Genomic DNA, 72089 nt, shown 5'->3' with positions numbered 1-72089 from the left:
CAAATGGAAATATAAGATGTCAAAAAATAACAATGCACAAAGATCAAATCATAAGCACCAACCAATCAAATAAAGAGATTATCTTTCAGAGTCTTTATAGTAAATCTCTCCAGCTAAGGGAAATCTCGTTTACATAAAACCAATTTTCCACTTATGAGTAAATGAAAAAGTAACTCACTTTCACACCTTCGCACTTGTTTATTTCCCTAACCTTGGGTTAATAGTTGTGACCACACAAAATAGGCATTTTTAGACTTTCAGAGAAATGTTCACTGAACGCAAACTAACCATCCCAAAATCATGACACAGTTAGCGAACCATTTTGCTCTATTGCATCTCAATTTTCTAACTATGGTTTAAGGCTTGTGATGTTATGCTTGCTCTTATTGGCTACTTTGTAACCTTATTTCCCTGCTAACTGCTTAGGCTTGCAAAACTGTGATCTCTTCATTCTATGCTTTATCACTGCTTCATAGCTGATCACCACTTCAATTTATTAACTACAGTCCATGCCTTAACATCTCATTTACCTTGAAGGTTAACCTCAATAGCTACGATGTCACGATGACCTTTATCCTGACTACTTTGTACCTTCATAGCTTCCAAAACTATTGGTGATCATAATGGAGTGATGGAGCGACCAAGACAATTTCGCAAGATCACAACTTAAAACATGTTAGAGGTGATACTTACAATATGAAAATAATCAATGGACTTAGGGATATAGAAAATCAAATGAATGACCAGGGTTTTTGATGTATCCTTATTTCAACAAGGACAGGCTAATCTCCAAACAAAATGCACTAAATGTATCCCTATTTCAACAAGGATGGGCTAATCTCTAGATAAAATGCACTAAAGATAAAACAAAGTCAAACTATTATTTTCCACATTAGTGATTTTTTAACAAATTTTGTATTTTTTTCGACTACTTGAACTATACATGAGAATATGGATGAAACTGTTATGCATTTTTTATATTATGACTTGTTAACAATATTGAAATATGCATGAAATTGTAACGGTTTCAATAATACCCTAACCTAACTACCCGATAACAATATCCAATTCAGGATGAAACTGTAATGCATTCTCGATAAAACTGAAGCTACCCAAAAACATTCAACACATATCATATAAATGTATCGAATTATATAATGAAAGTATGGATGGAACTGATATGCATTTTTTATATCTCCTCCTTTTCGATCACCAAAAACATGTTATCACCATAGCAATACAACATCTCTATTTTTCATATTTTAGGTCTCGCCTCCAACATGTTTTAAGTCATGATCTTGCAAAGTTGTCTTTGTCACTTCATTGCTCCAATATGATCATTAATTATTTTGGAGGATGCAAAGGTGTGAAGTGATTCATTAAAAATTGCATGATTGCAACTTGGTTTTGGCTTAAACGGTTTTAAGTTGCAAAGAATCGAGAGCTTATGACCAACAATTTAATTCTTCATTATAGAAAGTAAACATTGATTTTGATTTATATGTGTGTTGTGCAACAACATGACCATATCAATTTGCATCTAAATTATTGATCAGTTCCTTATCCATTGTTATACCGAGTCAAACCAGTAACCCTAGATCTATTTAATTGACTTGTAATAAAATTTATCAACAACTAACCCTAATTTTTATTCTTATGATATCCCTCCTGATGGCCTAAATTTGCACCCAGCAAAATTTTGTGACTATTCTGTGAAAACTAGGAAGAATTGTGTTTGTCATGCTTAGGGTTTCTAAAAATTGTGTTAACCCTCATAAAAACCCTAAGGAAAAATTTTATGTTCTATTTTTCATTGGAATTCATTCAAAACTGAATTACAATTATTAAATAGGGATATATGAAAAATTATTGCTCATATGATTATATCCCTAAGTATATTGTTTTATTGTCTCTTTTTGCTTCATTCATCTTTTATTTTTTAAGTTGCAATGTTGTGATAGCCTTTTAATCACAACATCCCACCCTTTTGATCACTAACCATGTTGGAGGATGTGAAATGGTTGATCATTAGTTCATCACAGCATCATAACGGTTAGTTCTAGCATGCAAGTTCATGTTATGAAGGAGAGATGGCCTGGAAAGTGCATGATCACAAGTCTATTCTGGGATAGAGAAATTTAAGATGTGATGCTGCAAATAGGAGGAAGAAGTCAACAACAAGGTTATCACAACATCACTAGGTTGAAAGGCATGTCATATTTTAAGTTGTGAAGGAGCAATATAACAGAGATCACATCATCGTAGGTAAATGAAAGATTAAAGAAATTTAAGTCACGATGGTGTAATGAGTTGAGACAATAGTCAATGTTGAATCATCGCTTCATCACAGGAAATCTAATAGATAAATTTTTTAATAGTTGTGAAGTGGTGATAAAGCATGAAATAAAGTGGATGCAGTTTCACAAGCCTACGTGGTCAGTAAAGAAATAAAGTTGTGAAGGAGCAACTAAAGGGAATCATAACATCGCAAGCTAGACTTAGCAGTTAAAGAAACGAGGGGACAAGTTGTCAAATGGTAGAAATAACCATCTTCACATGGTCACATCTGGAGACAAGAAAAGAGAGGAAACTATGGTGGAGCAGCAATAAAGATGTAACCACATCATTGTATCTTTCATTTCTAACACATAAAATAGCTTTCAATGGCCATGTCTGAGTTGGATAAAAAGAAGATGAGCTAGAAGTACAAAATATGGAAAAGAAAAGATTTTGACATCTTTTCAAAGATTGATAGGTTTTGAAGTGTGCTAATTTAATTTCCATTAGTGCAATGCTCATATTGCAGAGATAGATAAATTCTGAAAGACATAGAGATTTTCATTACCAACTACATAATCATTTGAGTTTTTTAGAGCAAAATTTGAGTTTTAGAGTGATTTTTCAGTGATTTTCAAGCATACAACATATATAATTGATTGAATTATTTAGAAGAAATGGCTCAAAAGGAAGGATAATTGATTGCACAAACACAAATTGAAGAAACTACATTATAGATAAAAAGCCCTAGCTCATTTTTGAATAATGGATGCATATTTTGCCGCATTCTACAAATGCACAATCTGCTAATGACCATGCCTTCAGGGATCCATATGCATTATGGAGAGATGTAGAGGTTCCAGATAGAAATGGATATGAATTTTTCTAGTTCTTTTACAAGAATAGAATGGAGAATATTCTAGTTTGCAACCCTTGGGTCAGAAATTTGGGCAAACTGATTATGCCAGAAGTATTTGTAGATGTGGACCTAGTAAAGGAATTAATCAAATGTTACAATCTAGTCAACAAGTCATTCCATAGGAGAGATAGAATCATTTTCCTATCCCTAGATAAAGAGACATTCATAGAGGCATTTGATTTGGGAGACCCATGTCATTGCCTATTGACATTGATGACCTAAATGAGAATTTCAAGAAACACAAGAATTTTTATATGGGTAGGGCAATGAAAAGACACATCCCGATGTCTAGAAAGGATAAGGGAGAAATTCCAAAGAAGAAAGAAGTGGATGAAATCATGCCTCTTGAATTCTTTCAAAGGCATTTCCAAAATACTATCTTTGGCCTCAATAAAGCCCTTGGTTCAGATGGAACCATGAACGCCCTAAGAGGACATTATGTCATGGCTTTGAATATTCAAGACCCCACCACCAATGTTGTGTATGATTATGTGACATAAATAATTGACAAATCCATGGGGAGATCATTGCTACACAACAAGGACATTTGGAGAATTTTAAGTTTCCTCACTACTCTCTGATCATGCATTTGATCTTGTTCAAAAATGTTGGTTCCTTTGATCAAAGCTTCTTCGAATCCATAGAGGAATGGGGAGAAAGAATACCAGTGCAAAGGTGGACAAGGGTATGGCAAAGATTCTACCCATACTCAATTTTTTTAACCTTCTATAATGATTTTGTGCATCTTGTTTTAAAAATGATAGGATTAGCTAATGAAATAATACCTAGGAGTGTTAGGAAAGTTGTTAAGCCTAACATGTGTTTTGATGCTAGGAAACAATCGACACATGATTGGGGGAGTGTTTTTCTATTTGAGGATTATACTATTATTAGAATATATGGATGCCCTCAGCCACCTCACATTCTACCCAAGTATGTCCCAAAGAGACTAGGGTTTGTAGAAGTATTTTGGCAACTAATCTCATTAAACAAAGAGTATTTAGGAAAACTTGTCAAGGAAGAAACCTTCTTGTGTAGATGCACCAAGGTAGGAGATTTTGAGATATGCAAGAATTCCTTTGAGGAGATTGATGCCAACTTGAGAGCCTATAAATTGCCAATTGGGCCAGCCAGAACATATGACCCTTGTAGTGTAGTAAGAAATTCCCTAAAACGCATGAAGGGATATAATTTAACTCTTACAAAACCTATGTGGGAAGGGGATATCATTTCTAATAGACTGAATGAGAGTGGGTATAGAGAAAGAATGATCAAGTTCTGGGCTGTTGTCAGTTTTGAACAAGAGATGAGGAAAGTTGATCCATCGCTCAAAGGGTTTTATCTTGATATGGACTATTGCTTTAGATTAGACAAGTGTGTTAAAAATTTCGATGAGATATTAGCCCAAGTGCCTGAGAAAATAAGAAAGAAATTTGATCCTAACTACTCTAATGAAGACATTGTAGTTGAAGTCAGTGAATAATGAAGAGGATTATCCTGAAAGCTCAGAGTGGGCAGTGCAGAGGAACAAGAAGCAAAAGATGGTGGCTATTCCACAAAAGGCTTAGAAAAAGGCCTTGTAGATCTTGCCCAGGGGTAGCTAGTACTTTGATGATGTTGAAAGAAGATATATGATGGCTTAGGCCTTTGACGATGAGAAAAGGGCTAAAATATTGCATTTACAATGTCAAATGATTGATGACATAATCATTGAAGCCAATTAATTTATGAGCAATGATAACTTTATCAAAACTAAAGAGTTCAATAGATTTCTATTCAAGTTGAAATAGAATGAATTATCCTTGCAAATGAAGTTAGGGGACTTTGATGAGGTGGTGGTTGAGATGGTTTAGAAATTGCAAGAATATTGTGAGACCCTCACTGTAGAAGAGGCCAAAGATCTAGTGAGAAGTGGTATGATTGTCTTCCCAAGATGGGATATCATTTCCTCTTTTCTACTAAACTAGATGAGGAGATAGAACAAGTCTATCTCATTTGAAGATGAAAATCAGCTTGGAGAATTGAGAGGCTCTATGTATAATATTAATGCCCAAACTATGGTAATATGGAGCTTTCTCTAGAACACTAGAAGCCTACTCTGTTGGAAATCAAAGAATTCCCTAAGGGAAATGTTATATTTTGGAATGTGTACTCCACGTCCAACAACCAAATATATATAATGCAAAAATCATGGCACTATTAGGAAAGAACAAGATGGATGTGCTTGAAGCACAATTGGAGGGAGGCTATGAGTGTTACATCAAGACCAAGAAGCACTATGAGGAAGAAATGAAGAAGACTTATGTCTTGGAATAAAAAACCCTCAAGTTGGAGATCGAAATAGTAGCACTAGAAAACATTATTAGATCAACTATACAAATCCAAGATAGAGGTGTGCAAATAGAGGGTCATGTACCTGAAATAGGGGATGCATTAGGGCAAATAATGGAAGTTGATGAAGAGGATTTGGAATCAAGCGAGGAGATTGAAATTAGAACTATCAAGAACTTGTTGATTCATAAAATAAATGCATTAAAATATGTCTCCCAGATTGTGCACAAAAACTATCATGTGTTGCAGGGAAAAGTACATATGTTTAGAGGAAGTTGCCTTATTATCTCCTCTCTTGATCACATGGGGTCCTTACACTCCATTTTTTGACAGCCTTGTACCTTTGTTGGCACAGAAAAAAGATCTTCCAAAGGTAACTGTTATAAACACCAGAAAGATGATCAATAAAGTAAGATATTTGAATAGTTTCTTTGGTGGTAAATTAAAATTGATCCAAAATAAAATGAAAGATATTGCCACATGAATACCTAATTTTGTGCCCGCAATTTTAGAAAGTGATGGAAGAGTTAAGGATTGGGTAGAATGGTTAGCATTCTAAATCATCTCAGGTTCCTAGCATACTACAATAGTGGGGCATGTATAGTAGTGGTATATGATTTGATTGACATGCTCTATAGATTAGAAATAGAGATGTCAAAGATAACTGCAGAGGTTAGGTGATAACAAATGCCAAATAGGATAAATGCCTCAAGGAGTTAGATGTAGTTAGGGATGCCACTTGGCCTAATATAGATATTGATATTGCCATTTGGGAGGTCATAGTAAACATAAAGGCCCTAGCATCAATGGAGAGTGACTAGGCAATTTTAAGGATGTAGTTGAAGGCAATAGAGATAAAAGAAACAAAGAAAAGGCAAGGAAAGTGATAGAAGCTTGAAGACAAACAAAATTATGTTAAAGAAACCTATTGAAAGTGCCACATGCTAGTTTTTTAACTACATTCCAAAATTTTGATCAAAGTACAAAGAATGTTTCTAATGAAACAATATTAAATATCTTTGTATATGTTTTCCAATGAATTTTTGACATGTGTCCTCCCATTTGAAGCTAGTCGCAATCCTTCCTATAAAAGGATTTCTAAGATGTGGAGTGAGGGTTTGAAGTCTGTACAATTTCTAGTTTTATGCTATTTTTGCAATTGGTCCAATTAGTCTTTGTGTGAACTTTATGATGTTTTCAATTTTGCAATCCATGAATACAATTGAATCTTGAATGGTAGTTTGTCATATCTTGAGTTTTATACCAATAATGTATTATTTTCAAGGTTCTGCAATATCTATGTCTCTAAATTTTGTCTCCATTTCCATGTGTCTATAATTTTGAGATTGAAATGAACAAGGTTCTTTCATTTTAATTCAACTTGGATGGGTTGAATATGTATTCATTGATTTCTTTTAATTCAAGGAGTTAAGTAAATGCTTTCATGGAATTGATAAGGTTTCTAAATGTATGGGAGGGATATTCATAAGAATAGAATTTAGGGTTAACTGCTGATAAATTTAATTGTAAGGCAATTAAAATAGGTCAAGTTTTTTTTGGGTAGACTCTGTATAGAAATGGATAAGGCATTGACCATCAGTTCAGATGTAAATTGAAGAGTTGATGTGGTTGCACAAAGCACTATTTAAATCAAATCAAGTTTTTTTTTTTGTATTGAAGAATTTAACTGTTGGTCTTTACTTGTTTGAAGTAATTGTCCTTTGAATTATAGCTAGCTACTATAATCAGGGAGTTACTTGAAAATCTAAGAAGAATGTTGACCAATTGTCTACTATAGGGGATAGGTCTGGGAAGAAGAGTTTGAATGAATGAACTGTGAAGAAGAATATAAAATAAACTAGTCATTTCCATCTCTAAGATGCACTCACCTTGGCTCTATAGAGCCTAAAGTGTAGAGAGCCCTTTGTGATTCTATTGACGTTGGTGTAGATATGAAGAAAACTCAGTTGAATATAGGAATTAGCTAACTCTTAGACTGAGTCTTTGTCTTCTGCATCCTGGTATCAGGTCTTTCGTAGCCTAGTAGTTTTAAAACACCAACACCTTCCATATATCTAGAAACCCTATCAATTCATGAAAGCATTTACTTAACTCTTTGAATTAAAAGCAATCAATGAAAATATATACAACTCATCCAAGCTGCATTAAAATGAAAAAAACTTTGTTCATCTCAAACCCAAAATAACATATACATAAAAATGGAGACAAAACTCATAGACACATATATGCAAAACTCTCCTTTATATTAATTCTTATTGAAAACAATAAATTATTGGTATGAAACTCAAAATATAACTCAAGACATGACAAAATTGTCATTCAAGATTCACTATATTCTTAGATTTTCCAAATTGAATACAGTGAAACAATTGACACAAAAACTTGGACCGACTGTAATCAACATAATACTAGAAATTCTACAAAATTTGGATCTTCACTCCACATCTTGGAAATTCTTTTATAGGAAGGATTGCAACAAGCTTTAGATGGGAGGACACATGTCAAAAATTGATTGGAAAGCAAATACAAAGATATTTCAATACTATTACATTACAAACATTCTTTGTACTTCATCAAAATTTGGGATGTAGTTACAAAATTGGCAGATGACACTTTCTTTAGGCATCTTCAATGTATTTCTATTTGTATTCTAATTGCATGTCACTTTCCTTGCCTTTTCTTTGATCTTTTGTCTCTTCTGCCTTTAACTACATGTTTACACTACCTAATCACTCTCTCGAATGGTAGGGTATTTATCTCTGCCATGACCTCCTAGATGGTTATATGTGTGTCTACATTAGGCCAAGTGGCATCCCTAACTTAGTTTAATTCTTCAAGGCATTTGTTCCACTCGGCATCTATTATAGCCTTAAACTCTGCAGTTATCTTTGACATTTTTGCTTCTAACTTGTATTGCATTTCTATCAAATCATACACTACCACCACACTTGCTTCATCAATGCAATATGCCAGGAATCTGGAATGATTTAAAATATTGTCAAAAGATGATGACCATTCCATCTAGTCCCTAACTCCATCATTATCTAGAATGATGGCCACAAAATTGGGTGTTCCTGTGGCAATTGCTTTCATCTTAGTCTAAATTAGTTGCAACTTGCTAGCAAAGAAACCATTCAATTCTTTCAACTTATTTATCATTTTCCTAACACTAATAATCATTACCTTTGACAAATACAGGTATAAGATTATGAAAGAACTAGGTATAAGGGCCCCATGTGGTAAAAAGAGGAGACAATAGAGCAACTGCCTCTAAACACTTGTATTCGGCTCCCTGCAAAACAAGATAATTACTATGCACATTTTGTGAAACTAGTATTAATGTATTTATCTTGTGATTCAACAAGTTCTTAATAGTTCTAATCTTTATATCCTTACTAGACTCTAAATCTTCTTCATCAACTACCATAGCCTGGCCTATCACATCCTCTATCTCAGATATTCGGCCTTCTTTTTGTATGCCCTAATCTTTAACCTCTATAGTGGACCTGGTAGTGCTTTTCAAAGTCACTATTTAATTCTCCAATTGAAGGTTTCTCCATTCTAAGACATGTGTCTTTTTCATTTCCTCTTCATATTTCCTCCTGGCTTTTATGTATCGCTCATAGGCTCCTTCTACTTGTGCCTCATGTACATCTATCTTGTTCTTACCCATCATTGCTACTAAATTCTACAATCCATATATCTAGACACTAGAAGTAGAATGCACATTCTATAATATAACATTCCCCCTTGGGTAATCTTTAATTTCCATAAGAGTAGGCTTCTAGTTTTTTGGAGCCAAGCTCCATATTGCCATAGTTTCGGCATCAATATTATACCTAGAGCCCCTCAATTCTCCCATCTAATTCCCATCTTCAAAAGATATGGTTACTTCTTGTCTTCACATTTGATCCAATAAGGATGAAGAGCCAATGTCCCATCCTAGGAAGACAAGCATACCACTCCTCTACACTAGTTTTCTGTATTCTTCCACAGAGACGGTTTCACTGGTAGGGTCATACTCTTGTAGCTTTTGAACCATCTTAACAATTACTTCATCTGAGTCACCTGGCTTCATTTGCAGGGATAATTCATTCTATTTCAGTTTAAATAGAAAACTCTTGAACTCCTCTATTTTGATGAAATTATCATCACTCATGAATTCATTTGCCTCTATGATCCTACCATCAAGCATTTGAGCTTGGAGTTCAAGTTTCTTGGCCTTCTTCTCATCTTTAGTGGCTTGATTTATCTAAAAATTTATTCTCATAGTATCAAAATAATGGCTACCCCTTGGAAGAATTTGTAAGCCTTCTTGTTGAGGCTTTTATGGAATCTCAACCACTTTCTGTTTCTTATTCCTCTACTTTTCCCACTCTAAACTCTCTAGTTGATTTTCTTCATCATCACTGACTTCAACCATAATGTCTTCATCAAAAGACTCAGGATCTACTCTTTTCTGGATCTCCTTAGGTACTTGGGCTGAAATTTCATCAAAATCCTCAACACACTTGTCTAATCTAGCCCACTCCATCTCAGGATAAAATCCCTTGAAAGAAGGATTTGCCTTCCTCATCTCTTGATCAAAAGCTACTACATCCTTAAATTTTATCATTTGTTCCCTACATAAATTCTCATCCAATCTATTAGCAATGATATCTTCCTCCAATAGGCATTTTGTTAGAGGTAAGATATAATTCCTCATGCTCTTCAGTACATTTCTTACTACATTGTTGGGGTCATAAATTCTAGTAGGGGCTACTAGCAATTTGTATTCCCTAAGGAAATCACCAATTTCTTCAATTATATTTTTTCCTATCTCAAAATCTCCTACTTTTGTACACCTACATAGGAAAGTGCCCCTCTTGACAATTTTTCCTAAGTAATCCTTGTTTAATGAAATCTATTGCTAGAATATTTCTACAATTCCTAACGTCTCTAGCACAAATTTTGGAAGAAGATGGGGCCAACAACATCCAAAAACCCTTATAAAAGTATAATCTTCAAAAAGAAAAACACTACCCCAATTATGTCCTATTTGTTTTCCCTCATCAAAACAAAAGCTTGGCTTAACTATCTTCTTCACAATATATGGTATTCTTTCATTAACAGTTCCTATCATCTTTAACACAGGGTGTACAAAATCATTATAGAAAGAAGTAGCATTAGAATAAGGGTAGAATCTTTGCCATACCCTTGTCCATCTCTACACCAACAATCTTTCTCCCCACACTTATATGCACTCAACAAGATCTACACTTCTAAACAAGATCAGATGCATGAGCATGGAGTAGTGAAAGAACTTGAAATTCTCCAATTTTCCCTCTTAGGTAACCAAAAATTTCATCATGAATTTTGGTGATGATGTATTTACAAAATCATACCCCACATTTATGTTGGGATCCTGAATGTTTAATGCCATGATGTAGTGTGCACCAGTAGCATTTATGGTTCCATTTGAACCTAGGACTTTGTTTAGAGAAAAAACAATATTCTTCATATACCTTTGAAAGAACTCAAGAGGCATGATTTTATCCACTTCCTTTTTCTTTGGTATTTCCCCTAGATCTTTGTATACTTGAAGGATGTGCCTTGTCATAACCCTGTTGATGTAGAAATTTTTATGGCTTTTGAAATTCTCATTAAATTTTTCTATGTCAATTGGAAATGACATAGGGCCTCCCAAGTCAAATGCCTCAATAAATGTGTCCTTGTCCAACGTGAGGAAGATACTTCTATCCTTCATATGAAAAGACTTGTTGACTAGGTTACAACACTTTATTAATGTCTTCACTAGGTTGACATCCACAAAAACCTCTAGCATAATTAACTTGCCCAAATTCTTGGTCCAAGGGTTGTAAATTGGGACTTTCTCTATCCTATTATTGTAGAAATACCAAAATAATGAACTACCATTTCTATCTGGCACCTTTACATCTCTACAGAATACTTAAGGATCCTTGAAGACATGGTCATTTGTAGCTTGTACATTTGAGGAACCTAGTAAAATCTACATCCATTCACCCACAAATGGGCTAGTGTATTTTCCTTTTGAAGAAGATTCTTCAATTATGGCTTGTGCTATCAATTATCCTTCTTTTTGCACCATTTTTGTGAAATAATCTGAACTATTTTGAATGTTGGATGTTGGAAATCTACTTGAATTCACTCTGTGACTCTATCTATGTTTTGAAAACTTGAAAAATCATGCAATTGGTAATGAAAATATTTGTGCTTCTTAGAATTTATCAATCTCTACAAAAGGGAGTGTGGCATTAAATGGCTTTAAATCCTTGAAAAGTTGGCGGTGTTTCCACTTTTCTCAATTATCCATGTTTCCAACTCATACTTTTCCTTCCAACTCAAACATGGCCATGTCCATTAAAAACTATTTTATGTGTTTAAAAACTAAGCATTGTGATGGTGTGATGACCTCTTTATCACTTCTTTCCAATGGTTTTCTTTCTTTACTTATCCCTAGCTGTGATCATGTGAAGAGGGCTATCTTGGTTGTTTTACAACTTCACTACCTTTTTCATATTAACAAGTTTAAGCTTGCAACAATGCGATTCCCTTTAATCACTATTTCACAACTTCATTTCTTTATTGACAGCACAGGCTTGCAAAACTATGTTCACTTCTTTTCATGCTTTATTGCTTCTTCGTAGCTATTTACCACTTTAACTTTCTAACTATTGTGATCTAGTGATGACCTCTTTGTTTACTACTTTGCATCTTTGTCATGGTTTAGGACGTAACACTCTTTTTACTTTAGATGCTATGATGCTTTTGATAATCACCTTTCACTTCTTCACAACCATCAGACATGATGTTTGCTTTAACAATGTGATGTTGCATTGAACCCTTTTCCCTAACTATTACTTTATTTTGCAACGTCAAACTCAAAGTTTTAACTATCTATGAAACCATGCGATGATGTGATAAATAGTTCTTCGCTACTTCGTAACTTAAAATATTTAAACTGTGTTACCACCTGCAAAGTTTCGATAATCATTATGAGTTTAATTGTCACCTTGTTTCGGAGCTTCACAACCACAAAATCTTAACCACAACTAATCCTTGCAAAAGTGTGATTTCCATCTTTTGCCACTTCGCTGCTGTAACCTTAAGTCGATTATAAACTCTTGTGATGATGAAAGGTTTTAAATCTTAACTGCATGATTGCTTTCTACACCTTCACAACTTAAGCTTTCACTTCATTTCAAACCCTTGTGACAATGCAATGACTATTTCTTTTGAATGTTAGATGTTTTTCATGGTTTTGCAGCTTACAAGACATAACTATTGCGTTAGGGTTTTTTCATGAGGCAAAATTTTTTTTCAAAAAACTTAAGCAAATTGAAACACAAATTCTTCCTAATTTTCACAAGATTTCACAAAAAATTAGGCTGGGTGAAATATTAGGCTAATAGAATGGAGGTTTGTTTAAATTTAAATTATGGAAGGCATCAATAGTGCAGGATCATTAAGAATTCTATTGTTGGAGGCTGCGAAGGTGCCAAACTGTATTATTAGCAGGAACACAAGATCATTTAAATTTTCCATAATGGAAGCCCATGAATGTGCAAAACTCTTCTCATTGTTGTTGCGTTGGATCCTTAAAATTATATATATGGAAGGTCACAAATGTGCAAAATCCTATTGTTTGTTGGAATGCAAAATCATTTAAATTAATATTATGAAATCCCTAGACTGTGCGAAACACTATTGTTATGTATTCTTCTCAAGATGTTTTAAAATTAAATTGTTGGAGCCGCGAAGGTGATAATAGTCATTCGCAGGTGCTATTACCATTACTTATTAATTTGTCTAATGTAAAATAATATTGTTCATGCTTACGTGATTTATTTAACATTAAATCGTAACATGTGGCAATCGTGTGAAAGAATGGATACGTAGAAAGGAGAAAATTTTGTTTTATTGATTATGTCTTACGATGAAGTAACAACAATGGCTAACTCATTTCAAATTTTTAACTCTATGGTGAACTAACAATAATGGCTAATTAGAGGTACGTAAACAATTATCTAACTTGATGCAACATTAATAGGCCTATGAAACCACATTCAATGAGGTTGCTTTTTTGGTGAATTCATATGAAAAATAGTGCATGGTGACAATTCCACCACAACTCCATTACTTGGCATATGTATGACTACATAATTAATAAAAAAAACTGTCAGTTCAATGAAACATCTGTCAAACATGCCCAGAAGACACCCCAAGAAGGACATGGAATGACCGTAGATGCATCCGGATGGGTCCATGGAATTTATGTATCATGCATTTTTCTATCCTTTTTTTGTACTTTTCCTGTATGGCGGGCCAATTTGGCTAAAGGATAGTTACGTCTAATTGAGAGTGTTTGTACAATTGTGACTTGACCCCTTGGCATAGTGATCTAAAATTATGATTTTTTCCCCTCTATCATTGGAGTGTACTACGTTACATGCCACAATATTATAAGTAGATCCTCAAAGACCATTCCATCAAAATCACCCAAAATATAACTTGGTCCTATCTAGCTGTAATAGCTATGCTTGTGGATGGTATTTTTAGGGAAATTATGGCTAAGAAAAATTCATATCAGTGGTTAACTATGAAAATGGAAACAATGGTAGCAATGTTGTTATTTAAGTCAAAACAACCCAAGGCTTACTTTGACAAGGTGAATTTGGAACATATTCACCTTACTGAATGGATTTGTGTATGCCATTAGAAATCTATTTGAGAAGGGATCAAAATTACTAGCTAAAGAGTGTGATCGTGAAGATAAAATAGTTCTACATTTGGCTGTTATATGTGAAGATAAGAGAAGAGCAATGGAGATGGTCAAAATAGCACATAAAAATACTGAAGTCAAGGAAAGCTTCATGTGTAAACAAGACAGAAGAGAGCATAACAAGATTGACAAATGAATTTCAATATTATTATTAGTTGTTATAGGAATGATGGTTGGTAATACTACTAACCAAATTCAAGGCACTCCTTTTCGATGTCGTGAATCGTGGTGTCATCGTTCTAGTGATCAAATTACCCGCTACTTTTCTGTATGGCTCCAAATAATAAAGTGCATTTTTCTTCATCTTTCTAACAGGCTTAACTTTCATGACACATTTTTTGTGGCATATGACTAATAGAAAATCTAAACAATCTAACCAATGTTTCTCAAGGAGTGAAGCCTATCGACTTAATTACTTGGAACCTATTTATTTGGGATGATATTATCTTTTCACTTAGGAATTAAGCGTCTATTTATTTCTTATACTATCCACTAAATGATCAATTTTTCCAACTCAATGACAACTGGAACTTTATTTCTTATCCCGAGAGGGACTTGTCTATAAGTTATGTCGACAGTTTTATATAGGGCTCCAAATTGATGGGCATACTTCAATGTTGAATTCAGTTTGTAGTCACGACACATATTTTATTTTAACATTTGAAGCAAAATACAACCGTATGAGGTTTGAAACCACTCCCAGCTTTGCCCTATTTAATCTCACATGGGATCTTAATCCTAGGTGGCCTTTCATTTTATTAGTCTCACCATACATATCGCTATATATTCATGATTATAGAAAAATTCATACATAATTCAAGTTCTTTAATAATTTCAATCAAATTACTTCCATCTATATTTTAGTTCTCGTCCATCAATCTCCTGCACATGATTGACGTATATGTGTTGAGTGATATATAGTTAGAAACCCTTCATTTATTTGAACTTCCTCTTATTCTTTCCACATGGTAGACCTCCATGGGAGTTATTGCACTCATATAAATTATGCAATCTTTTGTGCACTTAATTTCAGAGCATAGATACTTTCAAACAAAGCTTTTCCAATGGTAACATGAACTTTCTTCGTAAAAACACTAGGGGATGAATAGTCTTTATGTGAAAACTTTCTTCAATTTCTGGCAATGTTTGTACCTACACAATCTATATATTACCAAAGAAAGTCTCTCGTCATGGAGCAGTCTAAGTATTTCATGACTTGAAGAGTAGTGATAAGATTCTTGGTAGATGTGTAAGGTTTATTTCCCTTGTTATTATTGATGTGAAGTCTTTTTCCTTGAATCACTTCTTGCATATGCTACTTGCTTTGATACCATGTTAGTTTTGGAGGATTGTTAAAAATATACTAAGCACTATTGGATGTATTGGTATGTATTTTCCAAATGAAAATGATCTCTTATTTATATTGAGAATAAGTCATTAAGAGACATCCCATGGGGACATGTCTATTCATTAATTAGATATTTAATATAATAACAAATTTAATCACGGTTAATCATTATTATATTAATTTCTTTTATATAGAAATAAACTTATATCTCATATATAATATTATGTGTGTGTGTTTATTTGACTAAAGCTACCATACATCAACATCCAGAAGTGACCTTAATTCTAGGGGAGTGGATTTAGTGTCCATCCATAGTTTTCTTTTAAATTTATATTCCCAAACTCTTTTAGGTTAGTTTTCATGTGTCTTGGTTTATTTACAGACACTTGAGGATATGGTTGTATGCCACCAATTTATGGTTGCATGTGTGTGTGTGTGTGTGTGTGTGTGTGTGTGTGTGTGTGTGTGTGTGTGTGTGTGTGTGTGTGTGTGTGTGTGATGTAGGAAAACCCTGGGTTGCTTTGATTATCCTTATTGGTTACTTATGTGAACCTGATTAGGAGTTGTTGTTGTTGATGGCTCAATGGATTCACTCTTTCTTCTTTTTATGAGTTGGTTTGTCTTAGCTGGGTACACATGTTCACCAAGTGATTATTTTCTTCATCTCTTGAGTGTGTTTAATGATGCTTATCTGATTATTTTTGGTGAAGCTTTGTCCTTTGTTCATCAAGTTTTTAGTCTAGTTCTTCTTCAAGGGTTGACTTGTGTGTTTACTTTATGGTCTAGAATTAATGTATGAGATCAATCATTGGGAAGCATGTGGACCTATTTTGGGGTGGTTTCTTTATCCAATGTAGGTCTAGAATCTTCTATAAGTCATTTTGGCAAGTATAAACAAGGGAGTCAAGTCTTAGGTTTAACAATGTTGAGGAATACATGGTAAGGTCCAAGATTTGGAGTCTATAAGATCACAGATTGTACATGATGCATGAATGATCTATTTTTTAATTGAATTGTTGTATTTGGCCATAACCACAAAGGCTTTATAACCTAACATGTATGAAGCAAATTGTTGAATCAATAAAGATCTATTATTCTCTCTCTTTATGGTACCATCTCGTTGTTGATTTTCTTTCATTGTGTTAACTCAACAAGGTTGCATGGTACTTAGGTGAAACATTTTCCCTAGCTATTGTACTCCCTTGTGTACAATTTGGTTCTTGTGAAGTTTGGGATTGTGAGAACCCTAGTTGGATTGGTTGTAGGTTGGAAAATCTGATTTCTAACCTATAACTTGCAGAGGGTTACAATCTTGCAGGAACCTATTGTCAAGATGGTTTGAGATAAAGGAAAAGTAAACAATACTATTATGGACATGTTGAGAAAAATTAAAGCCAGATTAGATATTATTGAGATATCCCAAAGGAGAGGACTACATCTTGATGATGTTAGTTATGATGAAATAGTGGTGGTCACTAATCCTGAACCTAAGGTAGAAGATGATGAAGAAAGGCTTTTAAGGCTTTTGTCAAGGGTGAATTCTAAACCTATTGTTCAAGTTGCTAGTTATGATGGGAAATTGGATACCAATGCCTTTTTGGATTGGATCTCAGAGATGGAGAAGTTATTTGAGTATGAAGGAACTCCAGATAATAGGAAGGTGAAGATAGTAGTCACCAAGGTTAAGGGTCATCCTTCGCTTTGTGGGAACATTTCCAAACTGATAGATAGAGGAGAGGAAAAGAGAAGATCAAGACTTGGGTAAAGTGATTGCTAAACTAAAGAAGAAGTTCCTCCCTACAAATTACTAGTTTTATTTATTGAGGAGAACACAAAACTTGAGGTAGAAGGACATTTTTGTGAAAGCTTATACTGAGGAGTTCCACAAGTTAGATATTAGATATAGAAATTTGGATGATGAGGTTGACAAAGTTGCTAGATACCTAAAGGGATTGAGGACACACATTAAAGATGAGATCAATTATGTAAAGGTGGATAGTGTGGAGGAAGAAATCGATTAAATTTGAAGGTTGAAGAGATTTTGACAAAAAGGCATGAACAAAGACAAAGAGGAAGAGGAAGAGGAAGAGGAAGATTTCAAACAGGTAGAGATAGATCTTATGGAAAAAATAGGGGATCTGATGGTACGGTGCAAGATAAAAGCAAGAATGGGTCAAAGGGTGATAGTTCACACTGAGGAAGAGGTAGTTCTTACTGAGGTGGTTATAGTAGAGAAGGATTTTGTGGAACTTGTTTTAGGTGTGTGGAAGAAGGTCATAGAGCTTTTGAATATACATACACATACCGGGAAGAAGATTGGGAACAGTAGTAGGAATGCTTTGGATCAAGAAGACTCTTTGAGTCCACTTAATGAACCTGAAAATAGAAGGAACTAGATGATGAGGAGAACATTTTGGAATGAGAAAGCTAATGAGGATTTCAATAACTTGGTATCAGAGGATTTGGTTAACAAGTTGCAGTTGTAGAGGCTAATCTCATCCTAAACCATATAATATGCTTAGATAAAAAATGAGCATAATTTACTGGTAAGTGAACAATATCTTGTAAAATTTAAGATTGGGAGATATTATGATGAATTTATGTATGATGCTAGGCCTATGGATTGTTGTCATATTATTTTAGGTAGACTTTGGCAGTTGTATGTCAAAAATGTGTATACACTTCTATAAACAATTATACTTAAGAATACCCATGATGAAGAGAAACCCAAGAGGCAGCTTATAGCTTCCTATCTATGATGTGGAAGAGCTATGAGATGGTAGCTCTCAAATGAACCTAATATGCAACCCTTGCAAGGTGCACCATAGAATGGGAACTTCAAAGAGTAGAGGCAAGAGTGTCAATATCCAAGACTCAATGATAGATGCAATGAAAATGTAATCTATTCTAAATAAAATGCAAGCTAACAAAGAGAGTTGCAAGATCCGCCTAATTAGACTAGGTGAGCTATGATATGCATAAAAGAAACTAAGATATGAAGCATGCCATAGTGCAAGTAGAATGAAGACTAGCTAAGAATGCTCCAAGTTCTCCAAGTGCTCCAAAATCTATAAGAAAACTTACAACATAACATTAGCATAAACTAGAATGATATGATAGGGTGAGAAGAGAGCTTCCTTTTAAAGAGAAATGGATGGATGTGTTTAAGAGGCAAAATCAAGGGTGGAGAATGAGCCTTGACTGATCCATGTGCACAAGAATCTTGCCTAAGCAAGATCAATGGTAGAATTTAAGAGGCAAAATATATGTGGAGGAGAATTAAAGCTATTTTGAAAATAAATATTCCTCTCACATAGAAAAGTGTGCCTCTCATGTAAGATAAAAATGCCTTTTTCTTTTATTTTCTTAATAGTTATAATGATTTTCATGTGAACACTTAGGATAAGTGGGGCTTTGGGGATTTTATTTAATTAAAAGGGAGGAAGTTATTTCAATTGAATAAAAGACTTAGGATAAAGTGGTCAAGCCATAGGTTATAATCAAATAAACATCAAAGTAACAATTTGATCAAAGATAAGTGATAGATAAATTAAGCAAAAATGCTAGCAAGGGGGTTTATAGTCTAGATGACCATTTTTAGGTGATTAAATTTGCCCCTCTTTGACTAATGTGTGATCAATTTGGGAACACATTTAGTCAAAGAATGAAGAACCCAAGTTGATAGAGAAATCTAACTTTAAAGAGCAAAGCATAAAGAGATAACTGATCCAGAATACACAGTCAATAAGTAGTGGGAATGAACATTAGGAGAGAGATAGACCTAGAGAAAATGAAAAGGTAAAGCATAAGCTCTAGAGAGATAGTTGAATCAATAGAAAATGGAAAGGCCAAGCATATGCTCCTGAGAGGATAGGTAGCCATAGTAGAAAAGTAATGATAAAGTATTCCTGCCCTCTCGAGATCAAAATCAAAATGAGATAGAGGAGATGCACAAATGAGCTAGATTTGATCAAATTGAGATAAAGCAAGGTCCATGATGACATGATGAAGAAATGAAGAAACTAGAGAATGCCTCAGAAAGATTCAAAAGATTAAGCCTTAGAGAGGTCAGTCTATTGCACAGAAGAAGGGAATAATTTTAAAACACAATTTTGACCATCAAGATGAACCAGGATTTCAATTTTGATCCCAAAAATGGATGTTGGACATCAAAATTAGGCAAGGGTGCAATTTTTGTGCAAATTTGAGTTCAAAAATTAGGTCAAAGGGGTATATAAGGGGTCCAAAAGGATAAGATAAATGTGATGATAAGACTAACACATTTTGATGACAAGAACATAAGAGAATGATGAGATGATAAGGTCAAAAGAGATGAAGACATGATCAATAAGAATCAAGAAGATGAATGCAGTTGACTGACGTGTCCATGAAAGATAAAGAAGACTCTCTTGACACTCAAATGCAAGCTAAGCTAGAATGAACCCTAAAATGCAAGTTAGTATGAAAAGGTGCAATTACAAGGGTTATATAAGTAGGTCCTAGTTTTTATCATCAAACCTTATTAAGGACATCGAAAGATCATACAATCATCACTAGCATAACTATGAGGATATGAATATGACTTATATTAAATTAAAAATGTAGGAACCCAACCTATGCATCCAAGACATATAGGTCAAGATGACAATGCAATTAAACTCCCTTGGTTTAGTGTAGCAACATTATGCTCACATTGAGACATAAAACATCAAAATTCCCATAAGCACAGTCTTGCATAGAAAAAATAAGGATGATACATTAAAGACCCTAAGTGTAAAGTGGGACAAGCAAGATGCTCAAGACACCTAAGATCTACAAAGAGAACTGGCAAACAAAAACCAAAGGAAAACATGTCCCATGCCCCCTATCCTCTAGTCCATGAGATTCTTGAGAGACTACTAGGGATGAGACTCTCAGCAAAGGAATTGATGTCTCAAGCAAGATGCCCAAGACACCTAAGATCTATAAAGAACACCCACAAATAGAAATCAAAGGAAAACATGTCTCATGCCCCCAATCCTCTAGTCCATGAGATTTGTGAGAGACTATTAGGGATGAGACTCTCAAAAAAGAAATCAATATAGATAGCACATAAAGAAAATAAGCCAACCAATTTTGAGTTTAAGTACATGTGTGAAAGTCACATGGTTGACTTCCTAGTACTCAAGTATGCTAGTGAAAAATATCAAAACATCCTAGATTGTAGCCAAAGTATTCGATAAGTGTTGAAAAACACTATTTGGAGTTTCTAAAGAAACCTTAAGGTGACTAAAAGACCGTAATAAACATAAATAGCTCATGCCATCTAGACATAAACAAGAGTTCGTCTCAAGCTACAAAAGGAAAACCATTATGAAATGAATAGTTCAAAGCACAAATCGAGGTGTTGATAGACATAAGTGCAAGGGTCTCAAGTAGCGCCCATTTCCAAGTTTTCACCACCTAGTAGCATTGACTAGCTCTTGAGAAAGATTACATCATTTTGTCCCAATGTCTAGCAAGGTGTAAGGTATGATGGAGTAGCAAGATAGTGGATAAGAAAAGATGGATAGGCAAGGAGTATGAAGCAAGTGAAAGTGATCCTCAAGAATTGACTCCTCAAGAGTACCCAAGCTAGGGAAAAGAAAAAATACTCATATAAAGCATGTTTTGAGGAAGTAGTGGAAGTCAATGAGTTAGATTTCATATAGGATAATGATATAATGTCATAAAAGAATACAACCCAAAAGAAGAGTGTACATGTCAAGAGGCTTCTAAGAACCATACTTTACTTATTTTGACCAAGACCAAGGTGTTAAATGGATAGGATAGTGATAAGATAGAATAGTAAGAATAAAGTTGGATATGAAGGCTATGAGTGAATGAGAAATATTATGATAGGGAAGCTAATGGATGAGATAGTAATACTCAAGGATAGCTCAACATTGTCAAGATCAAAAGTTGAAGAACGGAATGGATGGATTATGAAAGAATTATGCACGATGCATGTTTACTAGTTTTTCATCATGGTACTTTCCCAAGGCACCATAATAAGTGGTTTTCACCATAAGATGAATCTATTTCTCTTTACTTTTGCAAACAAGGTATCAATTTACTAGGTTTTCACCAAGGCATTTTTTGATTTTTTAATAAAAATTTCAATCTTTTTCAATTTGGATAGTGCTTATGTTGGAAGGATAAGTCATGATAAGCCAAGACCATAGATAAGATAAGATAAGATAATTTATTAATGTCCAATAGGAGACCGCAAGCGGGTCTAAAGGGCTGAGAATACAAACAAGGGCCAAAAAGTAGCCAAACCACCAAACGGTGTCCGAGTACAACAAAACAAAATGGAAACAAGCAGAACAAGAAGAAAAGAAAGAGAGGGTTACAAAATCGCAAAAACCAATGGTTCATAACCATGGAAAAGTAGCTCAAAATAGAAGGATAACTAGCTGTGTGTAGAGAAATCTGAGCCCTATGTCAAGCAAAGGAGGTACGTTGTTGTTGATGGTACAAGCAGTCTTTGTGTGGTCTTGTTGATCTAGTGTGAGTATCTACGGACGGGCACTGAGGCCACTTAGTTCTCCTAGGAGAGGTAACTGAGGTGAAGAAGGAGGTGATAAGAGGACGGAGAGATGCAAACCTAGAGGTGAACAACTCTCGAGGGGTGAAATCCTTAAGACGGAGAGCCTCCTGCAGAAAAAGAGCAAGGCATCGATGGTCATCAAAGGAGGACAAGGACTTGCTCTCTCTAAATAAAAAATGGAACCTCCCTCTAATCTCATAATATATGGGATAGTAGAATATAAAGTGTAGCTTGTCCTTGACTACATCCATGTCACAACACTAACAAATGGTCTCAACTCTGCTGGTTAGATGATCACTCTAAATATGGAGTCAGTGAGAACCCACAAGCCATTGGTGAGAAGAGAAACAGGGACAAACAATGATATTGTCCTAGATTCAATAAAATGCACTGCATAGAAGGCCATATGAGGATGGAGACCCCCTGGTGGATCGACCTAAGTCACTTGGATATACCTCATGTAGATGTCCATCCTAGTAATCTCATTCAACTCTAACCGAGAGGGAAGGAGATGAGCAGGAGCATCCAACAAATACTAAAAAGGGGGAAGGTGATCGATATTAATACCAATAGTTTTGAGGATCCTAGAAACTTGAGCATACCAACAATGAGCACAACCAGTCGAATATGAGGCAACAATCAAAGTTGAAGAATAGTAAGCCAGGTAGGAATAATGTTATTTGCCATCAATAGAGTCCACAAAACCCCTAAGTCTGTGAAGTAACCAAACTATATCAAATATCATGCAAAGTCTAAAGAGATGGGCACCAAACTCAGCTAAGATAATACTAGTAAGATTAGTCAACTGACAATAGACGAGGCGTTACAAAAGGAGAGTCTAAACTCTCTCCTCCGAAGCCCATTCAGTAGTTAGGAGGGAGGTTCCCCAAATGGTGGAACCATAAAGGATAGTAGGTATAACCAAGGACTCTATGATAGACATCTTAGACATAGTATCCTGAAAATGGTGTTTGAAGCATTGTCGCTCAAGCAAGGCCAATGAACCCAACCCCTTAGTTACCCATGGTATCATGGTTGGTCTCAAACTAAAATGTGCTCCTCAAAACAAAATGCCCAAATAGGTATAGCTAGAGCTCGTCTCGATTTTAGTCCAACTAAAAAAGAATCAGCCACCTGAGGTTTTCAAGATATCGAAAACCATACCTTGGGTCTTACGCAAGTTAACCACCAACTTTCGAGAATCAAAAAAGGAGGCCAAACTATCCAAAAGTTAATGTGACCCATTAGGTGAGGAGGAAAAAAGCACCATGTCTTCAACAAAGAGAAGGGTGGACACCTAAACCTCGTGAAGGTGACACCCATCCTCAGGATGTTAAATACCCCTCAGAAAAATCTCAAGCTCATCAATGTAGATGTTGAAAAGTGTAGGGGAAAGAAGGCAGCCTTGCTTAACACTGATAGAACTCATAATGAAGTAAGATAAGCCTTGTGGAGTCCTAAGACATCCAACAATAATCTCATAAAGTCTCATGATGGCAATGAGAAGAATCTTGGAAACCCCAATATCTCTAAGTCATTGAGGTAATGTCGCCTAGGGGACTAAATCAAAAGCTTTGCAAAAGTCAACAAAGAAGCAATAATCTTTCAAAAAGTGGTGTTGAGCCTCCTCAATAATGGCCCTAAGGTTGAGAATATGGTTGGCAGTCTAAAAATCTACTCTAAAACCTGCTTGACCTCTAGCCCCGCATCCCAAACTGTTTAGTTGTCTCGTGAAAGCGATATGTAGCATTGTGGCATAGAGTTTGGCAAAGGTATGTGAGATCATAATAGTCTCATAGTTGCTTAAATCAGACATTAGACCAGCCTTATGGATTGGGTGGATAATATGGTGAGACAAAGAAGGCGAAAAACTAGTGTTAACACTATTGAAAAGAATAGAAAGAGATGATCCAAGGACCGAGATCCCCATCTTGAAGAGCTCTGCTTGGAAACTTTCCTCATCAATAACCTTACTATAACTCATGGTTCTAACAGCCTCGAAGATGGTAGAGATGGTAAAGATGTGGGAATGAAGGGGGGAGTGACACAAAGAGGGGGCTAGTTATGGATGTTGGAAAGGGTGATGATATGGGAAAGGAGGGAGCCAAAGTCTAGGTCTGCAAGAAGAGTGAGGGGGTGAGGAAAGAGCATGTTCCAAAAGAGTTTTGGGGAGACCTAAAGGAAGGAGTTGAGAGAGCTACATTGCTCAAGGTAGAAGAGACACTACTTCCAGCGAACAAAGCTACGGTATGAGAGCCTAACCAGGGGAAAGGAGGGATCTAGAGCAGTGTGTATGGAATGGAGCAGGCGGTGGAAGGACTTGCAATCATCTTCAAACCATCAATTTTGAGGACAAGAACTAGGGCGAGAGGGACAAGCAACGAGAGTGAAAGAAGAGTGAGGGATGGAGAGGGTGATCGACTCATGGCTCATCATGGATATAAGGTCAAACATGCTAGAGGCATAAGGCAAGTTGGTGAGGGAAGCAATTGGAAGAAGTCATTGAAGGTGGGTGAGGAAGAGGTTAGGATTGACATCGGTGAAGGAGAAGGTGGTGCGAGTGGGTGAGGGCAGAGTCAAAGGGTAGATGCGGTAGCGATGTATGGTGGGAGAGGGAAGGGGGTTGAGTGGAGGGGAATGAAGGGTGAGACAAAGAAGGGAGTGGTCCACCAATAGAAGGTGGGAAACAAAGAAGTGACTAATGAAGGGGATGAAGGAGGTACAGACAAGGACATAGTTAACAACACTAGCCCCACCATAATGGGGCCAATATGTGAAACAACCAGAATTAGGGAAGTAAGAGAGCTCATTAAGAACCACAAGAGAGGAAGATTCATAGAGTTGAAGATGGTGTCAACTATATTGTGTCAGAGGGCCCTTGATGTCCTTGAATGAACATTGTAGAATAAGATCATCTCTATCAAACTCTAAAGTGCACAGAGAGTTTGTCTTCCAATCATGAAAAGGGGCTTGAAGATCCCTAGTGCAAGTGTTGAAGTCCCCTAAAATGATTAAATCTCCTAGGGTAGAGTACCTGTCAGTCCAATCACAAAGATCACCATAAGGGTCTCCCTCGGAACTATGGATCGTGTAGGAAGAAGTAGTCTAAGGGAAATAACAAACCACAATGAAAAGATCTCTAACCAACATGCCTCTAATATGAACCCACATGAACCTAACGAGGTTGTCAGAATGCATAATGGTCGTTCTACTAAGAAGGTGTTCATGGATTAGATAGGTAACCTCACTAGATCCCATAATACCTCCAAAAGACCTAACCTCATTACGATAAGTAGATAGCCAATGGAATCTAGGAATCTCAGGAAGAGGATGAGTGGGACTCTCGTGAGTTTTTGTAACAAGAATAATATCCGCAGTACCAATGACATCCATAAAAAGATCGAGAAGAGACTAGAGAGTACCATTACCATTCCAATAGTGGAAAATCAAGGAGTCCCTGCACTCTTTCCTTCCTTGAGCCTACCAATGTCATTTAGTCTTTGGGACTGACCCAAAAACCCAACTAGGAGGAGGACTATTTCTGATAACTACCTTAAGGTTACAGATAACCACCCATTTACCCTCAAGGTGGGCTATTGCTACTAGCATTCATGCATGTTTAAGTTCAATAACATGTGCTTTAGTGAGATCTTCATCAAGGTATATTGAAAGGTATGCTCAAATATGTTGATAGCATGATGTAGAGGTAGGATAAGATTTCATACCTCAAAAGGATAGGAGGATGGATAGTAGGTAAGTGTAGGCTTGAAAAGATTGTATAAGGTAGGTGAGAAAGTGGGCAAGATCAACATTGACACACACCTTGAAGGATACTGGGATGATGGAGGAATCTTGGATGAAATAGCTTAAGGTTTAGATGTATGAGATGGTAGGAGACTTTTGGAAGAAGTTAGAATGGAAGGCTTTGGAAGTTTTTGAGGAACATGTTTGGAATAAGATAGAGCGGAAGTCTCTGGAAGCTTGAATATCAACTTTGATTAATTTTCAATATTGAAGTCTTGCAAAAGAGACTTAGGAATCTCTATAGATTTTGATTCTTCTTTTCCTTAGATGCTTTAGAACACATTTCTTTGATGATGGATTTAGGAACCCATATTGTCTTTGATTTTGCTCTTTGGTTAGTGGAGCTTTTTGGTCTCATGAATGTTCTTTCTTTCTTTGTACTCACATGTCGACTGGATAGGACATAGTGCTCTTCATTTTTTAATGGATTCTTGTATTTATTCTTAAGTTTATCATCCAAATTCTTCCAAAAGACTTTGGATTTATGGATGGGTAAAGCTTATATGACGGGTTTAGATGGATGGGTGCATGAAATTTTATCAAACATGGGGGCCTTTTTTGATCTTGGGGTATTCTGGGAGATCTAGGAGTGGAAGTAGGAGATGGAGTACTGTAAGGTCCCAATATGGAAGGAAGGTTTAAAGGCTTTAGCTTTGATGGATAAGGACCAAGTATAGACTTACGAGATGCAAATGGATAGTGAGTAGAGATATCACCATCTTTAAAGTAAGAAATGTGGGCAAGGCTACCAATAGACTCATGAGTGGTGTTGATAGGAGCAACACCCTTGACATGAGCATTTGAAGCTTGAGCATTGTTTTGAACTGAGCATGGAGAAGTAGAACAAGAGGTTAAGGAAATACTTTGATCTTGAGAAATTTGTGGATTTTTCTTTGATCTAGGTGGATCTAAAGAACCTAAAATTTTCCTAGTCTCAATATCTCTCAATTTCAACATCATGGAAAAGAGCTCAGAAAGGATCTCATACACAAAATTTATGAGAATGCAAAGTATTGGTCAATCGAAAAATCAAAGGGCTCAAAAAAAGGTAAAAAAATGTTCATTTCATCAAAATTTGAGATAATATGTGGAAGATATTGGAGAAATACTTTTACCTAAAAAAAGGAGCTCCCTATTTTCATGGGCCTCTATTTTGGTGGGTCTAGATCTCTTAACAAATTGGCCACAAATTTTGTTAAAAAAATATATCATTTACCATCCCTAGTTTAAAGGCTTAGATTGTGAATAAACCCCTATAAAATAGCAAGCTCTATTGAAATATATCTCTGCCATAATTAAGGATGCAAATTGGTTATTTATAAGGAGAACCAAAAAAATACTAAAATGATTTATAAATGTTTTAGATAAATTTGGAGAAGGATTTTAGGATCAAATTATAAATCATTCATTCCTTAGAAAGTATATTATTTTGTAAAATTTTATTGTAATGTGGAGATTGTTATATAAAAATGAGAAATTTGTAAATATTATGGTTTTCACCATGATTGGCAAATAAACTTGTATAAAAGGGGGATTATTTTTCCTTAGAAGGACAATTAAGCCTGGGAGAAGAAATTAGTCTTGAGGAATTCCTTGGAGAGAATTTTTGTAAAGGGGAAAGATATTTTTTCTTGTGGGAGATTTTGTAAGCTCGAAGACTTTGTGAAGTGTCATTGAGCGCAAGAAATGAGACAGTGAAGGCTTAAATGCTTGGGTGTTACATAATAAGGTGTTTTGCGTAGCAATATTAATAAAGTAGTCCCTGAGTTGAGAAGCAAAGGTGGAGACATAGTCCTAATAGGGAGAACTTCGTTATCAAAGTGTTTGCATCTATTTCTTTTCTATCTCTTACTTATTCTATTATTTCTCTCAATTTTTATTGTCCTCTCTTTTATATAATTAAACATAGTTAAATTTAGTGTTTAAAGAATAACTACTACCTCAATCAGAGATTTAAGATATATTTTGGATTAGGTTATAAAACTTGTAATCCTAATTTACATATCAAGTTTGGTATTAGAGCCCATTTTGCAGAAAATTGAAGGTGGTGAATGTTAACTAGGTTGAGACTGAAACAAGGAGAAGGTGAACTTGCAAAGTTCAACCTAGAAATTGGAAAAAAGGACTTTCCCTCATTCAAAGATGGTGCATGAAGAAAATCTTCCAGTGTGCAGAAAGAGATTTTGCGAAAATAAAGGCATTGGTGTACATTCTTCTCCAAGAGAAACATGAACGATAGATTAGAAAGATAGATGGTAGAAGTACTATACTCGGGTAGAAACACTCTTCAAGAGGTTCCCTTATAAAAAAAACTCCTTTTGAAAATCTTCTCCTCAATGTGAACATATTACTCTCCCCTTCACAAACTACCTATCCACTTAGTTGTATTTCAGATATATACAATATATCTATATAATGTTGATTATATATATACAAATCTGATTCTCTATACATATAATATTCTAATGACTATTATATGCATCTCTGAAGTATATGACATAAATAATTCTGAGTCATCTGAAGATTTATATAAATTAATATTTGTACCTTTATTTGATCGTCACCTCTCAATAATTTCCCTCTTCGCATAGATTATTTCCTATCCTCTTTCTATTCATAAATCCAATGTGTTTTATACGCAACGTATGGCCTTTTTCAAATCATTGTTTCTAGGATGCACGATGCTATCTCAGTGATTTATGTTACTATCCACTTTCTTCACAAAATTGTTGCATCTCTAATTGCACCTATACATTATTTTCATTTATTCAGTGCAATCTTCTTCACAATGCAAGCTATAATATTGCCATTGTAATCTATTGAGAATTCATCATTGTGTAACCGTTAATGTTAATATTGAATCTGATTCAGTATCATCAATCTGAATCTACTGTAAATCATTAGTATAGACAATTGGTCTGATTTGCTGCTACATGTTAGCCTTCCACGTTGGCTAATAAAAACTCCTCTCTTAGTCTTCGTTGAATAAATGTTGATTATATACTTTCTGTCTTACTCTGACACTATAGATAATACCGCCCACTGCAGTAGGTAAAATTCATTTCTGGTGACATTCAATTTAATAGACTTCACTTCCATATTTGGAGACATTATATTCCACTGACTACTGGAAATGACTGAGATCCGAGCGGAGAGGACGAGGTGGTGTATTGTTTGGTTTGAAAGGAGTGAGTTGATATATATCTCCGGTCATTGTGTTCACGCCTCTTCATCCGTCAAGAGATATTATCCTAAGTATCAATCAATATATGTAATCCAAATATTATGATATTATTAATGTTATAATATTATTAATTTTAATACTATCATACCATGATCAACGTTACCATGATTAATTAGGAAATATTAATAATCATAATATTAATACAATAATATTATGATATTATTAATTAGATACAAAGATTGAAAGATTAATACTGTAATATTATTATTAATTATTATGGATTGATAGTATATATTGATTATCATTATGGATTGATGCTATGTTATATTCTTAATATGATGAAGAGGTTAATTATTGAAAAGATTTTAACAATGTTCCAATAGATTCTTATGGATTAAAAGAGATATTTGTATTGTACATACTCTAGTTGGGCCTAGGACAAAAGGTCTTCAATACTAACCCCATTATTGATGACGTGGCTACATCCTCCTACATGCTTGCAATTGCATTGAATATGATCAAAACTATCTCCTAAAACTTCTCAACCAACATAAAATGTCACCAACTATTTCCTAGATACTCTCCAAATGTCTTCAGTCAGTTCAACAACCTCTCCAAGCTTATCGAACATGTTTTCCAAGGTTTTGTAAGGCTGAAAAGTATTAGGAATTTAGAACACTCTGAAACTATGTTAGAAAAAACATAAATGCAAAAGCATAACACAATTCAGAGACATAAAACACTTTCTGTTGAAACAGAAACTATGTCATTGAAACAAGGGAACTCAAGAGTATTCAAGTTGTTCATTATATGATTCAACAACATAATTGTATGATTACATATGATTCAACTCTACATAACTATCTATCTATTCCACTATATGCTTCCACTTCATGCTTTACAATAGATGCATTTGATATATATAAAATAGGTCATTTAAGCTGAGTGCCAAAACTCTATTTCAAATTACAAAAATGGGTGCCTAAATTTGGAATGTTCTTTTTCCTTAATGTTCAAAATTCCCATGTGGTAAGCACGCAGGTTAACACGCACGACAGTTGTTGTTGGAGTCATAATTACTTCTGACACTCTCCCTTAATTTTGACTCCATGAATGCTATTGTATTTTTAAATTTTATGCTTCTTTGAAGCTCTGTCAATCCATATTGTTGCTTTGTTTTGTTGAGAAAGAATTTCCTCCGTTTGAAGGTTTCTATTGTAGTATTCTTTTTTACTCTGTAGGGTAAACATGACTGGTTTGCCATATCCTTTCTTTGCAATTTTTTTCTATCAATGCAAGGGAGAATGCGACTGATTCTCCTTCGGTATCTATGGGGTAGAACATGACTAGTTCTCCCAAATCTACTTGCTTTCTTTTCTGCAGGGTGGAACGCAACTGATTCACCCAAAAACCTCTTTCTTTTGTCTTTATAGGGAGCAAATACGACTAGTGTTCCCTCTGTTAGCATTTTCTTTCTCTTAGTCATTCAACAAACAAATTTTTTATTCCCTTTTTTTTTTGTCATCTTCAGCAATAGCATCTTCTGTAGTCTTTCACTTTCTCTCATCCATTCAACACACTTGTCATTATATTCTTTAAATCTTTTCCTCAACATTGCTTCTTTTCCTTCATTTCAATTTTTCTTCTTTCTTTCTTCTTGTTTGGTTCCATCATATCTTGCTGCTGCACTTTTTCTTTTTCCATGTTTTCTCTCTTTCATTCTTTTTATCCATACTCTTTTACTCATCATTCTTTTCTCCATATTTTTTTTTCTTATTTTTCTTATCCGCAAGTCCCTTAGCACACACTTCTACATCTTTTCACACTTCAACTTGCACTTCTCAAACACAACAACCAATTTTCTACTTCTCCTTTTTGGACAAGCACAATGGTACCTTCACATTCTTTATTGCTCTCTTTACTTGTCATCACATCTTGCTACATTGTCTCTTTCACTCTCACTCATCATTTTTCTTCATCATCTTTTGCACTACACTTTTCTTTCTTCTTCTTCACCTTCATTTTTATATCATCCACATGCAAATTATCATTTCTATGACTTTACTTTCACAAAGATTTTTGCAGCCTTTTACTGTTTTCTTATAAACAATATGCATTTTAAACTTAAAATTTCTTCATCTCTCACTCATCCATTGACACATTCAAACAAACTTATTTATTTGTTGCCACCATATCTTCTCTTGCTGATATCTTTTCTCTTTTTAAAACATCTAATCTTCCAATAGTTGTGGCAGCCCTTCATCCTTTCTATGATTGCTGATATTTTTCACAAATGAAAACTTATATGATCTTTTGAACTTTTCAATAATGTTTTTCTAGCTAGATCCATTAATCCATCCGCAATCCATTCTTACACACTCTACCACTGATTCTTTCTTCCATTCTCTATTCCAACACATCTTTTCAGAATGGTTTCTCAATCCACAAATCTTGCATGGATGCAAGTCCCAAAACGTGTCTTTGTTGTGACCTTCTCTATCACAATGAGCACATTTATTATCTTCCTTTGTTTGTGTTGATTTCTTCACACACACATCATACTAAACATTATTATCACAATTATCATATTTGAGACCTACATTTTTTGGTCTCCAAATGGCATCAATTGGCTCTTTCATTCCTTCTTCATTTCATAACCTATCTTCTTCATTATTTTCAAACCAACATTATTATTATCATAACAAACAAAAACTACACACTTTTTGTCATTTTCTTGCTTACACTCTTTATCACAAACACTTTCAATTTCAACATAATCACATTTTCCAAATTCACATAATCACACAGTTCATTAGTGTCGCATGATATATCACACAAAGATGGATTAGACTTCAAATTTCTACTCTCTTGTTTCAAGTTCAATAATTCCATCTTCAACGTACTATTTTCCTTTTCAAAATTCTTCATCTTGTCTTATAAAACTTTGTTCTTTTTCTCAACATCATCAAACACTTTTAACTTTTCCTCTAATTTTTCATTCTTCCATTTGACATCATCACATAGCTTTAACATTTCTTCTAATTTTTCATTTTTCTCTTTAACTTTGATCAATTCCTTTTCTAAGTCTTGAATTTGACACAAATACTCATAATTCTATTTTCCAACTTCTTTGAGACTTTTTATCAATTTTGAATTTGACTCTTTAACACTCATCAATTCTTCTTCTAAACTATTTTTTTCCTTCTTTACTCTTTTTCTGCCTTTCCCCATTGAAACACAAGAACTTAGACTTAATTTTTTTCTATCAAATTTTTAGAATAGGTCCCTTCTCTTCTTTTCCACAATATCTCAAATCTCTTAAAAGAAAGAAATTAATCCAAGACAACTAGAACTCTCTGTTGTTCATAATACAAAATTTTCAAATCTTCCAAATAAACAAAATAGAGGAAATGATTATCTCACCTTTTAAAATCAGCAAATAACATTATAGAGTGACAAGACACTTGATTTTTCTACACTTACAGATTTATGTCTTGATTTTTCTACACATACAAACTTATCTTTGTTTCTCTTCCTTAACTTTTTCACACACTTTTTGTTTCTATTTACATATATCTCAAACTTCCTTTGGACAACAACACTTTTTCAATCTGCTCCATGGATCTGCATTCTTGTCTTCGACAATCTTCAATTCTTATAAACATTCTTCACACTTAATACACTTACTTAAAGGGAATTGGAACTCTCAACTATTCACAAAAGAACATTTTTCATTTGTTTTTTTTACCACTCAACATAGAATATTAATAAATAGTTACCTTACCAGTATTTTTCAGCTTCACACAAGCTCAAATCTCTTAGTAACTTACCTCTCTTAGCAATAAGAAAGACTGACTCAATCGGTCAACACATAAACAAAGAAATGATCGAGCAAATGTTAACTGTCATAAATCCGACGTATTAACCCACCACAAAGATGCACAAATCACTAAAAACAAGTTTTGTTGTTGTTGTTGCACACATACAACTTTGTTCTTTGTTGAACTCTTCTCTGCTCTCAACCATCACTTTTCACCCATCAACTTTCATATCTTCAGCCCTCATTTTAAACCTTGAGCTCTACCTCTTCCTCTATAGATATATCCAAAAAACTCGCACCATTAATCATCAGATATCTTTTATCATTGGCCTAGATTCACCATCAATGCTAAACTCTCCATCTCTCCCAGATTCTTAAGCATGGGCTTTGACTCTTCTTTTGTTAGTTTCTTCAATACTTTCCAGCCATTGACTCTGTAGTCTTCAACTCTCCAAGATTTTGGTCCTTGTGCTCTGATACCATAATAGAAATTTAGAATGCTCTGAAACTATGTTAGAAAAAACATAAATGTAGAAGCATAACACAATTCAGAGACATAAAACACTATGCCATTGAAACAGGAGAACTGGGAAAAGTATTCAAGTTCTTCATTATATGATTCAACAACATAACTATATGATTACATATGATTCAACTCTACATAAATTTCTATCTATTCCACTATATGCTTCCACTTCATGCTTTACAATAGATGCATTTGATATATATAAAATAGGTCAGTTAAATTGAGTGACAAAACTCTATTTCAAATTACAAAAATGGGTGCCTAAATCAGGAATGTTCTTTTTCCTTAACGTTCAAAATTCTTGTAGGGTTAACACGCACAATAGTTGTTGTTGGAGTCATAATTACTTCTGATAAAAAGGTCTCTTAGGTGGATAAAAATGTAAATGGCCATAAAACCCCTTGAAAGTGCTCTAAAAGTGTTATTATGCCGTGTAACTTTCCCTTGACTGATGCTACATCCATGTGGGGCTCCTAACTGAAGTCAAACTATTGCATTCATTTCCAAGACTTTGATTTTATAGGCTCAAAAATGCCCTTGTTGACTACATGAATCTATACACAACTCTTTCAATTGATGACTACATCTTCATTTAGTTTTCATTTAAAAGATAAATATGATTTTCTTGTAGAATGATGTTTCAAGTGCTTGCATGATATGAAGAGTGGCATTTGAATTCTTTTGAACCACTGTTTCATGACTATGTCACCCTCTACTCATCATAATAGTCCTTATGCCATTTGCATCATGTCTTCTCTTTTATCACTTGATAACAGCTTTGGTATTAGCATGCTTCATTGTGTCATCAGCATATGTACCCCTGCTCTCCTTGTGACAATTTCACCCTTTTTGATAGTGTTCTTCATGACTATGCTCTATGACATGCCCATCTCAATTTTCCTTCTAGCATGTTATCGTCTGTATAAGACAATGTATGCGCTCTGAATGGAACTTATCTTTGAAGGGGTGCCAATGCTAAATCTAGATCCTTTTCCAAGATGTAAACTTAGGGGATCTCTTTCTATAAGATATTATTTCCCTTTTATGGTCATGCTAATGATTGATTTGATTATGTGTGCATTTAATGCAAATAAATTGTCTGATTGAAATGCAAATAACAAGAAAGTATATATATGAGAGCTAAGCACATGTATTGATCAGATTTGAGACATGAAGATGGATGATATGAAATGATAAATAAAGCACAAAAATTACCTTGAAATTGAATTAGGGGGGTCATCTTAGATCTTAAAAAACTACTATCAAAATCTGTCAGAAACAAGAATTGTTCTAGATTACGAACCTGTTCGAAGACATCCAATAAAATTGGAACAATACAGAGAAGATTAGCATGGCCCCTATATAAGAATGAAATGCATAAATCAAGAAATGGTTTAGTAAACAATGTTGCAAAATAGGTTAAATTCTCTTCGGCTCCCAAGTGAAACGTTACAAGACCTAAGAACTCATATCTATTGGATCTAAAAAATATAAAATCCACTAACAAGGACAATCTAAAGTAGTCAAGGATGACCTAAAGGGTAAAGGAAAACCCGGGTCAAGGACGCAATTGTCCTTGACCTATTCTGCACAAATTTTTGAGATCTGAAGATCTACTTGCAACCTAAAACTCTAGTTTTGAGATCCAAAACTCTTGCTCTGCAAAATGTTTAAATTTGCACCTCAACACAAGAAAATGGTAAAATAAGAAAGAATGTAAAATAAAACAAATGTAAATATTCACCTCGCTTGTCAAATCTCTATGGATGGATCTGGTTCCGCTATCCACAAGGATGTATACAAGCTTGTATGTAAATGTGTGAATGATATAGAATGGTAATGTAGTATGTCTCCACAAATGCAATAGATCTACAATGTCAAATCATACATATGTGAATGTAAGTTGTAATGCCTACCCTTAATTGACTTTTCATGTCACATTGTCAGATTCTTTTAAGTTTGGTTTATGATTAACGATACTTGGTTATTGGATTTGATTTGATGTTATTTCATACTCTATTTATATATGTGATGAGTTAATTATTTCATGTGTTCATGATTACTCTTTTGATGGTGATGTTAGTATATAGTGATTTTAGTTATCTCATGATGATAGATAGATGGATTATTTATATCCAGTTTCTATAGTCACTTACCCCATACTTGCATGCGTATGGTGTACCTATATGTTTTACTTTATGTTCGACATTTCTGATGTGGTTGAGGGAGGGAGTCGTAGTCACTTGCTAGTCAGGATCTACATGATGCATCACTACCCGCCATTGCATGTTTGGTTTAGATTATACGTGTATGTAAATGCTCGAATTTTATGTAGATTGCAAGTATTGGGCATCAACTTCCCTGAATTGTCAAGATGAGCGTGCCCTATCGCAGTATCTCAATGGTAAAAGAGAGGAGATAATTCTTGAGTCCAAATCCTAATCTTAAGCCAATTGTCCTATAAAGTAGGACAAGTATTTGAGTTGTTTACCCTTTCAAATTCATCAAGTGACGTAAATTTGTGATTTTTACCCTTGAGTCTGATCTAATATTATGTACTTTATTATGGGTTTTTGTATTTAATTTTGTGGGTCTGTTGTGATTTTCAATTATAATTAAATCAAATTAAAAGATAATTTAATTTAAAAAATTATAAATAAAATTCAATATTTAATTATATTTAATTAATAGAGAAATTTATTAAATAAAAGAATTAAATTTAAAGATTTAATCAAAGTTCTAATTTTGGCATAATCATATTTATTTAATTTAATAATAATATATTTAGGAGTTCATTTTTATAATAAACACTAAATATTATTATTATTTAAATTAATAAATATTATATTATAGACACTTGTAATTTAATTAAAAAGAGAAAGGAATTGATTTAATAAAGTTATTTTAATTAAAGTTGCAAAAAGGTCACAAATGAAATTAAAATATAATAAAATAATAAAGGAAAAGAGTTTTGTGTGATTACAAAATCAAAGTCCTAATTTGTGGAAAGCTCTTTATTAAGAAATTAGAGGTCATTTCTCCACACACAGAGTTTGATGAGCCGATTTCTAAGAAGAGGGTTTTCGAAAGAAGGGGAAATTGCTTGCGAGCTCTGTGCGTTCATTGTTTAGCATCAAATTCAAGTAGGATCACATGAGTTTTGCATAGTAGTTTCTTCTATGAAATCATTATGTCTTCTTTGTGATTGGTTGATCTATTTCAAAATTCATTTGGGTTGAAACCCTTGTTTGAGGAAATTGATTTCCATTATCGAATTGTCTGTGATTTAAATCTGAAAACCTTGTTTAAGAATTTGATTGTTCTTCATTCGAAATCCTCTATAAAAAAATTGATGATTTTGAAACCCATGTTTTGTTAGTTTAGAGATTCATATTTTTTATTCGCGTAGGGTTTGAACAATAAAGAAATCAAGATGATTGTTCGTATTTGTTCTATTAGATCTAGATTGGAAAATTATCAAATATATATATATTTAAATAATTACGACAATATAAATTACTCTGATAATTATAAAAATATAAATTTTAACAAACAAAATTATTGAGAAGTTTCATCTTAATTTGAGGGGGGGGGGTTGGAAACAATTTTTGTTTTGATTTAAAATATATAGTTAGTGGGAGGTGGGCCACCACCCCACCTCCCCTCCTCTTCCTAACCCCATCGATGATGATTTTAATGTTGCTTGCACAACAGTATTTATGCAACAACAACATGTACTGTTGGCGCAGTACTCTGTTGCTACGGCAACCCTGCATACAAGTCGGTGGGCCTTTAAACATGTTATTTATATATGATTTTTTTAATTAGTTTTTTTAAGTATTTTAAATTTGTTAAGATTTTATAATTAATAAATATTTAAATATAATTTTAAATTGTTATATTAATAAGGAAGGAGATGCAGGGGGAGGATTCCTACGAATCGGTGGCATGGTGACAAGGGAAATGATTTTAGAGGGAGAAAATATCTTCCTACGACTCATTCGATGGAGTCGGGGGATTCAATTGATATTGAAGTTTCTGAAGATATTGAATTGGATATTAATCTCAGGAAAAAATGGTAGTTATTTGTCATTTTATTGGGGTGAGACATAACAAGGTGCAAATCAAAGATTGGATTCACAAGAACTAGGGTGAAGATATTGTTGTGAAATTCATCCCCAAAGGATTCTTCATTGTTGTCTTTCAAGAAGAATCTGTTCGAAGCAAAATCCTGGATCAACAAAATTAGTTCTTTGAATCTTCTTTGTTATATATCTAGCCTTGGCAAACGAATTTTCACCTGATCCCTCTAGTAGTTTATGAGGAACCGATTTGAATATTAGGGAGACGAGACTTTAGAACATATTGGTCGATCCATGGGGACTCTATTAGAAGTGGATGAAGAGATTATAAGAAATGATTCTTATCTTTTTGCAAGAATCAAGATTGCAATTGTCAAATGAATCTTGTCATCTATTAATCTTAAGTCAGGGAGTGGCGTATGGGTACAGAGAGTTGAAATTGAACTGCCAATTTCTGAGGAAAGGAAAGAGGGAAATAATCTCCCTGTGGGTAATCACTAGCAAAAGAACAAATTAGAAAAGATTTGGATCCCCAAGAAAATAATTTTAAAAACTATACTTGTGAATTAAAAGACCAATTCTCTGAAGTATATATTTTTGGGAGAAGGAGAATGCTCTAATTCGAAAGTTGATCATTCAACTCGATGTAAGTCAGTGGATGTAAGGACCCTCCTCATATGTAATTATAAAATATGAATTCTCTGTTAAAACCGTTATAGGAGATTGAAATGGATATGAAGTAATGCTTATATTGTGAATCTCCTAATGAAATTTAGAGTAGTTGATACATCCATGTTTTATATACTCATTGATTAGCGAACTTCTACATTATCTCAATTGTTTAAACATTGAAATTTTACTAACGATGATATGAGGCATTTTCACCTGATGATAAGGGTGTTGATTTCGGTATCCTGATGATTAAGTTTTATGCTTCAGATAGTTCGGTATTCTTTAATTGGTGTTGTTATGATGATTAAGTGTATGCATGCCTAACAATGATTATTCTGGTACTTTAATTTGAATTAATGAATAAGTTATGTTCTATTGATTATGTGATTTGGATGATTAAATATGGGTAGAAATGAATTAAATAATTCATTTTATGAAAGATTCATGCTCTGATTTATGTAACTATCCAAATAGTTTTTTTTAATATATATGCATGTGATTTTCTTGAGCTATTGATGTGTGCAATGAGTGTGCAAGATATTTTAGCCAAAAATTTTAATGGAGAAACAAAACTGAACCCTATGTATCAATTGTGGAAACCCAGGGTTAAATCTGATGAAAGATGCAAACCTTGTTGTTTGTATTTTATTTGTGTTGTGGATTAGGTGAATGTATCATTCTGTAATCAGTAAATGTTAATGCTTCGTAATATTATTTTTTTAGTGTCACTTGACATTTGTGAATTGTGTATACATTCCAGCATGATAGTTAGAGGGAACCGAGTAACCTAAAGATTTAAGTTGGATTTGGTTAACCTTTTGTTAATCAGTTAGTATTGAGATTAATTTACCCTAATTAAGATTAGTGAGTTATCTATATTTTTGAAGGTTGTTAGTAAATCCTAAAATATTCCTAGCTTTGATAGGTCTCAAATTAATCCTAAAAACCTAAAATCTTTAAATCTAAGTACCTAAGGGGTATGGGTATGGGTTGGGGACATTTTCCACCCCCTGAGCCCCTTTGGTTGACTTTTATGGTCACTCAAAAACCCCATTTTTGCTTCAGTACGAAAATTGATGGTCTCCTTCATGAGTTGGTGACTTTAACTCCACCTTCAGGTTTACCTAATGTCTAGTTGAGTTACGATCACATTAATAGGTTTTTTTTGAGAAGTTTTGGTTGTTACCCAATCTCTAGTTTTAGAGAAGTTTTCAAGATTGAAGGGAAGGAAGAGAAAAGCTCATCTCAAACTGGATCATTTTACCATAACCTTATTGTGAAGGTAGGAGTTCTTCATCTCTTTTGTTCATGTTGTTCATGTTGTTCATGCTTGATTCATGCATAAGTCATCGTATTTTCTTTTTCATTGTATGCTTGTATATGTGTTGAGTATGTTTGGGAGGGATTGAAACATGTTTTCTTGAATGTTTTCCTTCATGTTTTGCTTGTTTTTCGAAGGGATTTTGTGGGTTGTTTTGGCATTACTCACCCTTGGATAGGGAAGAAGTGGCCATGTACGAGGGAAGGGCTTTAGTTGGACCCCAATAGTGTAGAGTCTCTTCTCAAGACGAGAAGAAGAAAAGAGGGTAGGGTGTTATGGGCCCCTACTTGTCATCACATACTATGTTTTGAAATTGTGAAATTTGAAGAAGTGAGAGAATGAAAATCCTTGTATTATTGGCCTCGAAAGGGCATTTGTGGAAGAACGAAAGTTCTTGAGATTTTAGCCTCGAAAGGGCTATGTTATGGTATTGTGGTCGATGTCTCCTATTGGGAAAATCCACCTTATCCCTAGTTTGGTTCAATTTTGAACCTATTGTGCAAATCGAGATGGGAATGCATGCTTGATGTGTTCTTCATGATATGTTTGTTTTGTCTCAGGGTTCGTTTTTCGTCTTCTCCATGCTCACCGTGATGTATTGAAGATATTGAAAAGGATACCTTGTTTGGGACCAAGAAGAGAATTCAAATTGTACTGTAATATTATGTAAAAGTGTATTTAAACTCTTGTTGAAGTGGCAAGGATGTCGAGTTTTTTTACTGGTTCTTTCCCAAGGAAGCCTTGAACCAGGTTGAATAATAGAAGATGATTTTGCATATGAGATTTTTGTATTCAGTTGTGCATACATTTACTAGATATTAGATGTGATGACAATTCTACTTCACTGCGGCATTCTCATGTTTGGTAATCATATTCATCTAATCTAGACTAATTTGATAGAATGATGATATTTTGTTATACAATTTAAGATTCCAAGTATGTTAAGGAAAATTCGATGCTTGATTTGGACTCCATTGTTTTTTTTGTAATTTCTTAGGAATAAAAGTAATCCTATGTCTTGGTTTAAAGCACAATAATTGAACTCGATGAATGTAATCAACATTAGAAAGAAAATCAATAATATTGCCCTTGGTTTATTAGACATAGTTGGCTTAAATCTAATTAGAAAAGAAAAAGTATATATATTCCCTTGTCAAAGATGAAATTACATTAGAAAATTTAAAACTTAGAGAAAAATATGGTTTTGAAAAAAAAAAAAATCCCCAAGGAGCAAAAACACTCTCTGGATTTTGTATGGAAAGCAAATCAAGTCCCTTTTAGAAATAGAGAATATTCTAATTGATTCCTTTTTAAAAAAAAAAATTATTTTCTAAATTTAGTAAAGAAAAAAAGAGACTTTTAACCTAATAAATAAATACTAAATCAAATATCCTCATAAGCTTAACCCCAAGTCTCACCAACTAATCTTTATGTGATAACTTATACACTTATCACCCCACTCAATCTTTTCCTTGGCGTCAGATTGGTCAGAGGGGCAGACCTAAACTTGTGAACTAAAGTCAATCAATATAATGGTTGAAGTGACCCTTGTATCCTCCTAGATTTTCACAGGTTTACTTAGACCATGTGTTGGCTAGGAAAGTGGTTTGTTGGGAGGGGCATTTAAGCCAATGTTTTTGCATGAGTGTTAAACATTTTTTCCTTCCCCTTTTGTAGCCCCTGACCTTGGCTCTGTCCACGCACGTAGGAGGGTACACAACCCTATCAACGCAAGGCTTGGGCAGCGTACCCGCCTTGGAGACCGCCCAAGGAAGTCTCGATTGGTGTGTGGCAAGTGGGTGAGTGGAGGGTTAGTGGTAGGTAGTATGTGAGTGGTTAGAGGGTTAATGCGGGTTAGTTAGGTTAGTTGTAGGTTTAATAAAGTTTAGTTTTAAATTAGTGTAGTTAAAAGTTAGAGTATTATTAATGTTAGTAAATTTAATTAAATGAAATTTATTTAGTCTTAATTTTCAATAATTTATTTTAGTTGCGACTTTAAATGTTAGTATTATGATAGTTAGTTAGTAGTAGGCAATTTAGTATCATAGACATTAGCAATGTTAGAACTTATATTTATTGTAGTATTAGTAAAAGTTATTTAATTAGTTTAGTTTTAAATTTAAGTGGGATTTAGTTAGTTTTATTTTTCCTTGGTAATTTAATGAATGTTTTTTTTTTTTAAAGGAAATTTAAAAGTATTTTCTAAATTAAGGATAGAAGCGAAGATTAATTAACTTGGTGTTTAATGAATAGATTCTTATTTTTAAAAAATTTAATTGTATGATCGAAGTATTATTTAGTTATCTTAATTTTCAAAATAATATATTTAATGAAAATTTGTAAGAATTGGGAGTAGAACGTGATTAGGGTAGTGATGATATGTTGATGTTAGTAAATCATAATAAACTAGTTTTCTTTTAAGTAATAGATAGTGTTAATTGTGTGTAGGATATCGAAGTGTGTTTCAAGGTTAGAGGTCTTGTTTATGTTTGATTAAATAAAGTTTAGTTAATTTAATGCTAGGTGTTATTTTAGATAGTTAGTTCTATGATTGTGATTTCTAAATAATTAGAGTTATATTTACTTAAATTGTTATTAGAAGAATTCAATTATATCGTTTATTAATATTTTGATTAGTTAACATTATAGTGGATAATAATAAACGTTTTAAATCTATTGAGTCGACCTCACATTTTGATATCAAGTTTGTTGAGAAGGTTATAAAGTTAATTTAGTATTTAGTAAAGTTCTACATTTTAAGAAAAGTTAATATCATTATTGGTTAATATGTTGTCTAAGATAAGTTAGTTAGCATATTTAATTTGTCTTAAAATTAATCAAGTTTTATTATAAGTGATTATAGTGTTCTTAAATTGAAAGTTAATATTATTTTATCTTAAAATGTTTTAGATTAGTAAAGGTTGTAAAATTAAGTTAGATTATTAGATTAAATGTTAAGTGTTGATTTATACATCCAGATGGTTGTTTAGTATTGGGAGTTAAGAAAATTTGATTTATTTATTCTAGTTATAATAGATTACTTTAAAATTAAAGTAATAACGAAACAATTGTCGAAATCAATTTAATAACGAATGCCCAGATTTAACGATCTTTTCCTTATTTATTGATTATAAACTTATATGTCAGGACATCGGTAGAGGGTCACGTAGCTGTTTCTCATTATACCTAAACCTTAACATGTGCAATTCAATGTATCAAACTTAGTGGTGTTATTATTTTTGTTTTTATTTTAAAAAGAAAATTGTTGGTGGGTTTTTGCCCTTTGGATTTTTGGCATGACAGTGGAGGTGATGAATGCTCTAAAAATGTATATGCAATATGATACTGAAGTGGATTATGATTGAGACTCTGAAAATAGTTTCTTTGGTTCAAATGAATTAGGAAATGTGGATCCTAGAAATATGAGTCAATTGGCTAATGTTCTACTTGGTAAATCCAAAGTAGATAGGGGTAGGAGATCTAACAAATAGAAGAGGGAAGAAAGGGCTAATGAGAAAGGTATCATCAATGTTTTTTATTATCTTAGAAAGACAAAGGAGTAGGATGCTCCCTTAGTGAGAAACGAAAATCTCTACATGGAATGTCAGGGGATTATTGAACCTTGACAAAAAATGTTTGGTTAAACGAGCGTTAAACGAAATGGAAGGAAATCTGATCATTTTTCAGGAGATGAAAATCAATTTGGATAAAGCTCTTAGCTTCTTGCAGTCTTGTAATAAATGGGAAGGTTTCTTTCAAGAAGTGGTTGGGGCCTTTGGTGGTTTGGACATCTTATGGAATCTGAATTACATTAAAGTTACCAAATTAGAGAGATCCCATCACTAGATTTATGGAAAAGTTTTCAATCAGAAGAATAACTTGGATTTTCCTTTCTTTAATGTTTATGGACCAACTAAAATTGGAGACAAACTTAAGGTCTAGACTGAAATTTCTGATAAGTTAGCTTCGATAGATGGTGGCAAGGTTATATTAGCAAGAGATTTTAATGTTGTTCTTGATAGAGGATAAATCTGGGGGTTTAAGGATGACTTCTCAAGTCATGGTGGACTTTAGATTATTCATGAATAACAATCATTTATTTGATGTTATCTCAACAAACGGTAAATTCACATGGACTAACTATAGGGAGAAATTCACCAGAATTTCAAAGCGATTGTACAAGTTTCTGGTTGGTTCTTTTTGGGTTGATTCTTCTTTTGCAATGGAATCTTGTATTCTTCCATTTTCCTTATCTGATCGTTTCCCAGTACAACTTTCTATTTTGTTTTCTTCTCAAAAGGGTAAAGGTAGTTTCAGATTCCAAAACATGTGGTGAAGAGACAAGGATTTTTTTCCAAATTTGGAAGCTTGGTGGCAAGATAGTAATACTTTTAATGGAACTCCTAGTTTTTGTTTCTCTAAAAGATTGAAAGTATTAAAAAGTAAGATCAAAATTTGGAATAAGGAATGCTTCAAAAATATTTTTGTAGTAAAAAACAAAATTGAATCTGCGTTAGATGTGTTTAACAACCACATCATTCCAGTAGGTATGTCTAATGAAGATTTCTTAGAGGAGAAAAGCTTGAAAAATGAACTTGCAAAAACCCTGCTTAGAGTAGAGGTGTTTTGGAGGGATGTCCAAGGATTGTCGGATTGGTGTTGGTGATCTAAACACTAAGTTCTTCCATGCTTTGATTAAAGCTAGAAGAGCCTATAATAGGATTAGACGTATCCGAAAGGATCAAGATATTTGGATTGAGGATGTGTTGTGGTTTCATAATGCACGTCCCATTTCACCTAGAAATGGGGGCCCCCTACTTTATTTGTTAGCTTTTTGGATCCCTAGTCTAGGATCCGAGTCTTTTTTAAGGTTTTATCTAGTGTTTTCTATTTGAAAACCCAAATTTCAAAAATCATCATGTGAGAGGATAAGTCATTTTTGCAAAGAAAAAATGGCGCACCAGCATAGCTCCTCAGGTGCGCTAGTGTACCAAAATTCAAAGGAAAGCACACAAAGAGAAGGCATTTCTCCTTGGTGATGCACAATTGCACAACACCAAAGGGTGCACCAAGTCCCAGGTCTATAAAACTTGGGGACCCCCCCCCCCCCCTCTTCCCTTGTCACCTTATTTTCTTGCTCCAAGCCTCTCGTATCACACCACCGTACATCATCAGGTGTGCAACTCTACATCATCGTTCCCTACTTCACACCTGCACAAAAACAAAAAACAATTAAAACACTAAGTAAAGGTGTACAACAAAAAACCTATCTTGGTGCGTTGTTGCGCACCTTTTATTTTACAAAACATTAAAAAACTAAAACACTTAACACAAAAAGAAGGTGCACAACAATGCACCTATCTAGGTGCACTGTTGCGCACCTTCTTCTTTTTGAAATCCTAAGAAACTAACTAAGAAAACTAAGACACCTATAAAGGTGCACAGTTGCGCACCTTTATCCTCCTTATGCATTGAAGATGATATATAAGGATACGCACTAGGTGCACCCCATGAGGTGCACTAGTGCGCACTCTCAAATATTAGAGTTTTATAAGAATAAAGGCCCACCTAGTGTACCTCTGAGGTGAGCCAGGTGTGCCCTTTTATGCTTTCCAAGCTTAAATTTAGGTTTTTAAAGTGTTTTCGTCATTTAGGTTTTTTGGGTTTTGTTCGAGTCATCGTTAGGGTTGGTATTAATTGATTTTTCTTTGACTCTGAACTAGTAGACATTGTTTTTGTGCAGATTCAATGGCTTCTTCATCGTCCTCCCTTGCTACAAAGATGGTTCCCAAACCCATGGTATTCAAGTTTCAAGGTGTTTCGACGAAGTCACGTTTCCAAGATGATTATTCAGAGATCCGAGACACCAAATTTGGTCATACAAACTTGAGCCCATTCCCAGTATTGGGAAACAAACCTACAAAAAGGTCCTCGATGATTTCTACTCTTATCCGATCAGGACTAGTTAGTATAGCATCACACTTAGTATTGGTGCAATCCTCAGAGTTGATCATGACACTAGCAGAGAACTATGTCTCTGAAGAAAGGGTCATAAAGAGTATAACTGGAGAGATCGCACTAGATCTTCAACCTAAGAACTTAGAGAAGGTGTTCCATCTTCCAAGGATAGATCAGTTCATCAAATTAACCTATCACCAAGCAGAAAGATGGTATAGGGAACACATAGAGGAAGCGTTTGAAATCTTCCAGTCTGCATACCTCATTGATAAGACTCCTCTAGGTTGTAAGCAAGCAAAGTAGACATGGCAAGAGGTTACATGAAAGAGGATATCAAATATTCTATAATACTCTTGACTAGTGTCATGGGGTTGCCAGCATCAGGACACCTGAACATATGAATGGTGCATTTTATTGAGACTATTACAATAGCGGAGATGCCAATTGATTAGGCTTCAATTCTTAGTGAGAACTTGGGTGAGCAGCTAGTGGCGATTAAGAATAACCATAAGTTCTACATGGCATCTTATTTGGTGTACCTATTAGCTGCAAGGGCAACAAACTATCCAAGATTGTTTAAAAAGGAGAGTATGCAAGATGCAAATGCATGGCCATATATAGTTTATCCCCAGTTGGTAAAGAAAAAGCTTCCAAAACATAGCAAGGAATACAAGATAGTAAATGATGCATTTATATTCGCAATTATCTAGTTTATTGAGGGGGATTATGCGAAGAGGATGTAAGATGAGGCAGCGGCTAAGATTTCAGAGGTTGGAGCCTACTACATCCAGTATCAGACATTCATCTATTTAAGGGTAGCGAATATCACTCTCAATCCCAAGAATCTCCCTAGATATCGAAGTGACAAACTTATACTGTTGGAGATCACTCGACAACTCTTGTCTGCATATGACAAAGTTAGGAAGCAACATAAGATAACCTGGGTGTGGCCCATTACTATAGGATCGTTTAGTGTGGTCCGGGGACAAGATATTCCATCTTTTGAGTCTGAGTGGGATCAATATCCTTTGGATGAATATAATTCTCCTCGGCCCTATTTTGATAACATTAGTAGAGTACAATACTTAGCTAGCAAGACATTTCAACATGAAGATGCAATCAAGGATCACTGGATGACTATGATATCCGAATAAGGGATTATTGTAGGATGACTCTCTATTTGGCAACCAGTGCTTTGAAGATAAAGGTTCCTTTGAAGATAGTGCAATAGGATATCGAGGATGTTCTTGATCCATTGTTCAATAGGGAGAAGATTGGTGATTGACCAATTATGAATGTTGAGATTGACAAAGAAGAAAACTCAACTATCAATCATAGGGCTAGGCATGTCATAAAACTGACAAAGTATTGGATCAAAAGACCTTTCAAGTTGGATCCAATTCCTCAAGCGGTAGTTTTCCACACTACGGCCCGCCTAGCAAAAGGTCAACGAGCTTAGGTAACAATACCTACTTTTACAGCTCAGCCCACTATGAGGTAGGAAATAGTGCACCAACTTGACAAATAAGTTGGATATTACAAGGCTCAAAAAGGTAAAGGTAAGAAGAAGAGAACTTCTCCTCAACAAGTTGAGCTAGAAGAGGAAGCAACTCAAGCACCGCCACAACCAAGGGCAGAAAATCTACAAGGGTTAGAAAATATTTGTTGGTAAACAGATTTGTCCTTTCTTATTTCTTGTGAAGATATGACTCTTAAAGCCTAATTGATGAACAATATCTATTTACAACAATTGAAAAGCCATTCTTTGATTACTAGCTTCTCTCTAAATTGGTAGGTACAACTCCCTATGTGAATGATGTTCAAGGAATTATGTTTTATTCCTAAAACTAATGTGGGGTATACTCTTAACCCGAGAGCAGAAGAGACAAACCAAATTAAGCCTAACTAGAACTTAATTTAGGCAAGAAAGACTTCTCAATATTGAAACAGATTCACGTATCCACACATCTTATGAATCCATAAATCTATTCGCATAAGACTAGAATAAGTTGAAATTCAAATCTAAACTATAACTGATAAATCAGGAACGTTGTCAGCCGACTGGATGGTCCCGTCAGTGTTTCTATAGCCAACGGAATGATTGTCGTTGGTGTTTTGTATTCTGTAGTTGACAGGTAAATAGTTTGTAGCGGACATAATGTTTGTGGCCAACGGACACCTTCGGGAAGGTTCGACGAATAGTATTTATATCCCGTCTGGGATCATTGTGAAGCATCCTCTACTATTCTCATCTTATAAAACATAATGTATGTCTGGCATATGCAAATATAACTCTGCTATTCTGTTCCATTGTCTGTATGCGTTCATTTCTTTACTAGTACGGTAAACATTTGGCATCGTTGCCCTATGAACTTGGAAGGTGGGAGGAATGAAGATTAATGCCAAATCAGCTTAACAAGGATCGAAATAAGGCCAAGGGAAAAGATGGAATCTGTACTGCACAAGAACATTTAATTCTAGCATAGCAGGCAGACCACCGACGAAGATTCCAAAAGATTGCTGAAGGAAACAAGAGTGTGGAGGCATTGTTGGAGGAGACTTGACAAGGAGTGGAATTGGTGGAAGAAGCACGGCAGGAGTTTTTGAATTCCTGTTCGCTGAGGGAAGAGAATCTAGACGAAAGAGCATCGCCTCGCACGGCTCAAAGTGTCGACGGAGCAAGAGTGTGGAGTGAACTCTTCATCCGAGATATACTTCCATAGGGGACGACTTTAAAAAACCCTTCTTCACCAAGGTTCACAACTGTTGAGTCCACCGGTGTGGGAGACCAGTCCGCTAGTGTGTAAGTGCAGTCTGTCGGTGTGGAAGTGCAGTCCTCTAGTGTTGCAGGACCGAGCAACGCTTGTTTACTAAAAACCAATCGTGATGGTGTTACCAAAAGAGAAATTGCCGAAGTTTGATGGCGACGATACGGCCAATACCATCCAACATTGCAAAACATGTGAAACGATTTGGAGGGAAAATGGCATAACTGATGAAGACAACTGGATGAGACAATTTTTGGCAACCCTACAGAGCGTGGCAATTGATTGGTTTACTAGTACAGATCCATAGAAGCTAGACAATTGGAATAACATCAAAAAGGATTTTCTTGCCAAATTTTAACTGTTGCGTGACGATAATGAAATTGTTGCAGAAATCTTCAATACCAAGCAGGGGAAGAACAAAACTATCCACATTTACACCAGGAAATTGAAAGATTTGATAAACAAAATGGAAAATAAGTCGGCGGACAAACTCCAAAAAAGGTGGTTCGTGGAAGGCCTACACCTAAACCTATAGAAGAAAATGAAAATTGTGCCGCCATCGTCATACATGGAAGCCTATAACAGAACCTTGAATCTCGAAAGTGAGCATAAGATAAAGAAGAAGAAGAAGACTAGTTTCTCTGATTTTGATGACGACGAGCCTTTCGGCGAAGATAGCAGGGACGATGAAGGCAGTAGCAAGGTGGTCTGTGCCCTGCAGAAGGACATGATCCGCATGATGGAGTTTAAAAACATGTAGAAGGAGCCAAAAAGCAGTGATCTGTGGTGCACAGAGTGCAAGATCGACGAGCATACTAAAGGATCCTATCCAAAGAATCAATTATGTGACATTTGTCAAATCATGGGCCATTCGAAAAAGGAATGCCCCTTTAACATAAAGACCAGAGGATCTCTGCAAGTGCTTCTTACGCAAGAGGCTTCTCCATCGGGTAGTAGCGAAAACACGAATATCGTTAGTGCTACATATGGAGGATACAGGAATAATCGGCGTGGACAGAACAACAACAACAATAACAATAACAATACAAGCAGAAGCCGAATCCAGTATGATGCAAATGGACGGCCGATTGTTCAGTGTTGCGCATGTAACTTGTGGGGACATTTTGCGCGGGAGTGTCCAACGATGAATACACCTCAACTCTTGTGTTGATGGTGCAGACCGAGCAATCACGACAACTCAAAGTGTCCAAAATCCAGAGTGAACTTGATCACTATCGAAACAGATGAGGAAGAAGTTATGGCAATTACGCGAAAATAAGAAAAAGAATACCTAGATAAGAAAAGAGGAAATTTGCGAAAGCATAGGCGGAGGTTGAAAATGTATCCCAAGCGGCCACACCTCAGGACACCACCAACACTTCAACAAGGAATTTCACGGAACAAAACATAGTACAAAATTTTTTGCAGACGGAGGTACCAATAAGGATAAATGATTTGCTTCTCACCATACCCCAACTCCAATCTGCTCTCTCAAATATTACACCAGTTCCAAACTCACTGGGAGACCCAAGTCGTGGGAAGGAAAAATCAGCGGAAGAATCAAGTCGAGGAAAGGAAAAGGAGATTGTTGAAGGCGGAGAAGATCAGATGTTGCTGGCACTGACATCCGAACGACACCTTGCAGTCATCGAGATGAGGATCCTTGGACATGTTCTCACGAACACAATAGTTGATGGAAGGTCCGACGTAAATGTATTGTCGGAAGAAACCTAGAGGAAACTTGGACAACCGACATTGTGGCCTTCGAGATTTCAGTTGCTGACCGCCGCTCAACATGGCATTAAACTATTGGGTATTCTCATGGCACAACCGGTAACCATTGGCACTCAGTCGTTCTTGATGGATTTCATGGTGATTCCATTAAAAAGAAAAGGATACAATGCCATCCTCGACCGTAGATGGCTTATCGAAGCAAGAGCCTGACACGATTGGAAGAACACCTTATCACTGGAAAGTAAAGGCCGTCGATTTGTCAATGATCTACATACCCAAATGGTAGGGGAAGAGGCCCTGTCATCAAATTCTGAGGAAGAGGAGGATGAAGGCAGATAACGGATGGAACCAGAGGGCATCCTCCAATTGGATGGGGGATCAACGGATGACGACTTGGATTCCGTCAACGGTCTCTACCACTAGCAAATGAAGGACTATGAATTATTTCACAACTGCAATGTTTTTTCAATTGAGGAAGGCTCGAGAGTGAACGAATATCCGAAGGAGTTTACCAAAGTAAAGGAGGGAGAGGCACCGTTGGATGTTACACCTGCCCATGCATTCACTGAAGGGGAGACAATCAAGTATAATGAAGCTATGCTGCAAACAATGAATTCGGGGGACGAGGCAGAGCCGAAGAACATACTAGTCAGAGATAACTGGGATCCAGTACTCAAAGCCACAGCATTCAAGATATTTCTAGAATACAAGGATGTGTTTGCATGGACATACAAGGACCTCAAGGGAGTATCGCCGAAATTATGTGTGCACCGCATCCCGCTAATGGAAGGAGTCGTACCTATATGAAAGTGACCCTACAGGATGAACAAGAACTATGCGGCACGGGTTACGGAAAAAATCAACTGGATGCTGGAAGCTGGCATAATCTTCAACATACAGACCAGTGAATGGGTGTCACCGATAGTCATCTCATTGAAGAAGGATACTACTCAGATCCGGATATGCATCGATTTCAGATGCCTGAATGCAGTCACAATCAAGGATCCCTTTTCGATTCCATTCACAAACAACATTCTGGAGGAGGTCGCGGGACATGAAATTTACTCCTTTATGGACGGGTTCTCCAGATACAATCAAATCTCTATAGTGGAGGAAGATAAGTTGAAGACAACATTTTTCGTCGAAGATGGGGTCTACGTGTACAACTAGATGCCATTTGGGTTGTGTAACGCGCTAGCCACATTCCAACAAATTATATTGCATATCTTCGACAAGATGTCCATGGGAAACTTCAAAGCCTTCCTGGATGATTGGTCAATATTTAGCACAGAGGACGGACACCTAGCAGCACTTGTTCAATGCATGGAGAGATGTCACAGAGCACAGTTGGCGTTGAATCCCAAGAAGTGCAGATTCATGGTTCTACATGGAAGACTGCTCAGACACATTGTCTGTAAGGAAGGGTTAAAGACAGACCCTGACAAGGTGAGAGTAATTCTTGAAATGTAGCCAACTACTAATGTGATGGAGGTAAATTCTTTTCTCGGGCATATAGGTTATTGCAGGAGTTTTATTAAAAAAATTTCCAAGGTGTCATACCCATTAGACAGGTTAACCTGCAAGGAAGAATCATTTAGATGGCACAAAGACCAGGATGAGGCATTTGAAGGGCTAAAGGTACGACTGGCTACGACACCCATCTTGGCATATCCAAACTGGAATAAAGAGTTTCATGTTCATGTGGATGTCTCTAACTATGCGATCGGCATGACCCTAGCACAGACAGGTAACCACGGACTGGATCACCCAATATACTTTTCCAGTTGGTTGTTATCAAAGGCCAAGTAGAACTACAGCACGACTGAAAGAGAAGTGTTGGGAATGGTCTATGCTATGCAAAAATTCCATCATTATTTGCTTGCTACACCGTTTGTGTTCTATGTTGATCACCAGGCCCTATTGTACATTATTAATAAACCTGTCATCCAAGGGAGGATCAGTAGATGCCTACTCCTGTTGCAGGAATTTACTTTCAAAATCATTGTCCAACCAGGAAAGAAACATGTCAGTGCTTACCACCTATCGCGGATCAAAATAGGGGAACCAGCAAAGGGTGTGCATGACGACTTTCCTGACACACAGCGATTTCAGATTGGGGTACTATTGGAATGGTACAAGAGTATCGGCGAGTACCTATCAACAGGACAATTTCCCACGAAGATGTCACCAAGTGAAAGGCGCACGTTGATAATCAATAGCCGTACCTTTCAATTGATCAACGGATTATTGTATAAAATGGGGCCAAATCATATTCTTCGGTGGTGTGTGTTAGAAGAAGAGGTACAGAAGGTGTTAAAAGAAGCACATGAGGATCCTGCAGGAGGACACATGGGACCCGACACCACTGCATGGAAGATATTGCTCGCAGGTCTCTGGTGGCCGACAGTGTACAATGACGCGCAAGAATGGATCGTCGAATGTGACACTTGCCAACGGGCCAGGAAGCCGCTGAAGAGAGATTTCATGCCACTTAACCCCTCCCATGCGTAGGAACTTTTTGAGCGGTGGGGATTAGATTTTATTGGACGACTGAGGTCGAGCAAAACTTGACAGTGCTGGTACATCATCGTTGCAACGGAGTACCTGACCAAGTGGGCGGAGGCACGTGCATTACTAGATAACTCGGCCGTCAACACTGCGAAATTTATTTATGAACAGATCATTACCAAATATGGAATCCCATTGCAATTAGCAAGTGATAGGGGAGGACATTTTGCGAATCATATTATTCGACTACTCACCACTCAGTTTAAGATTTATCATTCACTGTCAAGTCCGTACTATCCAAGAGAAAATGGATAGGCGGAGGCTACTAATAAAATCTTGGTATCCATCATCTACAAATCTTGTCCGATTGAAGGTGCTGACTGGGAGGAAAACTTAGCTGTCGCCCTATGGGCTTACCGCACGGTGTACAAGGTGACGACAGGGCACACACCATTCCAGTTAATGTTTGGACATGAAGTAGTAGTCCCAGCGGAATTCATGATCCCAAGTCTGCAAATAGAGTTAGAAAACAAGCTGGATGATGATGGAAGCTTACAAGAGAGGTTAAACAATCTGAATAAGCTGGAGGAGAAGCAATTGCTGGCACAGTGGGCGATGGAAGTGGCATAGAACAGACGCAAGGTTTGGCATGATAAGCATATGAAATGTAGCAGATTCCAACCGGGACAGTTAGTATTGAGTTATGATGGTCGCAATGAAATCAAGCTGGGAAAGTTTAAGGTTCAATGGGTTGGACCGTACTAGATCCGAGAGGTCAGGGACAATGGAGCAATCAAATTGTCAACCTTAGACGAGGAAAAGGTCTCGCAGGCAGTCAACGAATCCAAATTGAAACTATGCCATACTAGAAAGATGCAATTCTCCTTGTCGGCACTATCGCCGAACACTCAAAAGATTCCCTTATCATCATCATCGTCATTTGAAAATGGCCAGACTTCGACACCAATTTGAGATGCCCTGTATTTTTTTTCTTTTGAAAAAAAAAAAAATTAAAAAAAATTAAAATTGAAAAGGAATAAAATAAAATAAAAGAAGCCGCAGGAGAATGCCCTGCGAGAAACTCTCCGTGGGAGATGGCCCACGGGCACATCTCCGCGAGAATTTGCCGCAACCAACTCCCCTAACCGTGGGACTGTTAAAAATAAATCGCGTCGTGTTTTTCTTGCCGATGTTGTTATTTTATTTTGCCACTCCTGCATGCGACTCTTGCAATCACCATGTCGTAGTTCACAAAGGGATCTGGATCTGGTCGAGGTTCGTTCCGAAGAGTTTCAGTAGGCAAGATCTTCCCATTCACTTGTGACGCACAATCGAAGTGCTAGACGCAGGCTTGTGATAGACTCCGATTGATCATTCTATTTATTTCTGACCTCAACAGAACTGGAGCGAAGTTGTTCTGTGAATGAGGATAGCCGACATTGATGGACTTGTTCCTTTTTAATATTTTCATAAGTGGAGGGGTCTCTGTGGTTCTTATGGAGGATGCAAAAGAATAATCGGTAGTCTCGAGTCGTATCACTGGAGTTTGATCAGAATGGAAATTTGAATCGCATTGTTGAAGGAAGCAAAGGAAGAACTAATACGTGTAAGCAGCAGGAGCTCAGGGTTTTGTGAGGAGTGAGAAAAATTGCAAGAGTTAGGATTCCGTCTGCGAGAAGGGTATACCAACATATTCTTTTGCCTCTTTCGCGAGGTGGAAGTTGTTCTTGTAACGAACAGAGGAACTTTCTATAAAGGGAAATAAGCGGTTATGTCATGGAATCGGCAGGCAAGTAGAAGCTGTGGAAGACTCAGCTGGCAGAAAATATGGAAAAGAATTCAAGAGTTTTGGCATCATGGATTTGAGTTACAGGCCCCTCGAGTTCTAGTAGCAAGAAGCAGAAGACCAAGGAGGAACTCACTTATCTCACCATCTAGTTCAAGAGTCTTAGTGGGAGTGAATGCCAGAGGTGGTGGTAGGAGACCCCGGAGGCAGACCAGATTAAACAGATTCTGATGCGGACACAGGTACATTGGGCCATCCAGCTTCCCATCTTCTCCATCTGGTTGTTCGAATCAGTATTGCGCACCATGATAAAGACATATAGCGCTCGAAGCAGAACAAGTACATTCCTGTACAAGAAGCAGCAGATGACAGTGTCCTTTAAACCTAGAGATTTCACTAAGGTTTTCGGCATCCCTGGCCTCGAAGGGAGGAAAGTGGAAATCAAGAACCATAAACTCTCATAGGAACGGAAGGAGCATTGGATAGATCTAGTGTGTCGAGATCTTACACCCATGGAGAGGGATGCAGCAGTTCAGGGGTCAAAGTGCAAAGGGCTTCGCAGGGACTTTATTCGAGAGGGTCACTGGCGATGCATCATGGACGTCATCAAGAGCAGGTTGATAGGTGTTACTCGAGCTTCAGATATAGCGTTGCCGCAAGTGGTATTCATGAATGGCATCATGTAGGGTATGGTATATGATTGGGCCTCAGTCCTTGCCGACAGGATGGAGAAATTCATGACGCTTCAGCACCGAACATTTTTTATGCCGCACCATGCCATTGGGTTGTTCCTGGAGGCTACAACTAGCCAAATACCACTGGATGATTCTGAGGCTCCTCCAAGGGGAAAGTTGGTGAACGAGGAGCCTCCCATATTCTATTGGCGCCATTTGGATATAGGTGGAACAGTAGCGGGCCAGAAGAGAGTACTCCGAGGACTGGACACTTCGGGAGATACAGATAGCAAACGGGAGAACACTTTGGACAATAACGGGGTTGAGTTCATGGAAGAGGAGGAGAGCACTTCAGCAAAAGTTGGCAGTGAGGCAGCGGGTAGTGGGTCCACATTCTTTACCCCTCCTCAACTGTTAACTTCGGCACACTTGACTACTTGCACATCAGTCATTCTCCCATTTGGCCAGTGCCATGCCCCGGTCGTGATGACCCCTCCAACGGTGGCAGAAGTTGTCCCACGGGCAGTGACGGAGATGGTCCCACAGACAGCGACAAATGTTGTCCCGCAGACAGTCGCCAAGATATTGCTGACAGTTGTAGCGGAGGTGATTCCAATTGTACCAGCAGAGCAAGTTTCACAACCAGATGTTACTGTCGCAGTCTCACAGAGAGCACAGTTGCCACCACCAGAGCCTGAGCCTTAGGTTCGTTTGGATGTCATTGATTGTGATGTAGCTGTCACGATTTCATCATCCTTATTAGCAAAGATCAAGCCAGTCAAGTTAGCCCAACCAGTACTGCAGCCAATATAGGAGGAGGAGAACATGGAGCCTAGATAGTCAAAACGACCGGAGGTGATGGATAGAGCTAGTATGTTTTTGAGGTAGCAGTTTCAACTCACTCTTTCCAAGTGGGGTCCGTCCATTCAGTCTCCTAGGCATTCAAGAACATCACTGGTAGTACCAGAGCCTCAGCTTCAAGAGGAGGGAATGTCACATGCCATGGTTGCGCCGACAGCAGAGGAGGCGGCACTGGATGTGGGCATGGCTCCCGCTGATGAGGAGGAGAATAGTGATGCGGAATGGTCATTGGAGGACTTTGCCAAGGAGGATTATGGGTCGGATGAGGACAGGTGCAGGGATTACCTCACGACTATGAAGTCTGCGTTGAAGAAGGGACAAGATGTGGCAATTAAGGCTCTGACTCGGCAGAGGGAGTGGCATTTGATCAGAGTATATATCTGTGGGATCTGTCCTCGACGATTTCAGACTTGTTTTGTAGAAAGGGGTTGGTCGGTGGTGGAGATAGCTGAGATGATGACAGCTTGGGCTACTAAGTTGGAGTTGGGACCCAGTGACACCCCTCTTATGAAGCTGGCACATGAGATTGTGGGATTGTATAAGGATGTTTACTATGCTCGTCGGCGTGCGGAGGCAGACAGGGTTGTAGCAGAGAAATCATTGGCAACTAAGAGAGAGGCTAGAGAAAAGCTAGCTGCCGACATGGCTGACCAACAGGCAGCATGGGCCATAGAGCGGGCGACACTACTGGCAGATATGGTAGCAGTGGTGCAGGAGAGGGATGTGGCTAGGCAAGGTACAGAAGCGGCTATCCAAGATAAGGATGCGGCTAAGCACGAGATGCAGTTAGCTAGGAGGTAGGCTATGGATGTTGCGCTTCTTCTAAAGGAGGCCGTCGAGGTTAATTCTCAGATTCAGACAGATCCTTGCATCAGGACAGAGTAGGTGTATGAGTTACGTCGCCAACAGCACTCATTTGGGACGCCCCCTTCTCTCTAGTATTTCTTGTGTTGTTTATAAGTTGTCTCCTAATTTTGTTAGTCGTCAGGAGACGACTTTTCTTTTTGGGGAGGATGGTGTCAGCCGACTAGATGGTCCCATCGGTATTTCTATAGCCGACATAATGATTGTCATTAGTGTTTTGTATTTTGTAGCCGATGAGTAAATAGTTTGTAGTGGACATAATGTTTGTGGCCGACAGACTCCTTCGGGAAGGTTCGGCGGATAGTATTTATATCTCGTCTAGGATCATTGTAAAGCATCCTCTACTATTCTCATCTTATAAAACATAATGTATGTCTGGCATATGCAAATATAACTCTGCTATTTTGTTCCATTGTCTGTATGCGTTGATTTCTTTACCAGTATGGTAAACAAATGCTAACAAAATCTTTAGCCGAATGAATCATAACAATACTTATCACATTCATTCATGATCTTGAAAATAGGGGAAAGAAGCTTTGTTCCTCCTTAATTCTCTATAATAAAAAAAAGGAAACATAGGCTGAACACAATACCTACTGGAACAAAAAATGATTGACATAAAATACCATTTAATTGACTTTGCAACAAAAAGTACTTCACAGCAAAAATTCCCCGACCTTTCATTAATCATTCAACTTCATACATATAGATTTGAGAGATGACTGTTACAATAGGAATTTTAATCGATTCATCTTCTGAGGATGACAAATGGTAAGATGCCAGTTTGTCATATTACCGAATTTACAAAATTGGTAGAAGTCGCAAAAGAAGGTGAAAAGGAGGCATCATCGTATCATTTAGACTTCTTCCCCTTTTAAACTTTCGCCCTATATGCCTTGGCGGCGACTATAATGGGAGCTAATTCCTCATGACTAGGCATGTGTACATTAGTGAATCTTAAGAGCCATTTAAAGTGTTCTAGAGCCAATTCTTTCACAAAATTTAGGGTAAAAGCACAAACCTATGTCACCTTTTATAAAGGAGAAGTGATATCAGAATTTAAAGTCTTCAACTTTAACGAAATAAAAGTGGCATTTGTGCTTAGAATTTGAAGATGATGTAAACTAATGAAATGTGTAAAATTGGATGAAGTTTATGTCTATAATTTTTTTTAAAAAAATTGAGTGAAAATTTTATTTATTTTTGAATTTTTTAAGTGTATTTTTAATTTTTTTAAAAATAATAAAAATATACAGTTTTTTTCCCGTCAAACAAATATATGCAAATGTTCATATTTTGGTTTGATTTTGGAATATGTTAGAGTTAACATGTATACCTGGTGCACCGAAAAAGAAAATTTAAAATTTGGCTAATATTTTTTACGTTATAACTGGTCAAAGTCAAAGTTATCAGAAATAGACAATTTTTTTCTCTCGTCAAACTTTTTCCATCAAATCTACATATTTTTTAAAACAAATTACATATTCTTGAAGAAGACTCTCTCCTCTAGTGCAACATACAAAAAAATTAATTTTTTAACATGATTTACTATTTTTTTCTTATTTTTGAATAGACATCTTCCTGAATCTTAAGATAACTACTTGTAATATTTTCAAATTATAACATATTCTTCATAATCAAAACTTTTAAAAAATTATACAATCATGATCGTGACTTCAAGAACTAAAAAAGTATATTTTTAGTTTTAAAAAATACTTCAATTTAGTAGGTCAAATTGGCCTTCAAAGTCAGATGTTTACAAAAGTTTTGATTTTTGCTTGTTTGGTTGCCACATAGACTGTTTCGACCGGAACTGTTTCAGCCGTAACGGTGCCTGTTGGCATGAGAAACCGCTAGCGGTTAATGTGACTATTTGATATAAAAAAATATTGTTTTCCCTTTTTTTAAAAATTAAATATACAAGAACAGCAAAAATTGGAAGAAGATTTGCAAAAAACAATTAATTTTGAAGCAATTTTCAACAATTGTTTTGCGGATTTAATCAATATTGCAAAGGATCGAATATTTTGAAGGTGCTTTTTTTCTCTTCTAATTATTTTTATTTTTATGTATTATATATTGAACCATTAGCTGATATTTAGTGAAATCTAAATTTTTATTTTATTTTTTCTATAAATTGAAATATTCAATGGGTAGTAAAAGGAAAAGATCAAGGAAATATGATAGAAAAATAGATGACAAAATGAAAGGCCATACAAAACATGCTCAAAATCAACCTACTGAAATTCCTGAACATGATGAGATTCATGAAGAAAATGAAAGTAATGAAGAGGAAGAAATTGGTAGTTCTATTGATAGAGACAAATTAGAAAGCATAAAAAATTTGATGGATTTGGATTAAGAACTACTTTTTAACCAAATTCCATCTAAAGATATGATAAATGATAACACTATCAAAAAGCATTGTCAAAACATGTGGGATGAACATTTCAAGGACAAAAGTATATTTGGACAGGCACAATTATTTGTCAAGTTATTTAGGAGAAAAGATATGAGACCTATTTTAGAGTTGTTGGGTGTTGATAACAGGAAAAGCCATGCCCATAATATTAATAAAACAATAGTTGAAAATTTGTAAAATGCTTATAACAAAATTGATAACACAACTCGACGAGGTGATTTGAGTAATGCACGTAGAGCATTGATGACTACTATATCTAGTAGAAAATTGACACATAGAAAACAGGTACGTGCAATTTCTGATGTACTACATACATCTAGAAGAACTGTCTAGAGATACATCAAGAGGAGAAATATGCTAGATGATAACATTGAGAATAACTGAGTGAATATTTGTAGAGTTCCTCGAAAAGACAAGATTTCTGAAGAAGTAAAAAGACAAGTTATTGAATTTTGGATCACACATTCTCGTGTTTCTTCCAACAAACGTGATACTATACAAATTAAAGATCAAGAAACAGGGGCCAAAATTGAACATCCAAAACATTTCATAGATATAACTCAAAGTGAACTTTTTGAAGCATTCAAACAAGAATTTTCAAATGTCAAAATATGTCAGAGAATGTTTGAGAGTTTATGTCCTTTTGTACGCATAAATAAGATGCGAGAAACTTGTTGTTGTAGAAATCATGTTGAATTTGGTCTACACTTGCAATCATTTAAAAAAGTTATGGCAATACTTGATCCTAATTTGGTCATCCCTAGCAGTACAACACAATTTGTTAGGTCCATATTATGTGATAAATTAGAAGATTCAGATGAATTTTAAGTGTAATGCATCAAAAATCAGTGTGAAGATTGTGCAGATTTACACAAATTTTCTGAAATTATGCAAGTTGAGAATATTAATGAATCCACACCAGTTTCATGGATGAGATATGAATATGAGACATACCAAAATAATAGAGGGGATGAATCCAAAAAAATTGTATTGAAGGAGAGTGAATTGCATTATGATGAGTTCATGGCCAAGTTCCGTCCATTGATATATCCACATATCCAACATTGTCATGGTGCACGATGGCAAGCTAAACAGCTTCGTGATTCAAAAAATTGTTTTCCACCTGGTTGTATACTTTCAATTATAGATTTTTCTGAAAATTATACATTTGCACCTCATACAGAGCTCCAAAGCCAATATTATCATTCTGAACAAGTTGCAATATTTGTGCAAGTGACCTATAGACATGCACAATTTGAGGTGGATCAGATAGAAAGATTGGATGAAAATGAACGAATCATCATCAAAGAGGTTCATTTCTATATTAGTGATGATAAAATTCATGACAGGAGTTATGTGGCTCATTGTTTTGCAATGTTCTCTGAAGATCTCAAAAATCGTGGAATAAATGTTTCAAAGCACTGGATTTGGTCTGATGGATGTGCAAGTTAGTATACACGAAATAGTTACACATTTATTTAACTTTATTTTAACTTGTATTTATTTGGACATGTCTATTTTTATTTGATATATGTACTTGGATAATTGTAGATACTTATCATGTTTCACGTTCACAGGACAATTCAAATCTACAAAAGCATTTAATTGGTTAGCAATGCAACATGCTAGAACCAATGTTAATTTTTTATGGAATTTCTTTGAAAGTGGACACGGAAAACGGGAGCATGATGGAGCAGGAGCATGTATAAAACGTGTGCTTCGACAATATGAACTTGCAGGTAAATATATGCATTTTTTAAATGTACATGTTTAATATTCTAATAGCATATATTTTAAATTTTATATATACATGCATATTTTACGTACATACAGGGAATAGGATAGAGAGCACAAATCAAATTGTTGAATGGTGCAAAGTTCGTTTTGCTACTCAAGATACTAAATACAATAAGCGTTACTTTTGTGAGGTGAAAGGTGAACTAAGTTATATTTATTTTTAATGTCTTTTTCAAATCAAGTTGAGTTTTTAATTAAATATTTATTTTGAAATATGACAATTAGTTTTTGTATTTGTAACAAATATAGATCGATCTAATCCTTACAATTGTCAAACGATTCCTGGAATTAGAAGTGTACATCAAGTGATGACTACAGGAAACCATAAACTTCCAGTACTTAAAGTAAGAGAGAAACCATGTTTTTGTGATGACTGCATTAAGGACAATGTAGTGAGTGCATATGAAAATATTGGGAATGGATATGTTTCACATTGGGATTTGAAGGAGATAGTTAGAAAGCCTCCTTTTGAAGATGTTGACATTGACATTGACATTCATGATCCTGTATATTCAGTTGATTATGAGCGCATTTCTGATTTAGTTGTGGTAGGTTTGTGTGCATATATACATATATATAAATTAATATACATGTATATTTGTTTTAAAATTAATTTATATTTATCTTTTTATATGCATGCAGGAGATATTTTTGCAGTTCAAGCCTTACCAGATAATGCAGAAAATGTGGACTATTATCTTTTAAGATGCACAAAAGCAAAACACAAGTTGCTAGAAGGAACTATAGGTGCTGATGAACAGTCATATCCAATTGGATCAGTTGTTATTGAATGAACAAATTATCAACAAATAAGGGTAATTGGTAGTGGTATTGAATTTATTGAATACAAGCCTGGAGAAAAGGTTTACACTACAGTAACCATGTTATAACAACCAAATTACAATTTGAAGCAGTACAAAGAAAAGGACGTCGTGGAAATCAAAAGTGGAAATTGCCTATTGAAGAACATGAAAAACTTCTAGAGATAATAAAAAGTAGAGAGGATCCTAACAATACATTGTTAATTATAGTTAATTAAGGCATGTCATTAAATAGAGTTAATTAAGTCATTAAATAGAGTTAATTAGTAAGACATTAAATATAATTAGATTAAATATAGTTAATATGTTTAAATATAGTTAGTTATAGTTAATTAGGTTAAATATAGTTAATTATAGTTAATTAAGGCATGTCATTAAATAGAGTTAATTAAGTCATTAAATAGAGTTAATTATTAAGACATTAAATATAATTAGATTTAATATAGTTAATTATGGTTAATTAAGGCATGTCATTAAATATAGTTAATGCATGATCTACATTGAATATAATTAGACTAAATATAGTTAATTATACAATTAATTAAGAAATTTCATTAAATATATGTTATATTGTTATGTACATCGACCATTAAAATTATATAGTTAATTACACTTAGATTAAGGCATTAAGATGAATAACTATACATATACATGTAAACTTGAATATTGAAAATATGAATAACATATAGAAACATGTGCATAACACATACATAAGTTACATAAAAGATGAAGACATCAAAAGATCAATAAAATAAACGTCTACATTAAAAGATCAATAACATACATGTGCATATATCTGGAGAATATAATGTACCCATATCAAATGTATAAAAATAGATCATGTAGATCAAATGTCTGGAAATAACATATATAAAACATCAAAATCTCCATATAAACATGTATCTGGAAATAACATATAAAACATCATTTAGTGTCCATGATATAAACACATATCTAGAAATAACATATAAAACATCAAAGTGTCCATATAAACCATGTATCTGAAAATAACATATAAGACATCAAAGTGTCTGGATATAAAATGTATGCATATGGAAATAACATATAAAACATCAAACTGTCCATATAAATATGTATCTAGACATAACATGTGTGTAATAAAATAAAAGGCCACATATGATCTAATCAGCTACATCCCCCCTCCTGATCCTGGGCCATGTCCCCAAAAGGGTCTATCAGATGCATCTGAACCCTACGTCAAATGATAACAAGTGAACCATTTAATTATGTGTACAGACAAATTATATCAAGATCTACATGTATATAAATCAAATATATATATATATATATATATAAATTGTAACATACCTAGGACTCACGACGTGTAGGATCTGTCGGTGTCTGCAGATCAGCAAAACGTAACATACTATCACTCAAACCCTATAACACATACACAAACACACACATATACATTAATTTAAACATATAGACATATTATTTTCTATAATAAAAACAAATCTAAACATATAGAGATATTTACCGTAACATTATGTAATGCTCTACCGATCTGACTGGTATCTAAATCATGTAATGAAAAAATAGTATCAGCATCCAAGTCAATAGTGCGGCCCTGATCTGAAAGCATGGAAGTAAATAGACCAGGCTGTATGGTGCCACTAAGATCCTGAGTAGGGGGGGGTGCCGTAGGGTCCTGAGTAGTTGGGGCTGGTGTTGTAGCCTGGGCCTGTGTAGCAGTAGGAGTAGTAGAAGGTGCAGGAATGTCCTCCTGCCTCTGTGAATCCTCTGGGACTGCTGTACGTGACAAAATATGTCTAATCTGAGAGCTCATGTCACGAAGTGGAACCCCTGAGAGTCTAGATAATGCTCGATATGCATCTAAAACATCAGATGCTAAATATGATGCCAAACGATGCAATGCATCCACCTCTAAGACTGCAGAAATGTCTACAGGAGAAGGTATGTCTCCAACTCCATAATCATCATCAACAGGTGTGCTAGATGATGCAGCTGTGGGAGTGGTACCTCGAGACCGTAGCATATATTGACTACATCGATCAGAAGAAATCTCATGTAACTATTTGGCGACGGTGGCGATCCTCGAAAAAATTTGTGTCCTAATTGTGTCATCAGGAACACTCTCACCTGCAGTAGCCATCTGTGGACCTATCGGCATAACCAAAAGGTTTGGACCCACCATTGCCTGTTTGTTAATGGGCGCGGGAGTGTCCACGGGTCTAAATTTGTCAGAAAGTCTCCCCTGACCCTGCCCAACATGCCCTAGATAATCTGTATAGTCAACATCATAGTGTAAATGAAATTCTACAAAGAATTGTTTGCAGAAATATAGGGGGAACTCATCCTTCTGTGGCCATCTATGATGAGTAGCCAACCAACGAGGATACATCAATGGTGCGACGAGTGGATCAGTACACTTCGTTGCTGAGTAGCCTTTGACTCTGTGACGATCTGCATAAGATGGAAACATGGTTTTCACCATGCCGATGGAAACCTCAGCGTCAATCTGTGTACTTCACAGTGCCAGTGACACTGTGAGATAAAGAAGAATAAAATGTCTCAATGCTCATATCATCAAAAGGGTTGTATGATTCAACTGTCTGAATCATACGAAATAACTCCTCTCGCATCGCTATGACCTTCTCCCTATTAGGGGGGGTGGTAGAAGAGAAAAGCGAGGTATCCAAAACCTGCATAGCACGAGATAATATCGCCACTGTATCTCTAAATAACTGTTGTCTATCATGGGTGGAGGAGGTCGATCTACATGCTGTACCAGACTCAGCACTCTGACCCCCACCACAAACACTGACATCCCCTGAGGATGCAGGAGCACGATCCCCAGAACTGGATGCCATAATGTATATATGAAAATAAATATGAGAATATGAATCTGAAGCTACAATCTGAGTGATAAATATCTAGAGATCTACACATGCATATATATACAAATATAAACATACAAGTCTATTTAAATTAAAATAATTAAAAGTTAAATTTAATTTGAAACACATGTACATATAAATACACAACATTAAATGTATGGTGCTAAATTCAATCATGTAACATACATATGTATTTTAAAACAAATTATCTTAGAGACCATATCTAATGTACATTGTAACGTGCTCATGCAAATGTGAAAAATAAATATTTGTACATGTACATGTATATGCAATCAAAATAAAATAAAATTTCTTGATTAAATGATAACTAAGTGTACACATGTACATACATGCAATAAAAAAATATAATTCTTGACTAAAATCTAAATTTTGATGTAAATGCTTTGATGATTATGGGGAGTGTAGATGAGAGTTAGGACATAGGGATAGAAAAATTTGTTACTAGATAAGTAAATGAGTTTAGTTAGCAAATGTTAGTTTACAATTTAGAACTCATGACTTAATTTAGTAGTTTGAATTAGAGTTAAGAATGTTAATAAAGTAAATGGGACATAGTTTTATTAAGGTTGATAGTAAAGTCAGTCTATTATGTGCTAGTAAACATATGAATACCTATTACAACCTATAACAAACGTAATGACCTAGTAGGAGTCCCTAGGTCCCCTTAACATATACATGGATAAAAATACCTAGAAATGTATCATGAGGTTGGTATGTGTCATTTGATAATGTAAGAATCATCATTACCTAATAAGACCTATTATATCCTAATAATACATATTAAGACTTATTAAAACCTAAAAAAAATAGTATGACCTATTACGACTCCTATGTCCCCTTAAGACACACATGTATGGATAACGTATTGAAAAATGCAGTTGACATAAGTGATCTTACTGTGTTGTTTGGTAATGTAAGACTCATTATTACCTGACAATACCTATTATGTGCTAGTAAACATATGAATACCTATTACAACCTATAACAGACGTAATGACCTAGTAGGACTCCCTAGGTCCCCTTAACATATATATGGATAAAAATACCTAGAAATGTATCATGAGGTCGTTATGTGTCATTTGGTGATGTAAGAATCATCATTACCTAATAAGACCTATTATATCCTAATAATACATATTAAGACTTATTATAACCTATAAAAAATAGTATGACCTATTACGACTCCTATGTCCCCTTAAGACACACATGTATGGATAACGTATTGAAAAACCCAGTTGACATAAGTGATCTTAATGTGTTGTTTGGTAATGTAAGACTCATTATTACCTAACAATAACTAGTTAAAATGAACATCATCAATATCTAAGTGTGGTTCATTCGGTTAGTAGAGGGCCTACGTTATGGTTAGAATGTGGTATGGGTTATGATTGTAGTTAATATAAGGTTATGTTAGAAGGTGTATTTAATGTCAAAATTAATTTCACCATAAGATATTATTGTTTCACCTCTAGATCCATCAAGTTATGTTAGAAACTGAATAATGTCCCCTAAAGGTTTGCTACATTTTTAACAAATATTTTTCTACATGTTTACCTCATAACCTAATATTTTTCTATATTTTAACCTAATGTTTTTCCGAATTTTTTTCTAAATTTTAACCTAATGTTTTTCTATATTTTAACCTAATGTTTTTCCTAATGTTTTTCTATATTTTAACCTAATGTTTTTCTACACTTTTAACTAATGTTTTTCTATATTTTAACCTAATGTTTTTCCTAATATTTTTCTATATTTTAACTTAATGTTTTTCTACACTTTTAATTAATGTTTTTCTACGTTTTTATCTCATGTTTAACTACATTTTTGCTAACAAATTAATTTAAATACCATTCTAAAATAATCTAAAATAATTTAAAAATATTAAAAAATAAACAATTTTAAGCATTTCACTCACAAAATACGTCAAAAACAACTATTTTAAGTACGATTAACATCTATTAATCAAAAAATACGTTTAAAAATTATTAAAAAATGGAGAGGAAAAAACCACTAACCAGTTACGGCCGAAACCCTTAACCCGCTCTCCAAACATCCAAGAACCGCAACAGTAACAATGATAGCCGCTAGAGGTTTACAGCGGTTTTTATACCGGCTCGGAGTTTCGACCGGAACCCTTTCGGCCGAACGGGTTTCAACCGAAATGGTACACGCCACGTAGGCACGCGAAACTGCCACGTGTGTACGGCTAGAGCCGTTACGACCGAAACCGTTACGGTCGAAAGCATTTTGGCCGAAACGGTACAAGATATCACAAACGGTGATAGAGCTTTGTGCTTTTACCCTTTAGATGTCCTGTCAATTCTTCAGCAGCTACGTGTATGCATCCACCCAATGTCTGTAGCTCTATCACTCTGTTTTGAACACTTAAAGCCATTCTTGACAAGTTACTTAAATACATGGAGAAGTTGTTCTTCATTATCTCTACTCCAATAAGGGCTCTCCCTTGACCACTAGTTTGTGGATCAGTGTGTAATCCTTTCATTAGTCCAAATGCCCTATCTTGAGTTCTCTTCACTTTATCTTCTGTTTCCTTGAGTCCTTTTTCAGCTTCTTAAATCATCTCTAGCTTGAATTGCATACCCTAGAGCCATTCAAACAGGGGTTCAGTTCCTTTCTTCAAAATCTTTACTTCAACTGCCTCCTTTGCCTTCATCTGGATAATCATTTTCAGGAGGGAATGCACTCATCACATCGTGCTTTCTCCGTGATCAAAGTGCATTGATTAGATGAGATATTATTTTCCTCAATCTCCAATCGAAGGATAACATTTCCAATTTGATCAATTAGAGCAACTCCATCTACATTGAGTTTATCAATCCACTCTTTCCCAATCTGACCAAAATGTCTATCTTTCTGAAGCTGTGAGATGAACGCTTGCACCTCTTTTGCTGTAGGATTCTCAGTAGCAGGCACACCAGTAATGGTTTCCAATGGAACAACTGGCTGCCTGATGAATCTTTTGAGTTTCTCTATCTCAGCTTTCATCTTAATCTTTGACAATTTGAGGCTTTCTAACTGACCTTCTATTATCTCATTGCCTAATCTCCATAAGCCAATTTTTCTATCATGCCTGGCCTCTCCAAGATCAATTGAATGCAAAGTGAAGTCTTCAGGAGTCATATCCTCAATCCTCCCTGCTTTATTTGGTTTTGCAATCTCCATAGTCAAATGTCTGGTATCTAGATCCTGCCCAAGTATGCACAAAGTTTTCTGTTTCTTAGCTTTTACCATGGCTGACCCAGAGCGTACCGCTTGAGACACAACATCCTTTGTAGGAACACTTTCACCTTTTCTCTTTCTTTTTCTTTCTAAGGTGTCTTCAAGCCAGGTTGTTTGTACCAATCACCTTAGAAGCCATTCCAAGTGACTCTATGTTGAACATTTTCTTCTTTACTGGAGTCATTGCTACTGTTGTTGCAGAGAAGGGATTTTTTGAATCTTGAGAGAGGAGCCGAGATGAACTTGAGAAATTCTCTTCTTCTCGAGTTCTCTTTGCAGCTTCATCAAATTCAGTGGACTCGTTGTTGCTGCTCTTATCATCTCCAATTTCTACTATTTGGATAGGAGAACCAGTTGGCTTCAAAAGAGAAGCACCTGCAGATGGAGTAGGGCTATGATGAGGAGATGAAACTGGGGTAACATGTGGGGAAGGAATTGGGTTAGTGTGAGGAGGCAAAGCTAGAGCGGTGGTTCCATCTTTTGGCTCTTCTGTCCCTTTTTCTTCAGTACCAGCTTGAGCTCCAATCACTAGTAGAGAACCTCCTTGGCAAGTTGAAGCTATTGAAATATTTTTCTCTGGGGGTTGATCACCTCCTCCTGCAGATTGAGTCGGTCCTTGAGTAGCCGAAGTTGTAGCACTGGGTGTGGCGCTTTGAGAGGAAGTGGGAGTAGCAGCAACTGGAGAAGCTTGAGTAGGCTTGCTCTTGCTCTGGCTCTTTTTTGCTATCCATTCAACCCATTTCCTAGTTCTCTTGATGATCTGGGCCATCATAACATCAATATCTTCTTCTATATTTACACGTGGCTCAGAGCTGATTGGAATGCTTCTCAATTTGGTCAAATATGTATTACTAAACATATTTTGACCATCATCTTCTAGCCCTTCTACATCCAAGTTGATGCCATAGGTCTTGATTTGATCTATTGTAAGTCTAGCAAAGGCGCGATCTCAGCTTTCTAGCTCATCTCTGCAATCAACCCAGTAATCTTCCACGATAGTTACATGTTTGATGACGCGTCCGATTTGGAGCACATCTCTAGCATACCCATTTGGATCAAACATGGGCCTTACCACTTCATACTCCTCCAGTCTGTATTTGTTCTCAAACGCTTTAAGTATGTTCTTTGCATTAGATCTAGATTCACAACTATAAGCTCCAACTTGTATGGGGAATTCATACCCCTTCTTTCTCAAACTAGTGCTCAGCACATTTACTTGAATTGCTTGCCTGAAGACCTCGATGAGCACGATCATATCATCCAGATATCTAGGTAGCTTCAGGGGAAATTCATCAAACACTGCAAGATGCAAATAAGAGAAAGATGAGAATTGAATAAAATAACAACCAAACTGGTTGATGACCGCCAATGCTTCTGAGCTGAACCTCTACTCCAGACACCCTTGGAGTTCCCTACAGATTCTCATGGTAAATGCAGCATTAACCCGGATATACTCCGCATACCTATTCTGTAACTACAAGCATGGATAAAACTCATAACTTTTTACATTTTCAGGAAAATTCTCTATTCTGGAGAGTCCTAGCCACAATTGTAGGGAAGCCAACATATATATCAAGAAAGATGACATATAAAATGAATTGTAAAACTTGGCTGCATTGAGAGCCCTAGAAAGATGTTCACTAACTTCATACGCCCAGTCAACATATTGTGTGTCTGAGCAGATAATTTGCACCATAAAGAAGTAGTGTTCTATAAAATTGAATGCTTCTACCTCACCTTTTAGTTGATGCAAGAGGACCAAAATATCCACAATTTTGGGCTTAAGATCCATGCCAAATAGGGTTTAGGGACCTTACTCTTTGCCCCTCTGGGCTTTTGGAACCAGGAATTCATGATCTCCTTTCACCACACCATCTTCTTCAGGGAGAATTCAGACATGGCTCCTCTGATTGTTAGCTCAGAGAACTCTCGTTCCAGAATCTGCAGACAATTCACCACTGCTTGCCTATCAATTGAAATCAATACCGTTTGATTGAGCAATAGGATCTGCTTGGTGTCCAAGTTGTAATGATTGATATATTCCACAATTAGCTTTGGAGCTTTTACTACGACAGGAAACCCAGCTGCTTCCACCAATCCACTTCCTCAGAGCTTCTTCGTTATAGGGTGAATCGGCTCTATTCTCAGCCTTCTTTGAAAATCTTGCATATCAAAGAAACATAGTGAAGTATCAGAGATACTCTGCCATGTTGACTTGATTCCACCCAGCCCATCAAAATCGGAGAATCTTGATGCCATCTTTCCTGATATAGAATGATAGAAATTCAACAATTGTGATAATGTAAGAAAACGAACCCTAAACTTTGAAGTTTTTCGGAAGCACTATTCAATATAACAATATAACAGTAAAGCGGTGATTTGAAATTATGTTATGTTCTTTAAATAAAAACCCTTGATCTGCCTATTAAATTCCATAATTTGCACCACACAAGCGACTTTAAGGATAAATCTGTTGGATTAGTAAATGCAAGGGTTCTAACATATTTCTCCTTGTCATTTCATTGTTTCCGTTGGCCCAACGGTAACACTCCTTTATTACTGACTTACCTTTCCGTTTTCACCCAGTTTCGAAAAAGCAAGAACAAAGTACTCCCTAAAGAAAAATCCGCTTGGCTAGATTATGCTCAAAATATCCTTACAAATTTCACTAATTTGCTTCCATTTTGTCCCAAACACATCCTGTGATCTATTCAAACACTTACCATGCTTGCAGTAGCGATTTTTCATTAGATGCCGAGAATTGGTCTCGAGGGTAGAAAACTCGCAATGGAGAAAGCTATTTCCATTTTTCCGCTTAAGCTTTCGCTTTACCTTTTCTACCTTAAGCACTTTACTATAAGCCTTCGGAAAACATAAAGAAGGCTTTGCAAGCAAAAAATAGGGCCCACTAGTAACTTTATCCTCCTATTTAGGCCTTTTCGAAAATCTTACTTCTTGGTTCGAAACTTGCCAAAGGAGAAGCTATTTCTGAGTTTTTCGTTGATGCTTATTCTGATCATCCTAATGAATTCTGAGTGATTCCCACTATGAAAACATGATAATATTTGAATGATTCATCCATAATATAGCTTACCTTTCCTTGTTTCGGCCTACAAATAGCATTTATGGATCCCTGCGGAGTTTCACTTTCGGGGTGCGAAAACCTGCTATGGAGAAGAAGAAACCTTATTTTTCGTTGGTTCAACTTTCTTTACACTCGAATCAAAACGAATTGCAAGTAAATTCATCTAATGTAGAATTATTCAATGATCTCCATCGAGTAAGGATCTAGACTACCCGTATGACTCATGACAATAAGGAATACCCACCCAACTATATAATGTGAGAAAAGACAAAAGATGAAACCCGATGGAGAAACTTAACACTTGGAGGAAGGAAGAAACAACTGACTCGACCGATCCATACACAATACGAGTTAAATCCTCCACTTTGCAAAATTGGACTATGGTAAAAAGTGGGGCAACAATATTGAAGCTACACAAACCCAAGACAATCCTCAAGTGTCACCAACTAAAGGAGGAGCTGAAGCAAAAGTACAAGAGGTGTCTCCACCTCAACAAGAGGTACAAGCCTCTCCTTCTGCTCCTAAGAGAAGAAATATTAAGGCTTCAGTCAAAAGGAGACAAAAGGTGGTTAGGAGAGTTATTCCTTTCCCATCAGTCCCAGAAGTTATCCCAAAAGAAGGAGAGGAAGAAGAGGATGATGAGGATGAAGAGGATGACCTTCCTTTGAACCGGAGGACTCAACTTGCCAAAGCTAGAGAGTTGGAACGGAGAAGAAGCTCCACAATTGCACCACCATCCATTTCTGAGCAGCCTATTCAATCTACAACTTCTGAGGATGAGATGTAATAGTAGATTGATGAGCAGAAGGGTGTAGGGATTGATGTCTTCTAGATGTCAAATTTTGATTTCAAGTCAGTCAGCACTGAATTGGTGGGAGACAAAATAAGAGATTCTCTAACTAACCAACCTCAACAGGAGGATTGGAGTCAGTTACCACTTGAGCCACAAGGACCCGAAGTAGCTCCACCATCTCCAGTTCAAGTTACAT

General features: G+C 35.7%; 1 protein-coding gene and 1 non-coding gene across 2 annotated transcripts; both read left to right on the top strand.

Annotated features, from left to right (window-relative positions):
* Positions 1-34905: 34905 nt before the first annotated feature.
* LOC149530192 (U6 spliceosomal RNA) lies at positions 34906-35008 on the top strand. Its single transcript, XR_016359356.1, has one exon. It is a non-coding gene; the product is annotated as a U6 spliceosomal RNA (small nuclear RNA).
* Positions 35009-51375: 16367 nt separating this feature from the next.
* Positions 51376-53277, top strand: LOC149530191 (uncharacterized). The gene is made up of 5 exons (XM_089808174.1): positions 51376-51585; positions 51691-51886; positions 52154-52572; positions 52714-52933; positions 53021-53277. The coding sequence occupies exons 1-5, from the start codon at positions 51376-51378 to the stop codon at positions 53275-53277; spliced, it is 1302 nt and encodes a 433-aa protein (XP_089664300.1).
* The last annotated feature ends 18812 nt before the right edge of the window (positions 53278-72089 follow it).

This window comes from Cupressus sempervirens, chromosome 11 (assembly GCF_028749045.1).
Source record: "Cupressus sempervirens isolate cs-2001-9-10 chromosome 11, ASM2874904v1, whole genome shotgun sequence".
Lineage (NCBI taxonomy): Eukaryota > Viridiplantae > Streptophyta > Pinopsida > Cupressales > Cupressaceae > Cupressus > Cupressus sempervirens.
The sequence above is the reverse complement of the archived record's forward strand: the minus strand, read 5'-3'. Positions and strand labels throughout refer to the sequence as shown.

Coding starts and splice junctions, on each gene's coding strand:
- LOC149530191 (XM_089808174.1), top strand. CDS start 51,376: ATGTCCATGGGAAACTTCAAAGCCTTCCTGGATGATTGGTCAATATTT. Junction 52,573..52,713: donor ATGACGCGCAAGAATGGATC/GTCGAATGTGAC, acceptor AAAACTTGACAG/TGCTGGTACATCATCGTTGC. Junction 52,934..53,020: donor GATTTATCATTCACTGTCAA/GTCCGTACTATC, acceptor GTCCGATTGAAG/GTGCTGACTGGGAGGAAAAC.